At 29.2% G+C, this 72,089-nt stretch overlaps 4 protein-coding genes across 4 annotated transcripts in view; 3 read left to right on the forward strand and 1 right to left on the reverse strand.

Moving 5' to 3' along the window:
• Nucleotides 1-3,087, forward strand: part of LOC112598823 — a 3,403-nt gene extending 316 nt beyond the window's left edge. The window contains exons 2-4 of the mRNA XM_025345453.1: nucleotides 2,523-2,675; nucleotides 2,754-2,891; nucleotides 2,981-3,087. Coding sequence (XP_025201238.1) covers nucleotides 2,523-2,675; nucleotides 2,754-2,891; nucleotides 2,981-3,063 — 374 coding nt within the window. The 3' untranslated portion in view covers nucleotides 3,064-3,087. The remainder of the gene's footprint in view (nucleotides 1-2,522; nucleotides 2,676-2,753; nucleotides 2,892-2,980) is intronic.
• A 21-nt stretch (nucleotides 3,088-3,108) lies between these two features.
• LOC112598821 (EEF1A lysine methyltransferase 2) lies at nucleotides 3,109-6,676 on the reverse strand. Its single transcript, XM_025345452.1, has 5 exons — nucleotides 6,550-6,676; nucleotides 5,273-5,371; nucleotides 3,694-3,778; nucleotides 3,297-3,621; nucleotides 3,109-3,227 (listed from the first exon to the last, which is right to left on the reverse strand). The coding sequence occupies exons 1-5, from the start codon at nucleotides 6,603-6,605 to the stop codon at nucleotides 3,133-3,135; spliced, it is 660 nt and encodes a 219-aa protein (XP_025201237.1). The 5' UTR covers nucleotides 6,606-6,676; the 3' UTR covers nucleotides 3,109-3,132.
• Nucleotides 5,391-6,540, forward strand: LOC112598820 (testis-expressed protein 9-like). The gene has a single exon (XM_025345451.1). It carries the CDS (start codon nucleotides 5,669-5,671, stop codon nucleotides 6,515-6,517), a length of 849 nt encoding a protein of 282 aa, XP_025201236.1. The 5' UTR covers nucleotides 5,391-5,668; the 3' UTR covers nucleotides 6,518-6,540.
• A 17,266-nt stretch (nucleotides 6,677-23,942) lies between the features above and the next one.
• Nucleotides 23,943-48,876, forward strand: LOC112598761 (homeobox protein Nkx-6.1-like). Its single transcript, XM_025345358.1, has 4 exons — nucleotides 23,943-24,679; nucleotides 26,818-27,245; nucleotides 35,332-35,501; nucleotides 47,868-48,876. Exons 2-4 carry the CDS (start codon nucleotides 26,837-26,839, stop codon nucleotides 48,081-48,083), a joined length of 795 nt encoding a protein of 264 aa, XP_025201143.1. The 5' UTR covers nucleotides 23,943-24,679; nucleotides 26,818-26,836; the 3' UTR covers nucleotides 48,084-48,876.
• Nucleotides 48,877-72,089: the final 23,213 nt, after the last annotated feature.

The raw sequence follows: 72,089 nt of genomic DNA on the forward strand, positions 1-72,089 counted from the left end.
CCAATTAGTGAATGAGATTCGAGATTAGTGATCTCGCCACCACCACTGATCCGACGAAGTTGAAGTTAATGAGGTCCTTAGTCTCCGAATGTAATTATCTTACCATTGATACGTATTTATATCTTATAACAGTGGTGATCAACCTTTTTTTCACTGAGTTATATTTCTTGGCTGGCCAAGTGATTGTTTTTCCACTGATTTTGAAAACACGATTTTCGGAATCGATTTTCTGTTTTTTTTTTTTTTAACATTATAAATTACAAACACATAGCACAATAACAAGAAATAACTAATTTGATATTTAGTGAATAGCAGTGGCGTATTTAGATTTTTGTCATGGGGGGGGGGGAATATGACTTTATAAATGAAGATACCAATGAAAATATTGTACAATATATTATAACATTTTAATCCTTGCAAATTTAATCAATTATTGATAAAAAAATAATAATAATAATACTTAATAATTTTTAAAATAATATGATGACTATAATTATTTGTGTGTATACATCCTATGGGGGGATTTATCCCCTTGATTCCCCCTCCCCCATAAATCATAAATACACCACTGGTGAATAATAAAAAATAAAATAAATAATATATATTTTAATAAATAATGACTAAAGTCAGTGGTGTGTTTATAGAGTAGCCCGACTAGGCCCGGGCCTACCCAATTTTTATTTGACTGTTTGGTTTTTTTTTTGTCACAAGTAAAAATAAAAATGTTATTATTAATATTAATAAAAAAATTATTAATTTAGACATTGCTACGCGCATAGGCTAAATTTAGTATTAGTCGATGCAGACTATGTATATTAGATGAATTAGTTAGTCTTCTTGAAGCAATTTATGTATTTCAGAGTTCATCAACCATACGTCATAATGTGTTTATGAAATCATAATTGAAATGTACAAATGTTATGAAATTGCTTAAACATTGTGAAACCATATGCGTGTCAAAGTATAAAGGAGTACATTTAAAAATAAATAGATTTCAAAGTGTTATTGACGCTTTACAAAAGTGTGCATTAAGCAATAAAAAAAGAGAAGCTATTGAAGCTAAAGGTATCTTAAATCAATTTTGTTAGTTTGAAATCCTATTAATGTTGTTTTACATGGATGACATTTTAGGAATTGTTAATCATTTATCTATTTATTTACAAAAATCTAATTTAAATATTATTAAGTGTTTAAAATTGATTAAGTCAACTATTATAGAACTTTCCAATATAAAAACTAAAGAAAAATTCGATATATTTTTCAAGTAAATTTAAATTGCTGCCAAAACTGCAAATATTATATCACTAGATATAACTGATTTAAATACAAACAGAAAATCAAATTTACCTTTAAAATGTAGTGATAGTCATGTTCTAGTCAAGATTAATTATAAGAAAAATGAAACACTAGCTACGTACTACGTACAAGTACTAATAATAAAATTGTTGCATTTAGACAACAATACTTTGAGATAGGTAATTGATTAAATTTTTAGTGAATTAGTTAATAGATTTGAAAAAAATACTAATTTTCTTATGACTATATTGATGCGTGTGATCCCAATTCTACTAACTTCATGGATATAACAAAATTACAGTATCTAGGTGAGCTATGTGGAGAAAACTCTATCACAATAGAACAAATCTAATCACAGTCAAAATTGGTAAAAACTATGTTCAGTGAAGCTGTTGATATTAGTGATGTTCATAAAGAACTCACAAGTTTGGAACCAGCATTCAATGGAATAAAAAAAATAATAACTAGAATTTTGGTTATTCCTGTGTTAAGAACAGAAGTAGATAGAAGTTTTTCAACCATGCGCAGGTTTAAGACATATTTAAGATTAACAATGATCACTGAATGTCTTTATAATACTGCAATATTATCAATTGAAAGATAATTAAGTAGTCCATTGATAAATGATCCAAGTATTGTGATTGATGAGTTTGCAAAAACAAGAAAAAAAGACAAATGTCTTTTATTTTATAAATTAATATTATTTTTTATTTTAACTTTATAATTTTGTTAATTTTTAAGTTGTTTTTTCTTAAATGTCTATAATAATTAAATCTGAATTTATGTTACTTTTGACATTTTAATTAATATAATTAAAAATTGTTTGCTTTTTTAGTATTCTTAAAATACAAAAATAAATCATGTTACAAAAAAGGTAACTCAAAATTGGAAACCCAAAAATTCATTACTCATACCCCATATGATAGGACAAATTTTTTCCAATAGTTATAAACACATTACAGAACAAAATGGGCCTACCCAATTATTTTGTGCTAGACACATCATTGACTAAAGTCTTCATAAAAAACAATAAATATGATGTTATTTATATTTATAAACAACGTACAACAATAAAGTTGCAACACAAAGTTATGTCTAATAACAATGTAATTATTAATAATAAAAAATGGAAAACATTCATTTATATTAAATTTTACATACATTACATATTATTCTATATTCATTTTTAAATTTTATGTAAGTACATAATTTAACTTTGGTTTCAGACACTATTCGAAAGTCTGAGTGTCGTACGGATTATAATTGCAAGGCATGGCCAAAGACGTCATGCGGCAAGGATCCGGTGGACGGTCAACGGCGGTGTCTTTGCGCAGACCAAACGCATCCGATTAATGATGATTGCATAACGTCTCCACAAGGTAATGACAAGTTTGTTTTATTAAAAAGTAATGTTTAAGTATACTAGCTATGTAAAATTTATCGATAACGGTTTACAGAGGTGGGAATGCCTTGTGAGCGGGACATCCAATGCATCCAGCTGGCCCACTGTACATACAACATAAGTGAATCGCACACAGACATAAAGATATGTCAGTGTAGAGAAGAGTTTGCCGACGACGACGGGACATGTAGTAGTGAGTGGAACGTTTGGAAATAAATAACACAGAATTAATTTAATATGGTTTATTTCACTACAATAAAATGTATTAAATTATATTTGCAGGTGGTGTTCGAGCAATGGTATCCATATGTTTGGCGATTTTAGTTGCTGTTGTCTTGCAAAATAACCACAATCAAATAGCTTAGAGTTTATTGCAAAAAAAACCACAATAGTAAATTAATCAGCATTGAATAAAACACAATACTTTTCTTCTTTTATGATTTTTGGTAAAGAGTGGCTGACAATGTATTACCAACAGCTCCTCCAAACTGGAATGACGGAGTTGGTATAGTGTGAACAACTCGAAATGCTTAAAGGAAAAATAATTATTTTCTTTATTCTTTATTAATAAATAAAACTAATAGTCAATACTTCTTACCATCGCCAAATTGTTCATTTAATTCTAATTGTGTCCAATTACAACTAACAATTAAAAACATTCCATTAGGTTGTAATAAGTCGATAATATTTTCTTTGTATTTGGTTCTCTTTTCTTTACTTTCATCGTCCATACTAATAACATCATAAGTACCTTTATCCAAAACCAATGAAAATGTCGGTAATGTTTTTACATCATCAGTCAAAAAGTCAAATTCCTTTAGTGTTATATTATCTATTTTTTGATTTTTAACTATTGAATTTGCTAATTTTACTGCAGGTGCTGAATAATCTATGCCATACAGATTGGAAAATCCTAATTTAGCCTGATAACAATTGTTATTTTTTAATTACACCAATTATTACACATATTTATAACAAAATAAAAATATAATTACTAATTGAGTTAAAAGTAAAGCATTTCCACATCCAACATCTAAAATGGGATCTTCTTGACTAATTTTACAGTTTGATTGTATACACCTATAAAAAATAAATAAATATATTTTGAATAAATAATTTATTTTTTTAATCTATGAAAACAAAATCTGGTTATATATATTTTAACATTAATTTATTAAAATGTATTAGTTATTATAGGTAATTAATTAGTTTATATATATGCTTTGTATTAATTAAAATATAGATGACTAAACATACACAATCTAAAATGGAAAATCTGCTATCCTCTTAACTCTAGTATTTATATAATCAATGTGAATAATCTTTATCCTAATTTCTTTTCTACACATTTATAATTCTCATTACTTAATGTTTAAGATTCTTTTGAAATACAAAAATCATAAATTTCATAGAAAACATACAAAATTTAGTAGCTTATTTAGAATAATATTATAAAATAAGAAACTAAGATAAAATGTTAATCTATTGAACATTGAATATGTTTAAAATTAAAATAAATGAGGTAATTTAAGCTTAAGTAAATTACACTAAATATGAAAAATATGAAAAAATGTATGTTTTGAAAACAAAATAGTAATAATTCAGTTTGAAATTTACAGGTTGAATAACTTATAACTTAAAATTTTGAAGAATGTTATATTTAGGATTGAATAAATTAACAATACTGTGAATGTGAAAAATACTGAAAAAATTATTTGTGATCTAGAAATTTAAATTAATTTATCTTTCTAGATATTTTTAAATTTATGTGGAATGTAAATTATTTTAAAGAAAATTTAAGGACGATAGTAAAAATCGCTCTCTTGAAATTATGATTTTAATAAAATAAAACATGTAAGTTTTTTGTTAAATTATTTATAACTGAAGTTAACATAAATATGAAAAAGATGTTTTATAATTTTAAATGTTAACAATTATAATATAATTAACACTTAGATTAGATGGAAAAATATGCCAATACCTACTTAAGAATAGGTATTGAGTCGTTAAATTAAGAAAAAAAGATAAAATTAATATTTAATTATTGACAATTTATACGTCAGAAATAGCTTTCTATTTATTTAATTTACTTTTAAAATATAATCAGGGCATATTAGTTTGCTATTTAATGAGAAATTTTTGGGGGTTAAGAAAAGATTGGAATCTTTCAATCTTGCAATTATTTTGTTTTTTATATCATTTTAAAATCCTAAATCATATAGTTTATTATTTTTAAAAACTTTATTAAACAAACTTTATTAAATTAGATTTTGTCCAAAAGTAATTAAAGTCTTATTCAAAGCTTGTGTTCAATGATTGAGGTAAATTTAGTTTTGAGACTTAATAGATTTGGCATCACAAATATCTCCATAATGTATTATTATAATGTATATGTAATGATACCTAGGTATTTAATAATTTTAAATGGTCATTTAAAGATATCATTTTTTTTATTGCCATTTTTATATATTAACAGACAACATCTTTAAATTAATGATATTCATCAAATATCAATAATTTAGTAATTTTTTTTTGTTCAATTTTTCTGCATTTAACATTTAGACCTATACTTACTTAATCATCTTTAGTCCTATACTATGGCCAAACCATTCGGCACCAGGGTCGCCAAAGTTTTTGAAATTGTCCAATTCTACATTGTAAGTATCATTCCAACTGAAATTTTAAAGAATATAATATAGATACTTATTTATTTTTATACCTACATATTATAAAGTTTGGAACTGTAAAACTATTATTTTTTGGTAGCACTGTAAATTGATAATGTCATAGTTACCATAATCATTAAGACACAGAATAATGTAAACAAAGCAATATTTTCATGTATTCATTATTATTCTATCAATTTAAAATGAAACAATTTCATTAATAATTAATTTCAATAAAAAATAAATAATATAGTAGATATTTAAATTACAGTGGGTTCTTAATTATTAATTAAGCACAAAAATTATGGCTCGCATGCCAAAGGAACAAAGGGAAATATCAAAAAATGAAGAAGTACTACAAATGAAGTATGAGGAAAATAACAAAATAACAAAAAAATTTATGGATGAAATCAATGAAATGAAAAGTAAGATGGATGATTATGATAAGCATAGTATACCAGATGTTAAACATAAATCAAAACCAATTAGATCTTCAGAATTTAATACATTTATGAAAATTATTGACAATGGTGATACTATTGAAGAATTTAAAACTGTTACTAGTAAAGAAATAACTATTAAAAATTATGTGCTACAAAAAGAAATTGATCGTTTAAACAATGAGCTAGTGAAAAAAGATGATTTAAATGATCATTTACAAGAAGAAAACAAAAAACTGACTGAAGAAAAAAATAAAAATGTTCATCAAATATTATTACTCAAAGAAAAAATAAGGAAACATGATAAAGAAGTTGAAACTTTAACGGGAACATTGAAAACTAGAGATTCTGAGGTGAACAGAATACTGAAAGAAATAGGATGCATAGAAAGAAAATTTAAACATGAACAAATCATGCATGAGAAACAAAAATCAGTTTTTATAAAAACCTCAGATGAGAATAAACAACTAAAAGAAACTGTAAAAAAACTGGAAGCTACTCATAAAGATGCTGAAGAAAAGTATATAAAAGCATTATCAAAGAATGATGATATTTTGGCAAAATGTGTTAGAGAAAAAGATGTGTTAATTACAGGATTCAGAAAACAATTGGAATTAATAGATTCATTGAAGAGACAACATGTTAGAACTAAGTTACAAGAAGAAATAAATATTTTAGAAAATGAATTTAGCAAACTTTTAGAGGGTAAATAAAATTATTTAATAGATAACAAAAATTCACTTACTATTCCTCTGTAGCCAAGTTAGGTTTGTTTTGAGAATTATTCTCATTGACGTTCATTTTTAAATACAAATATAAATTAAGAATCTAAGAAATAACAAAAATATTCATTGTTTACACTTAATTTAATCAATTTTCTATTTATAATGTTAGTTATTTAACTATATCATTATAAGATTAATTTTAAATCTAAGACGATGTTTTTGAAAATAAATTGTAACTTGTAAAAAATTGTTATCAGTAAATGTGTAGTTTTTTTTTATCTGTAAAATAATATTAAGAATTGTGCATGATTTTGTTTATAGATGGCGCACTAAGAATAACAATATTATAATGTATTAAAAATTAAAATAAAAATTGTATAAAAATACAAAATATTCATCTAGGTATATTATTTATATTTATACAAACAATAAATATATCTATATTTTGTAATTACATTAAAATGGTAAGCAAAACATAGCTGAATTATCTATTTAAGTACCAATGAATAAAAAATGAATTACACACAAGTAAATTAACTTTCTTATTCGTGTAATAGTCAAAAGTTGTCTTTGATTTTTTACACTATATAATATATTCCACATTTAAATGTTAATGAAATGACAAAAAAAAAAAGGTGGATAAATGGATACTGTTCTGCTGTACAGTAGATGTTTGCATAGATGTATTTAATATTTAATAAATATTTAACAATGAATTTATAAATAGACTGATTGAACATAGATAAATCATTCTTTTATTTGATTTATTGAATGTATATTTTACTTCTAGGAACACAAAGAAGAATTTATAATATAATTAATATGGCTATGGTATTTAAGTGTATAATCTATAGTTAAACCAAGGTATTTTAACTTTTTCATATTTTCGAGCTCAACACATTAAGAATCACACGCACTGCTTAAAATTAAACTAAATTGTAAAGAATAGACTTCTAAACTGCAGTTTTTATTTAAAATATTAAACTCTATCTGTTAAAACAAAATATATTTTGATTTGAATAACTTTAGTTTTAATTTATTCTTACTAAACCAAATGTAAATATTCCTAAAAGCTTTATTTACTTCATAGTATAAAGTATTCGTAGTTGACGCTGATAATTAAATAATGATATAGTATTATTGTGTTTCAATTTTCGTTTGATTTCCCAATTACCTCATAAATGATAATATTCTTAACTTGTTTAAAATATCAGACTGAGTATTTTGTAATTTATTTTGATAATATAATTTTTTTTGATTTCCTTATTATCAAGTTCAACATATTTTTATGATTCAAACAAATTGATCAATATTCATTTTATTTATTTTTTAATTATTACAAGAATTACTGTTATGAGAATTTATAATAGATAAAAATTAAAACAGTAACATAATTATTAGTTATTTCATATCTTAATATATTTGAGTTTATTTAATTAATTTCTATGTTTTTAATATATAATATGATCAATACAAGTTTTAGAAGACTTAGTAATTCTGGTAAAATTATTTATACATGTTGTATATTAAATTTTAGCCCTAATATTTATATAATCACTGTTAATATTTGAATTTTTCATTATTACTATATTAATATTACCCATTTGCCATTTATAACATTTAAATATGTATTCTTTGCTTATGATAAGAACAAATTTATAATTTTGATGAAAATTTCTAAATTATATATATATATATACGTAATATTTAGTATGACAATTTATAATCAATGCTATTATTAATAAATAATGATACATATTAATTTATTTGATTTCATTTTAAAAAGTATTAAATTATTATTTTGTATTTAGGTACTTGTTTTTAAATTCGTAGTAAAATTAGAGATTTTTTAATCAAAACTGTGATACAGTCACTTTTATTTAGTTTTTCTAATTTTATTGGATAATTGTTTTATAACCATTCTAATTAAATTCATATTCATTCAACAGCCATGTTTCACATAAAACAATAATACTAAAAAAGGTTTTTATTGAGTTTAGTAACATTTTAAAGTTATTGAAATGAGTATTATTTATTTGAAAAATTTATAATTTATTACTAATTAAGAATTTATCAGTTATATAATCCATAAAACTGGAATTCATATTTTTTACATTTAAATGTGTTTATGTTTAACAAGTTTTTATTCATATAAATTATAAGATTTTAATATTATATGAGTATAAATGCATGAACATAAATGTACAATAATTATAAGTTTTCAACATTTTGATAATATTTGATTTTCGATAGGTTTTTTTTATTTTTTAGATGCGACAAATTTGTTTTTTTTTTATCTTTTGCGGCAGATCTGGTCTGAGTAATAAGTGTTTTCTTTGATTTTGTAAGACGTTCATTGATAAGAATCTTTTCGTTCGACCAAACTAACAAGTTATTCATTGTTAATTTTTTATATTTTACATCACAAATTAAATTTTTCCATATTATTAAGTGTTGCTAATTTTACCAGTATGATTTTTTATGAAATAAAAGAGTTAATTTTAAAAGTTTAAAGTTTTTCTAATTCCGTATTAGAGTTTTTCAACAATAGAAATAAACATTTATTTTCATCAACTATTAATATATCATTATAATCTTAAAATTTTTAATTCATTCACAATGTTATCAATAATTGATAAAGCAATTATTGCTTTCTAAAATCATTAAATTTTGAAATTATAAAGGATACCGAACTTATTATAGTTTCTCAATATTTTTTTCTATTTATTTTCATTTTCAGTATTTTATTTTCAATTATAATACATTTAACCTATGCTATATTTTTTTTAATATTATAAGTAGTTGTAAATTAATAGTACATTTTTTTCCCGTTATATTGGGGTTGACTAGAACCTTTTTCCAAACATTCAGTACCGCACAATTCTACATTAAGCTTACACAAAATCATATATAAGCTCTGCTGCACCGGGGGACATTTCATCGCCATCGTGCTAAACGTAACCAAGTGTAAAAACATGTTTAAATTTATTTTTGCATCCTTATAAATGCATAAAAAAAGTATCCAAGTGATTTAATAAATAGTAAAGGAACCACTTAACTCATAATTTTGTCCTTTAGTATTAATCGAATAAGTAAAACCTGACAATCACTTGGTCATTCTTTTTATGAGTTCTAATAGTAATCTTTTTGTTCAAGTGCCGAGTTGATCACTTTTTGTAGCTTTATTTTTATATGTAAAAAATATGCTTGTTTATACTTTGCATGATTGACTTAATATTTGTGAACTAGTTCATTCTAATAGGTATAATAAAAAATGTTCGAGTTACTCAGTTCAAGAATTAAAATACTACTGATTTTCATGAATTAAAATTTTAAAAGATTAACGAGATTGATAATAAAAAGTAAAAAGTTGTTCAACTGATACACAAGGTATTGAAGTTAATTGATTAAAAATTAAGGTTTTAAAATATGAGAAAATTGAGTTTACAAGTGTTATTGTACAGTTTAAATATAATTATTCAGATGAAGAGTTTAAAAGAATATATGTATCTGTGGAAGGGATAGTCTATAGACCAATAAACATCCTGTTAATTGTAAACAATTAAAAGACAAATCAAGACCAATTTCAACTTTGAAAAAAAAAATCTCATGAAGTTGTATAAGACTCAAGCCATTTTAGTAGAATTTTACGAGTGGTATCAAAGTATTCCGACGTGTACAAAACAAAAGGGTACAATAATAACTTCTGAATTTAAAAATGATTTTTATTAATACATTTATTTTAAGACTGATTATTGTAAAATAAGAAACTACAGCTAGTTTAGTTAAAAATTTACTAGTAAGTTATATTTTAGGTAAAGTATACATTTTTTTTAAAATCTAAATAATATTATAAAAATATGATCTGTTTTTATTTTTAAATTAAAAATGTTGTTTATTAGTATTAATATTATTTATTGTGATACACAAAATTCTTGTTATTGGTTAGGTAGCTAAAACATTTAGATTATAATCGTTTTTTTAATGTATTTAAAGTTTTTTTTTTTTAAAGGAGATGTACAATTTTTATGTGACTAAAAAGTATAAATTTATGTATTTAATTATATTTTTAATATAAATAAAGTTTTTTATTTTAAAGATTTAAATAAAATATTCGTTTAATTGATCTTATATTTTAACAAAATATGTAATAATTAAGTTAATCATATTTTTTTACTTGGTCACTTTTAAAAGTGTACTAGTGAAACATTTTTAAATAGTCACTTTTTACTATTAATTTAAGTTGGTAAATTACGATTTACTAATTAAAGTAATATTATTAATTTAAAACTTTTATATAATGATGTTAAGTATATTATTTTAGTTTTACAGTTTTATTTATACCAGGTTTGTAAATATTTGTTAAGTCTTGTGCTTTTAAATGGACGTTAAATATTCAAACTAGCTTTTCTCAAAACTATAAAACAACACTTGGTCACTTTTGGTATATGATAGCGACGATTTTAGAAATCATCGTGAGAACTATTTATGTTAGAACTTGTAGATTCAAAATGATAAAACTCAGTTACCAGTATTCAAAAGGTTTAATTTGTTAGAATCTTTTTTTACTTGAACAATATTAATCATTGTAATACATTTATATAGTAAACTATTTACTAAAATAGTTAAAGGTACATAAAAATTTATTTATCCATGATAATCTATATCATTCAAGGTACTTTTGATATGATATTTAATTTTCTCGATACTAGATAAATTAATAAAACTATGCATATCATACTGTCAGTTTAGGTGCCTATAAAAATGATCTTATGCCTTAAAATTATTGTAAAAAACTTAATTAATTGTGAACCTAACTACAATAAATTTAAAAAAACATAAGGTAATTAAATATATTTAAGTATAAAAGTGTACGAATATAATATAACATAATAAAACTGCACATATATATCTGCAATTTATCTAATCATTGACTCAGACACTCTGCAATAATGTATCAAGTTTTTCAATCTATTTCAAAAAAAAAAAAAAAAATTATATCGCTTTAAGATTATGAATTTTTAAAATTGCATTTTTATTTATATAGCCGCCATAAAAACAGAACCTTGTGTACATAATTTAGAGCACAACATAATATAGTGATTTTGTGTACAGGGCAAACAAAATGTCGCCATTCGCCGAAACGATGGTCGCATAAGTTACGAGTTATACTAAAGTTTTTTATTTTACTGTTGTAAAGTTTTTATTTTATACATTTTATACATTCTAAACATTGTTTATTCCCCTTATAGAAAGAACCGAAGCATTAGATGTGCTACATGCACGTATAGCTGTCCTGTTAACACGTTCGAATGAATTATCATTGGTCGAGGCGTTTTGAATACGGATGGAGAATATATATAATAATAAAAATCCCCAATCGGACTGTCCAAGTTTTTTTTTTTTTTTTTTTGGTTTTCCTCCTATACTCAAGGGTTTCGTACAAACCTCCGCATACCCCCGACTGATATATAACAACGTGTATGAAATATTTTATTGCGCTTCAAAACTGATATATACAATTTTATCCTGACGCCTTCGCATGTGAATACGATATCCACCCCTTTTTCGCCCTTTACCGACCCTACTCCTGTCTTTTCTTTCCTTATTTTTACCCTACGGTAATCCCCCAAGATGTACGAAACTACAAAATATTGATGCCATCGCTGGACCCTTAGAATATTCAATTGAAATTGAGGCGTAAACATGTCCTCACTGTACAATATCGTACTGTACTGTAGTTGTATATACAAACTGATAGACGAAGTATGATCTTTATTTTATTTTTATTTTTATTACATACTTGAATGGAAAAATATATAATGATGAATATCAAATGAATATAAAATATAAAAATATTTGTAGTGATTTTTTTCTTTCAAGATATTGCAGAAAACTATGACTGATATATAATAGGTGTAATACTATATTAAATACATAATAGGATATACAGATATTATAAATAAATCTGCTCATATTTTCTATATTAAAAAAAAAATGCATTTAGCTAAAATATAATATTTTTTTATTGAAGGATCAGACTGTGATGCCTATAGATATAACGGTTACAACATTTTTTCTGAAAAGTTTTTCTTAAAAAACTTTCGTTTGCACTGTTATCATTATATAATTTATAATTTATAGGTAACTATATATACACACGCCCATTTTAATTGACGATAAAATTTTATTTTATTAGCGTAGATGAGCGATTAGTCAAAACACCGGTCAATAATTCCATTTAATTAGAGACAGGAAATTAAAACGAGTTTAATTCCATTTTCTCCATTTCATTATACGATTAACTATACTAGAATTATTATATAACATGTGTTATACATAAATTATGCCGCAATAATGCAAGGTAAACTGTTTTCTATTAAATATTAAATTATCACTTACCAATAAGTCCTCAATTTAGGTATATTTATTTCAATCCCATCAATGAATAAAAAATATAATATTTGTTTGTTTTGAGAAATGCATAAAAAAACAAATTAATAGTTAGGTATAAAAATTAAACACCGGTAAAATGAAATATAATTATTTACATCAGTTTTTTATCGCTTTTTTATTTCTATAGGTTTTACAATAATTGTTAATCTTGTATAACAATTATGTTAAAATCATATTTATAATACGATTATATTATATCATTAGTACGCATTTATTTAAATATACATACGAATATTAAATTATGTTCTTAATTTGTTTAAGTTAAAGTTTATAATATCTCTCTAGATGCGAATTTAAAATATGATTAACTTTAAGATATTCTAGCTTTTTTATGTATAGGTAAATGATAAATATATCACATGAAACTTTTCTGAAATGCATATACTTTATTTTTTAATGGAAAAACTGCTGTAAACCATTTAATTTAAATGGTTCAATATAATTTATTGTTATGTTTATTTATGGCGGTTGCTTGACATTGGTTAGAAAAGGTATAACTTTATATATTTTAATTATAATTTTGTTACGTAGTAAACGAGAGTAATCGCGCATTTGAAAAGTACAAATTTCCCTAAAAAATAAAATGTATTAAATTAAATTAAAATGTTATATGTACTTGTTTTGTATGTAAAATGTAATTATATAACATTCTGTTTACTATACTGGTTATTATATTATACCTAGTGGCTTGGCGTGGCGCGTTGGCTGCTTCCAGTTGCGGAATGCCACTGGGAGTAAGTAACGGCCACAGCTACTAGCTCTCGGATGGGTGACCATTCGGGATCATAGTGGTTAAAAACCTTGCCACACATACACGAGTTTGCTATCAACCGTATCAATCGTAAAAAATACAACCTACCGAACCAACCTTACTTAAAAAAAAACCCAATGGCCTTAGTAGCCGCGGGTCAACTATAAAAAAAAAAAAAAAAAATATATTATACCTAACGACGTAACAATATCTTAATATTTTAGTAGTAGTCATGTATATATGTAAAAGTACACCAGTTACATTTATATTTATATAAGTTATCAAAACTATTTAAAAATAAAAAATGTTTTATTTTTTAGATATGAGTACAATGGTTGCTTATGAAATTCATGTCATTAAATAATATCATAACATGAGTTGTATTGGTGAGTACCATAATCCTTAAAAATATTTTAATTTAAATTATTTCCAGTATTTTGGTAGTTATAGTAAGGAAGTATTACCAGGTACTACAATTATTATTTATTTTTAAGGCAGAGTACAAAAAAAAAAAAAAAGTCTATTGGTAATTTTCTAAAAAATTTTTGTAGAATTTGATTCAAAATATGATTTATTCCCAGTCTTATGAGTTAAAAATAAATGATAAAATTGATAGATTGAAATAAATGTTCCCGTAAATACTAAATAGGTACGTATAATATACACATATTATAATTTTGATTAGTATTTCTAAAATTTTAAGCGTATACAATAAATGGCTACAATACCTGGTTTAATGTAATATAAAGTTTATCTATAATAGCTGTAACTTTGAGTCTATTTCTAGAAAATATACAAAATTTAAAAATCAATAGATATAACATAGCTGCAGAGGTATAACTTAAAGAATGCCTTATAAAATGACATTCATCGGCGACATAGTGAAAATGTTTTTTTTTTTCTTTTTTGGGGTATTCAATTCAGAATTTAATAAATCCCTTACAATGAAATGATATTTCCTATTTCGCATCCGACATGCTGGCCACAACGGTATTACGAAACACACCGTTTTACGACTTGATCAGATGTTTTCAATATTTCGTCCGAGTTACGACTACAGGTAACCGTAAAACTGTATTGCCCCTATATGTTCTTTTTTTCCACTATAAAAACTCGTAATTCCACAATTCATTTTTCTTTTTTGGTTCCCCGCACACCACTCGCCAAAGTCATGCTTTTTCCACACACACCAGAAAATTTAAATTATTACGACGCGTATGTAAGTACATGGGCGTGGTTTTTATTATACTTTGTACAAGAAAGGGTCCCGAGGGTCATACCTTTTCGCTTATCGAAAACAAATCAAGCTGACCACATGTGCCTCGAGCACCCTCTTTTTGATCCGCAGTGTACGCATAATGTTATATTATATAATATATCCATGCAGACGTTGTCCATTTTTCACTACTCCCGTCTCACTATGACTGTATGTTTAAATGTACGCTATATATAGTTACCTATACACAGTATAATATTTTCAAAGTGTTGGACAGGATTTGATTCCGTGGTTATCAATACTTATAAAATCAATTTCGATCTTATTATTTACTACATTTTATGAATAAATCGTTATTATGTACACTATAGTTTATTATGTGTTTAATCTACTATTTAAATAAATATTCGTTAATATATATTAATTCTACGTATAAATCGATTGATATTTAATTTTTAATTTTTATAATTAAAGTTAAGCCATTTTATCAATAAAACATTTCGCAAACAATTTTATATTCATGTACAAACATTGACATATATGATATATCGGCTTTATAATTGTTTTTAGATTTATAACCAAAGCTTTAAGATACCTTTTATAAAAATGAAAGACATCATAAATTTATCATATTTTTTTTAGTATTATTTTAACGAAAAATTACAATTGTAAAAAAAAGATGTTTATATTTAGAAAATTAAATATTACAAATACTTATTTAAAAATTTAGCAAACGCCTGTATGAGAAATATTGTATCTTTAAATTGTTGTTATCTACATATTTTATAAACATTGTCTCATCACTGAATTCGCATTAGAATTAGTTATAGGTAATAATCGATCTCTTCTGCATTAATGTGTTTTAATGAAATTTTTTGTATAATTTCGTACGCAACAATTAATAATAACATGGGACTGATTGAAATAATATACCATACATTTATCAAACTGATGACTGTTTATTACACATATTTGATATTATATCATGTGAGATTTGTTCTGGGAAATTTTAAAGACAATATTTTACTTTAAAACTTTTCTAATATTCTTTCTCGAGTACTTTAATGCATACTGACGTAAACAGCAAATAAAATAGGTGGATATTTATAGTATATACTTTATTGTTTAAACTTTAAAGCTTCAAATGAATAACTATAACATTATGATAGTCTATGTAATAGGACATATGTGATCATTTATAATGATATATATGTTGTTTTATAATTATTTTTGTAAATCATATACATGAGTCATTTAGTAGGTATAGCTTGAAAACATTTTATTGTTAATATTGTAAAATAATTTAACAACTAACAATAATTTTTATGTTTTTTCAATGTATTGTTTACATATTTAAAATGGCCACGGTAATAAGAGATAACATACTCACCAGGGGATTTAATAGACAATACGTTTTTGTTGATTTACTTTATGCTTATAGTATAATTTATCTATAAATTATAATATAGATAAGTAACTAAATAGTATAGGTATACTTGCTTATTAATTTGTATTTACTTATTAGACAAATTGGTGGGCAAGACTGGTTGTCTGTAGTTTGTAGAAAACTAAGACCTAATCGTTTAGTCATTCGATAAATATATACATATATTATATAGAATTAAAATTTTTTAATGTATAAAAGTGGTCGTTTTATCTTTTCTTAAAACTGTCACTAAATGTAACTAAAAATTACAAATATTAACAATTTAGTACAAATTATTTTTATAACTATTATAATAAATTAATTTTTTTGCCTAAATTATATAGTATATGATGACGGATGAAATATTTATAATACAATAATTTCATCCCAAGGTCCGAGATATTTTTTTTTTTTAGGTTTTCTAATAATATTTTAGATATAGGTAACTGTATTAAAAATTAATATTACAGTAAATTTATTTCCTTGAGGTAAAATTTCACTTAAAGTTACATTTTAATTTAAATTTAAAATGTTTCTACATATGTTGTATTATCAACCAGTTATTACAACCATATATTATATAAAAGTAACAGGTTATATTATTGTAAAACATTGGGCTGTGTATATTATCTATGGTTAGATATTCTTTGAAAACAAAAATGATATAATAAATTTAATTAAATTAAAAAAAAATTATTAGCATTTTCCTATTCATTAATGGAATGTCAGAAAAATTCTATTATTATTCATCTATTTCAAATAATAATAAAAAATAAATAATTATCTGCATCTTCAAATAAAGACTTGGAGATAAAACTGTAGCGATTATAAAATCTATGTAGGTAATAAGTATATTATTTAATTTTCATGTATGATGTATATTATTATGCACTTTTAAACTTAAATATACGTGTGATTTATTTATAAGTTGAACTAGTCGTTAAAAATAATATTATTAACACATATTAAATTATATATAATGTTAAATGAGGGTTTTTTTTTATTGTAAAAATATATTTTGCTTTAAATGTTTTAATGCGAAGTGGCATAATATATAGCTATTTGTCTAGGTTGATTATTAAATCTATACTTTTGAATTAAAAAAAAATTATGACAATCTACCGTTGGTAAGTTACATTAAAGTGTTTAAATGTATTTATTTTACTTTTGTTCAATAACTTGGGTGTTGTCACCATGTGCGACAAAATATCAATTACACTAAAAATTGGCATAGTAGCATAATAACGCTGTAAATGTTTTCAAAATAAACGAGATTGTTTATAGTTTAGAAGACTAATGGAGTGTAAAAAAAGAACGTCCCCTCTTTTCTCGTTATTACACTAAAAGTAACTTAATTTGCAAAGGGATGACGGGAGTTTTTTCTTTCGAAAAGTAAATGCAGAGTTTGAGGAGGTGGATAGGTTAAAAAAAAACATTATTAGGGCGTATAATTTATTACTGTACTTGTAACACGTTTAATATAGAAATCAAAAAAAGTTATGAAAACCTTTGCCAATATCGAAGCCATTTGTATATAAGCAGGGGTGGTTCTTTTAAGTTATCAAGGATATAAAAAAAAAACAAAAAGAAATAATAAAATTGGCTGCTTTTGCGACAGTCTTATCGGTATAAAAAAAGTTTTGTATTAAAAAGTTAGCATCCAATAAACAATGTAGAAAGAACGGCGTAAATTGATGTTTTTTAATTTTCCGTTTTAATACAATATCCCTGCCAGAAGATTTCTTCTCTCTGTTTTTTCCATTTGTTTTTTTTTTATTTTTATATTGAACAATATTTTTTATTTAGAAGAACAAAAACTGAAACACAAATGGTCTTTGAATTTGTTTATACTATTGATATGCATTTACAATATTTAACAGTATAAAATATAAAAATGATCGTTATGATATTAATGCAATGTACATTTTTTATTTTTTTAATCAACATTTTCATTTATGTTGAAAAGAAACATCGTAGTATACCTTATCTATGTTCTAACAACTGTGTTCATTAATTATTTAGAATAATGCGTGGATTGCTGTTTTCTAAGTATATAATACCAAAAATGTAATATGTTATATATACCTACTGCCTAGTTGACCTACAATAAAGTGTGTAGTTTCATATTGTCTCTTCCCTCTCTTTTATATTGACGTATTTCGAAATACATAAGGGGTAAATTATTTGTTTGGTTCATTATATCGTATCCGTTATGACACACTATATTTGTAGGTATCTTCGCATAAAGGCAGACAGATGTTTTTGACGCCAAATTAGGGCAAACAAAATTACCATTTAGGGGATCTGCACTCATACATATAGGTATTCATCTTGTAATCGTATTCTGTATGTATTTTCGATATATATTATTGCATCGTTATGAGTATTATTGCGATATCAAATATTATGTAAGTACACAGTTAAATCTATAATCGTAGGTACACCGTATATTATTGTTACTATTATTATCTGTGAAAATATTAATGGCAAACATATGTATTATCGTAAAATTTTTTTGTTGAGCCGTTTTGGAAATATAATAACTGTATCTTTGAAGATACACTATTAAAATGTCCTCATATTATATATGTAGGTATTTATAGCAAGATACGTTTATAAAATCAAGATGAAATATGGAATAGGTTCTAGTATGATTTAAAAAACATTGATTAATTTTTATTTTCATAATCTTTATTTTATTTTGAAAAACTATAGCAAATTATAAATACTTAGTTAATTTTTATTTTAAATGTAACTATTTTTTAATTACAGAATATTTTAGACCATATATATTTTTAAATAACTAAAAATAGAAAATAAACCATAAACATTTACATATTATAATGATGACTATAACAAAAATCTTTATAATAATGTTACAATCAGTAATAGTATCAGATAATATAAAATAATAGTATCTATATTAATGTTATACACTTTAATATACCCACATAAGTAATAGTGTTGGGAATTTTAAAACATAACTACTGAAATAATGAATAATACATTTTGTTAAAAATGATTTTGCTATATAATCGATTTATATTTTATATTATTATATTTTGATGGGAAACAAGAATATAATAGATTTCAGAATTATAGTGTATAATATTTAATTAATTTTACAATGATTCTATTATAAATCTATATTTTTTAAATTTAAAATCTATTTAATGTATTTAATTAATTAAAATTAAACGTGATACATATACATTTCTAGTATCATAAAACAGTATTGAAACAATTATTTCTAAAACGAAGAAGTATTTTTATAATATTCTGTGTATAACGCATAAAAATATAGATATCTTATAAATAATATTTATTATTTTAGTTATAGTTTATATAGATATAAAAATTGTTTCCCGAATAAATTTTTTTAGCTCTATTCTAAAGAAACAATTTTAATTTAATTTTTACAATAACACTGTTAGTTTCCTAAATAAAAATATTTAGGTTTACGGCTCTAGAAAAAATTTATAATTTTTTTCTTCTTAAGTTTCTATTGTATTATATTGAATAGAAAAATTTGACTCGGTGAAATATATTGCAATTATACATATCAGAAAAATAATAAATGATAAAAATGCACTAATAATTAATTTTGTATATTATACATCTCACCTTATTTAAATATAACTATATAATGTTAAATTTATCTACAAAAGTACATGTGATCTATAGTATATTAAATTAATTTTGAACGATATATAGTATAGATAATTACGTATATACCTCCTAAAATATTAGTGTTGTATATAATATTCTTTATTGGTAAAATATATTTTAATCATTTAATTAGAATAGATGTAGCTTGTAAAATCATCTATATTTTGGGTTTTTTTTTTTTAGTAGTTTTTTAATCCGTTTCCCATGTAGTAGATTTATATGATATTTATACGTTCGATTAGATTTATGAGTGAACTGTGGCAAATGCTAACGAACTAAAATTTATAATTTTTGTTAATCTATTCAAAGCCATAAAAATGATATATGGTCTAAGTAAAAAACAAGTTAAATGATTTTTATCGCACGTAGTTATTATAAATATATAACACATATATTATATTATATATATATTACGGTCACATCATATCGGATATTGCAGTTATGAAATCAAAAACAGTTATTAGAATAAAAATCAAATTTGAAAAATGTAGGGGACATTGTTAAATTAGTGACTTTTGAATCTCCACTATTTAGTAATGGTATATTATATAACATGAATACAATAGTTTGGCACGTCAATGATAACACACAAAGGTTGGAGGGATCCACCCTCTATATAATATTTTTTAATTAACAAGAGAATACTTCATGGTGTATTAAAGGATTTATTATTAGTTGAGATTACTTTAATATAATATACATTACATTATATTTTGATTTAAACGGTCATTTTAAAATTATATAATCCTGCTAATTTCATTAACATAATAATATTTTGAAAATACTAAACTCTGTAGGGTTTTAATAATTAATTACAACATATATTTATAAACTATAACTGTAATACTACTATTACTTATCTATAATGTATGTACAGGTACTATGTAGTATAGCGTAGTACATATTTTTATTAATATGGCGTAAAAATATTAATGTTTAAGTTTTTCCTTGCTGAAACTCACTCGAATAATGTAATATTTAATCTCTGTACTTTGTAGATTTACCACTACCTATATGTAGAAATGTGAAATCAAGTTAAATAAAATTGTTTTATTTTTTATCATTATCATTTATGATGATTTATGAAGTTTGTGAAATTGTATATACATATTAAACATGTTACTACCTATTGTGATATCGATTTTATAATAGCAACAAACACATTATTAATATTAAATATGAATATTATTTCTTAATGTGAAGTGTAAATATATATGTAACATTAATATAATACGAAGCACGTAGTCGTATGAAAAGGGGAATAATGAAAAATGACTGACGAATTTTTGTGATGATTGTATAATGTATATATATACTATGTACGCTTGACTTGTTTTTAGGAGGGGTGTAATCTTTGAAATCTAATTCATTCAGTTTTAACGTTCGTACAGTCATATACGGAATATATCAAAACATCTCCATTGAGTAAATATAGGTACCATATTAAAAAAAAAAAAAATTACACACATAGTTTACAATTACTGCAAATACTTATAGGTATATTTGCCTACATTTAATATATATATATAAACGGTTAAATTAAAACACCACTTTTATATTTAAATAAAAATATATATTATATTAATCATTTATATTCGTTATTGGTTTTGTACACTTGATATTACATATTTATAATATATTTTTGTACCTATATCTTTAATATTAATTAAAGATAATGGTTATTATTAAAATGTAAATCTTCAGTTTAAAAAAAAAATCCTAGCTGTTTTATTGGATGCATATCATAATAGATACTTATTATGTAGGAAGTGGTGGCGGATCACACCACCTGCATGCCCATTAGGCATTCTACTTCTATTGTTTACTTTCAGTAAAGTTTAAGAATTATATTTATAAAAATTTATTGAATGCCTATATAGTTAATATTCCGGCAGCGGGGAGGAAAAGTTAGCTTTACATAACTTTAACAACTAGAAACATCCGTATATACGTTTTATATATTAGGTCAGTATGTATTTTGTACATATTATAACATATATATCTATAGCAAATTGATTGCGATTATTTTTATTTATTTATTATTTTAGCTACGATTATTATTAAAGTAATATATTATATTCTTTAATAACATCATAATTTTTCTACATCAGAAGTAGGTACGTATTGATACATATGTAATATATGCAGGTATACAGTGCGTAATACTAGAATATAGTGTGTACCTATCAATAATTATTTACTTAAATTTGTGACTATACGTGTGATCGAGTTTGGGCCATATATTTACATTTTAATGACAAATCATTTTTGGGAACTATAAATCATAATCATTATTGCTGACCTTCACATTGATGGCGATTATACATAAAATGCACGCATCTTATATTATATAACCGCTATAATCTACCTATTACTTGCAGATGAAAATACATGGTTGCAGTTAATAATATGAAATGAAAAATATAATATATTGTAATTATATTCCTATTATAAATATGCATATAGTATCTATACCTAAGACATCCTAATAAGTATATATTTATATTAATTAGCTTGTAACTCATATATATATATATATTTAAATTGGACATTGTTTAATACATATAGGTATATAATATTTATATATATAGACTTTTATCCAAATCTCATGAAATCTAGAATTATTGCAAACTACAGCATCATTTATATAGAAATATAGGTATACGTTCTGTATAATTATATAAATAATGTATAGGTAGGTACCTACTATAATGTAAAAGATAGTGAAACTCGATATAAATATGTATATTTTTTTATCAGAGGGTGATGGAGTAAAGCCAGTTAAGGAAGTCTCGGACTGGGAAACGGATAGCTACAATTTTACATATATCATAAAAACTTAATATGTATCATGCATTGCTGCAAGAGGTGTTACCTTTTTTTTGTTGTTTAAACTGACGACTATACAAGGGAACTGCTTTTGCAGTGTTTCTGCAGCCCATCGGTATCTATATATATATACACGCGGTATATGTCAGACAACGACGAACTCGGGTCGCATCATTAGTCACGTCGTCTAGAGCCGCAAGTCGACCAGCACCGCCGCTGTAGTATAAACGCACCGCTATAAACAATATATATAATAATATTATATAAAATACCGTCAAGTCTTGGTGTCGTCTCAAAGATGCATTTTTTTTATTATATATATGTAGACGTAGGTATATAGGGTGCAAATGCGTATTACACGCGTTTCACATAATATATAGGTTATTATTAGCCGCGATATAGTTTATTAGCGTCATTTATATATATATTGTATACATTATATTATATAGAACAATACCTGCAGTATAATAATTTTATAATGATAAGACATAAAATATTTAATGATCGTAATTAGCTATATATGTAAAAAAAGCCGTAAAAAATTAGATATATAGACTAAAATTGTATACATGTATTATATATAGCGGTGTATACATGCGCGCATATTATATTTTATTATTATTATATATTATAATATATTAATATTAAGTTTTTTTTTAGTTTCGCCATCCACATGCACACACACACGCCTATAGATATACCTATATATTAAAAAATTATAATACGATGATATTCTTTTTGCGGGGCGTGGCTCGGCGACGTGGGGACACACGCAAACCCCTGTTAACCGTAACGAACGAACATCATAATAACAAAGCATTAAAATCGAGTTCGGTTGAGTAGTAATTGATTAACACGGCCGCCGCCGCTGCCGGTCGAAGTGTACGCGGCGGGAACGGCCGAGGCGGCGGTGCCGGTGGGCGGGCACGGCCGACGGTCCAATCTGCGACCCGGTGGGCGGTGCCCACGGCCGGCGCGCGGGGCCAACCCTCCGCTCGGCCACCGACTCTGGGCCCCGAGGTGTACGTGTGCGGCCGCTCACCACACGCATTCATTTATCGTGCGTCGTTTTTTACGGTCGCATCCATCCACCGGTCGGCCGCCGCGGACCACTTTTCGATCTCGCGTATCGCCATAATACATAATATTATCATAAATACGGTTTGTTTGTTGTCGTCGTCGTTGTACGTTGCCGTTCATATTATACTGCACCGTCCGTCGTTGCGTCGTCATCGTCGTTGCGTTTTTACACCGTGATTCGCGTCCGAGTTTGATAATATAATATTATTATTATTTGTTTTGCGTTTCGTTTCGTTTCTTTTTTCTTTTTTTTTTTTTTTTTTATTAATAACCATATAATATCGTCGGTAAATTCGTCACATGAACGTTATTTTTATTCGACTTTATACAATATACAGACGACAATACGCGTTTTAATATATAGACAAAATATCTACAGTTAAAATATATTATAACCCTGCAATATATAGTTTGATAAACGACGCCCCGTACATATACTCACCGCCGTCAAGTCTATCGACAGTCTAGTTGTTTGTATTATACGTATACATAAGAAGAAATCGTTATCGTCATCATGTACTGGTCGGAGAACGCGAACGTCTCGTAGCCCGGATCCGCGCAGAGTGGACGGACGGCGACCTATAATACCTATAGCGTCGCTGCACTCGTCGCCGTTGCCGAACGGTGACTTTTTGAAAATAGTCAGGTGTGTCAAGCATTCACCACGACGGCATCGCCGGGTGCGCAGAGCGGGACGACCAGCGAGGCTGAGGACTCGTCCAGGTTAGTACATTTTTGTATACCTACAATAATATATAAAATATAAGTAGGTACACAATAATTATTAGGCATAATATATAGGTACACGTTTTATGTTTTAAATTATACACACAGCAATGCAATATAGACTCCGTTTTTATTATAACTATTAAATTATTATTTCATACCTATAAATCAGAGCATAATCAACAGCAAATTATTGTGTTGTTGTTTCTGTTTTTAAATTCCGGTTTATTGGAACAACCGCTATTGAGACAAAAAAACACGTGATCGATGTAATAATCCCAATAAAGTAAATTCCGTATAGATATAGGTATCTACTGTATTACCTAATGTGTAAGTTCTATATTATAAATATAGGTTTATGCTAATGCACATTCGTTGGTTGTTGTAGCTTGCGAAATTATGATAAGTAGGTAGGTGCATCATGTATTTTGCTAAAACCCATATTATATATAGAGGCATACCTTTAAGTATTATATGCATCGTAGTTGAATGTTCAAAATTAAAATTCTTCTAAGTAAGTACTTTAAAATTCGTAAATATCCTTATCGAAAAATTATTGTTATAAATTAAAAAAAAATTGAATTAGCTCATCAATATTACACTGACAAAAATGATAAAATACTAATTGTTTTTATTTAATTTTATAGGTAGATAATAATGTATAATCATTTATAAAATGCTTATATAAAGTAAAATTAATAATGCATAAACACCGAATAGTATTACTACTAATCAATTAATTTGTTTAATGAATTTGCCCCACAATAGCAATGTGTAATTGCAATATTATATGTGCTTCTGTTCTCAAAAAATTGTACGTTTTATGGATTATTATCATAAAAAAGTTGTTCTTTAAACAAATGTTTAAAATAAATTTTGATTTTACGATATCTATTCAAAAACATATAATATACATTTCTTATAATATATATATTAGGTATACACTCATTACAGATGATAATATTATTGGTACACATATATATATATATAATATATATATATATACAATGTAAATTATATATTGACAAATTGTACATACATTTAATATAGTGTGTGTGCACGCGGGTGTGTGTATATATATAGGTACGTTATAAAGAATACATTATATTAAAGATATACTTAGAAATGTATGTGAGTATGTGATTATCGTTTTCATTCAAAAAGATATTTTACACTTGGTTACGGAACTCAAATTCTGTATATATATATAATAAATATCCATGATACGTCAAATAATATATATAAATATATATATATGAAACTAGAATAATTTACCACGTCTCGTATATAACTGCAGCAGCCTCAGCGATGAGAATGGAAATTTTCCAGTATTATGAACATTAACAATAATATATTATATTATATGTAGTTTCTACATCGGTAAATACATTTCGGAGGGTCGTGACACGGGATCATTGTGATGTAACGGTCTCCTCGTGGGTTGGACGTGACGACAGCGCCTGTATACATATCACATATATAATATATATAATAGATGTATCTATACAGACACTGCACTATAGTATAAAACCTTTATTCGTACTTAGCATATATAGGTACGCATATATATACAATATAATATTATTATTCTATCATGGTGGCGAGCTGCAGCACGTGTGTACCTACATATAATAATATTGTATTATAGGTATATATCGCGAGGCATCAATATTTTTATAATTATTACAAAACGACAAAAGTGACTTATTTTAACGTGTTAGGCGTTATATTTAAAATAATATACTCATATGAAATATAATGTATATATTATAATACAGTGGTTGTTCTGTTAAAAAGCTTTTTTTTTTCATCAATTTTGACAGAGTGCAATATATAACAACGAAAATTAATTTTACTCAATATTTTAGTGTAATTTTAATAGATTGAACCAAAATTACAGAATTTGCTAAGAAAATAGGTATAGATAAAATAAACAAAAACAATATTGAAAAACGCGTTACATTTAATTGAAATCCCGTGCGTGATTTACTGATGTTATATAATACGTGTGCATTGTATATTGTTCTTTATAGTTATATCGATATAAAATACAATTTATATGGTACACGAATATTTGATACAATTTATAAACCGTAGTTGGTATTGTGTGTTTTTTTTGTCGTACAAATATATAGGTCGTCGTTGGGCTCTACGATGATGTTGTCCCAGCAGCAACATCACCACCATCACCACAACATGCTGTCGCCAATGTTCAACTTTTTGGACGTGCCGTGCAGCAGCAGCCCGCCTTTGGCTGCTCTGCACACCATGACCGAGATGAAGAACGGGTGCACGGCGGGCAACCCACACGGCATCGAGCAGATACTGTCGAGGCCGCCGACCACCGGGGCAGCGGCCGCAATCAGCCACCAGCAACGGGCGTTCAACAGCGTGGCCGGTATCGCGGCCGCCGGCATGGCTGCCGCGGCGTCATACTTTCACAACGGCGGCGTCAAGCACCCGGCCACCACGTTGGCCGACCTCACCACCAGGAACCTCTACTGGCCGGGCTTCCAAGGGCTGGTCAATAACCCGATTGCCTGGAGGGACAGGCTGGCTAGTCGTGAGTACCTCCATCATTGTACATTTATATTATTATAATAGTGTATATACGTTGTATCATGCACGCATCTATATAAATATACATTAAGATAGGTACCTACTTATATCTACTGTTGTGGTGCAATATTCTTTAGATTTCATAAAGATTTGGTCGATATTTTATCTACATATTTTTGATTTCATGATATTTGCATAAGGTCTAGAATAAATATATAATGTTTAAAAATAGTGTGACACATTTTACATGCTTTCAATATAATATTGAAACAGTATATCAATGGTTGGGGAGGAGAATATTCTTCTATCTCATAGAAATACGCATTTAACTACTACAAATTTAAGTATAATAACACACAGAATTGTAATTGATTGGATTCTAAATAAGTGTCTTTTGGTAATGAACATTTCTATTTTTGAGTATAAACTATTTTTACTGTAAAATGTTAAACAGATATTTTTTTTTGAAAATGTTAATACGTTTGTAAAACAAAATTCAAAATAGTTTAACAGTTTTCGGATCATTTAAATGCACCTAGATGTATAATTTTAAAATTATACAACCTTTATATATTCTGAATACCTATTGAAATATTATCATAAGTACATAAAGTTATAAATAATTCAAAAACTTTTTTTCTAGTTTCTTTTTAGATATTTAAAAATTAAAAAAAAAAATCTTAACAGTAATCACTTACAAAAAAGTTTATATCGCCGCAAAACACTTACATTTTCCTTGTAGAAAAGATTTAAGTATTTTAAAATATGGTTCTACAATTGTAAATTTTAGAAATCAGTTTTTGAATAATTGAAAGAATAATAATGTATAGATATTTCAGATTATTAAATATGTTTGGCTAAATTGTTTTTAAAAACCGTTTGTTTAAACATTAGGTATACCTATTATTCGGCGTTATATAGGTAGATACATATATTTAATTCGATGTAAAAATAATTTTCACGGAAAGATATAATTTATAAATGTAAAATATAAAAAATGTCAAACAATAACTTTATACTCGTGTTAAAACGAACCAAATTATATGTTTGAAAAATTTAACAGACATACATTTTTTTTTATATATTTGATATAATATAACATGACATATCCGAGGTTTACTGTTATTTGTATATAGACTAAATAGGTTTACTGCAGCAGTTTATTTTTTATCTATCGAATTTCGCCTTATTATTATAGACGTACACTCACGCAGCACAATACTCACATAAATTTAAAGCATTCGTATGCAATATATATATTTTAAGCGATTCCAAGCTTTCGTATATTATATTCAATAATATACATATGAGAATTATGCGACTGAGTGTGTGTATAATGATATTATATATACATGGACGGGAAAACGGCGTTTTTATTGGCCTATGATTTCGACCGGCTAGTGACAAATGACGTTCGCGCAAATATCGGCAACCGCCGCGGCGGTCAAAAGCGGTAACAGATGTGTGCGATTGCTGCAAACCCCTCGTCCGCTGCCGGCACACCGCGGACACAAAACTTCGTTTTCAGCATAAAAAAAAAAAAAAAAAAATAACCGAGGGGATAAAAACACACATACACACATACAGTCTGCGGTAAAAGCTCTGTATACCCCGCCAACCCACACATATATATATTCGAAAAGGATTATTAGGGGTGCTAAAGTTTCACCATGATGAGCGTATATTTCATCGTATATTTTTGTGTGCATGTGTGTATAAAATAATGTATATCATTATCTTTCGTCACATGCGAGTATAAAATACCTACAGCAGGTTATATATATATATATATATATATATATAGGTACGAGTATTATACGTAATAAGTGCATAGACGGGTTCATCGTACTGACTGTATATATATTATGTAGACCTAGACCTGATATCGGTATACGGAACGGTGTATATTATTATTATAGGTACACACATAAAAATGGACGTTGCACGCGGTCATTATAAAATGTTGGGTTACAAAATTTCATATAGATATGTTTATGTACAGTTGGGTATTTTATGCTAAAATTGCATTTTATTCTGCCACGTTATTTTGGACCGCTTTGGATTAGGTACCTACCCTTTATAATATATTATATTTACGTCAACACGTCGTCACTATATAATACTCGGTTACTCGGCGTGCTATGTGTAGGATATAATATATAATACACTGTCTATATTTGAGTGATATTTAAAATTTTTTTTAATGATCGTAATATTAACAACAAAAAACTGCTATGCATAGCAATATAGCTCCATACATCGTGTATAATAATATAAACGCACTTTTAATACGACGATTGTTGCGTGTGTCTAATTGGCGCACATTATATATATTTATATAGTATATTGTATCGAGCGTTGAGCGCATGCATTATTGTATGTGTGTGTAGGTGTATTTTTTTTTCTATTAAATCGCTTGTCGCGAAACTGACAACAAAGGATCATAAAAAACAATAAATATATAATATTATAGCTGGTATATACCACCGAGTGAGGAGGAATTAATTGGTTTGGTTTATGGGCATATGGGCATAATAATAATAATAACATGTACACATATCTGATACACTCGTACATAATGGCAGGATGACCTTTCTCCTATATTTTTCTTCGCGTTTATACATAAAAGTATTATAAAATATGTATAACGATATCAATATGTACATCAGCCGAGTTTATGTGTTTAGATTATAATAAGTGTAACTACATGTATGCAATATAAATTATTGCAATATAAATACTGCGTAGGCATTTATATATATTTTATATATGATATGTATTATGTGTGCCTACAGCCTACTAATACAGCAGCAGTAGCACAAAAGTACAAAACTCGTATTCTAGTTCTAAAGTCTCGTATATTTTATCGCGAAATCTTCGTATAGGTGTATAGGTTATATATTTTATACAATGGTCGAGGAAGCAAAAAAGGGGGTTGGTTTATTATATTATTTTATATATTATGTTTACTCGTCTTCATGGCTGCGCAAGCATGGTACATGGTACACGGTCGAGGGATTTACAGCCCCCCTTCCCCCTATAATAATAATGTATTATTATTATATATAAATATATTGCAGCGCGCGGCTACGCATTCACCACGGTGCAGTTTATACATGTATAAACTAGCTGCTGTTGCTATATACTGCACACTTATATATATAGGCAATGCAGCAGTTCGCCCTCGAGGGAAAATCCGGCCTGGGGGCTGCAATATGGCCGTCGTATGTATAAGCCATATTAACTGTAGTATATATTGCGTATAGAATATGCGTATATCGGACGTGCGCGAATGTTAGGTATATGTATATACTATATATATACTTCCTTAAAGGGGTGCGACGGCTATATAATGTTTATAATCGTATAATATTTTGTTAGGTATATACTTAATGTAGTATTATAGAGGCATACAGTTTGGTTTTTTAAACGATTTATAAATACAGTATATGCGCGCATATATAATAGAAAATAATATGTTTAATAATTAATAATATATTAGACTCGTAAATACTATAAATAAATATTATTAATAATTGTGTTGCTCGAAAATTGTTATTAGCGCAATAATAAGCAGCTGTATAATTTATGTCATATTATATGTATGATATATACATAAATATATCGTTATAATACACGAGAACACTACGCAATTTTCCGGGCGATTCGTTACGTGTATTATTATGAATAATAATATAATAATAATTTCAACCGTTCGTAGCGTATATATTATTTTTATGGTTCTCGAAAAATTACAATCGGTCATCGCAGTGTAATAGCAAAGTCTGTATAAAAACTATTAAAAAAAAAAAAATAAACATTTTATATCATACACGTTTATAATATTATATTCGTTTGGGTTTATTGCCAATATCATGGCGGAGGCTCAATATTAAAACACATTTCTTTTTAAGACTAGTTTATACTCAAACAACGATGTAGGTATAACATCTAAACACTATTGCTTTTCGAATTCGATCAGAGAAGAGTCTCGAATTTTTTATTATTATTATTATTTTTATAGTTATATATTTATATATAAATACAAATTACTAAATTACTCGTTAGTCTTGTTACCTACTCATTAAATTACGTCCATAATGTTAATGTATTTTAAAGAATATGCAGCAGACTTATGGATGTTATTAGAAAAATAAATACGATTTGATGATACGTATATTTAATACAATAATATGTGACGCGTTTCCGCGGCTTAATAATTAAGATAAATAAATGAAATATTTAATTATAGCCTTCAATAAGCTGAATGCTGCAGAACTTAGTTTTATGTATGTTAATACGTATATATATATACGAGTATTATATACCTTTTAAAGTAATAATTGTAAATGTGATCTGCACTCAAATTCGACATGACTATAGTCATACATAAATTACAAATTACATACTGGGTACATGGAAATAAGTACCTAAATAAATTGTGAAAATTCCAAAAGCCTTTTTATTACTTACTATGATATGTACATCATCAGTTTGTCGCATTTCCTCGCGTAACGGCGGGACTGCATACTAATAATTATACATATATTTATTACAATAATATCTACACATTCAATCATTATTTTTCCTGAATTCACGTTAAACTTACGCACAAATACCTTTTTATTCGTATAATACCGTAAAATTATTATAATATCAATGATATGATGTGAAATAAATTATATTATATAGGTAGTTACACGCGCACACCTGCAAACTTACACGACGAAATTATTGCTCGTCCGGTCCGCACGTGTATGTGTGTGCCTGTATATATACATATAATATGAGAACAATTTTATACAATATAATTTAAAGCTGCGCCGAAGTCTCTCCACGTCGGTGACGGTCCGGCGGAGCTCGCGGCGCAAGCTGTTGCGGCGTGGCGAAAGTGTTATGGCGTGCGGTAATCTCCGGCGGAACTGACCGCCGCTGCCGCCCGCACCACTGCGCGGGCGGGCGTTCGGGCGGTCGGCCGAATTCGCGCGAGTGCTTGCTTGCGCGCGCGCGACTATATATACCTACCCTTATATCCCGCCCGCTGCGCGGTCATCATCCCCCGCGCGTGAATATAGTGCAGGCCCGCGATATCGTATTTTCAATCTACAAACTATTCAATTAGCTTCCGTCACAGTGTCAAACAATGTGGGGGACGACGATATTATATAGCCGCTCCCGCCCTTATCGCCGTCGTAGTAGTAGTAGTAGTCTTCGTCGTCGTCGTCGTCGTTTACGGTACACAACGCGCTGTAATGCATATATATATACATATCTATCGGTCGCCACTGTCGTTTTCCCCTCATTCGCACACCCACCGGACGACGTGTGTGGATGATGGGTAGGAGGTGAATTTTATAAGGGTCAAATTATGTAATGATTTAAAGGGACCGCACCGCAACTTCCACCCTCGTGGTATATACGTATATATATATATATATGAGTGCGCGCCGTATTAAAGCTTAATAATATCGCCGGCCGACCCGAAATCCCGTGTAACGGCATGTGTGCCGTCTCTGAAACGACGTGCACACATACACACACAATCCGCAAGTGCGTATCGTCCATTTAATACGAAGGGATAATTGAAAAGGCTTTTTTTATCAACAATTTTTCGCGCATTCTAGTATAATATTATTTTTTTACTTTTCCTCGCCTTTCAGCCGAAAAAAACGAATTTATTGCCATATAATATGTACGCGCGAATGATACTTTCATTTAGCGAATGTTTTCTTTTTTATTAATATATTTCATTTTATGTATTTAAAATCTCAATAGAGAATCTTCGTTTTGGTATTCAAGTTTTCGTTTAATATTATAATTTCCAGTATGTTTTTATTGCGTAATTTTGTTTATAATATACCGAACTATATTATAAAGTGTTCGTGCAGAAAATTTTAATACAATGTTCAAATTTAATTGTATTGAGATAAAATTCCTTGTCACGATGATGTAAGTGTATTATATACTATATACGCAGTACATCTCTTACAATTAAATCTAATATAACTTAGCTATCTAGTTAGAAATAATAATTATTACTATACCTAACCTAACCTATTTGAAATGTATTTGACTAAGGTAACGGCGGGTACTGAATTTCGGTAGGAAGTACAAAAGTGCAGATGGTATTAAAGACTAAATAGTAGGTATATATAATATAAACATATTTATCCATTATTTACACAAATACCTACACTAACAGATTTTATGATTTTGTTTACAGTGTTAACGATTTTTTAAAAAGCGTGTGACACGTAACTACGACTATGGTTAGAATTTTTTATAGTTATATTATAAGTAAACGTAATAGTTGTATGTCCACTTGCTGTGCGACGGTACAGGGAGCAGTGATATTTTCACGATAAGCAGTCCGTTGCAGCGTTGTGCTAGTTTCTCTTCTTTTCGTTTTATTCATTTCTTGAGAAAAAAAAGTCACAACGATGGGCGTAACGAAGTAATTTTCTGTGTATATATGTATACGTTTATATACGCGCGCGCACGCTCGGGCTTTAGTGCGATGGCGGGCTGTAGCGAAAACCGACGGAATTACATTGAAATGCAGTAAACGGGATTTGGCGGTCCCCGGGCGCCGCCGAGAAATAGATCGTTTATTTGGTTTTTCTTCTTCTCCGCGGATGTGTGCGGAAATATACGATATGATGGCGACGAAGAGGGACGCAAAGACGAAAACAACGTTTTTCGGGGTACACGTGCGCGTGTGTGCGACACCACCGCCGCCGTGGATTGTGTTAACAAAATGAAATTCTCGTTGACACGCTTTCCCGGAACCCTGAATATCATCTGCCGCTCCCATCCCACATATCGCTCGTCTCGTCGAGCGAGTGATAAAAACATAACGCCCCTTTCACTATCGTCCTCCCTAGTGTCGAGCCTTTATTTTCCGACATCCCATAGTACCTTACACGTACGCACGCACACTTGCATCAGGCTGCTTCCCTCGCGGTTTTTCTTCGGCAAAAAAATACGCGTATATATATCATATTCTCACACACACGTATACAATATACGTACACTGTATATAAGCTATTTATTTTCTCCACACGCGTTCGTTTTAAACGTATTTTATGTTGTTGGGTTGCTGTTCCTTTTATTATATTACTTTTGCTCGTTGTTTTAAACGATATATATATATAATACATATACGTAAGTGGTGTGTGTGTGTGTATGTGTGAACGTACGTGGAGAAAGAGCATAGGGGAAAAGACACGAAAAGAAAGAAAGAAATAGAGAAATAAAGAAAAAAAGAAAGAGTAAGAGAGAGAGAGAGTGAGAGACCGATGCGTGGAGAGGATGTTATATATATATTACGTACAGCGTGTTTTCGGCGCCCTGAAAATCGACCGCAACGATCATTCGGCCAGATTGTTGTGTTTACGATAACTATTTGCCGGCAATATCGAAAAGGAAACGCCACCACCGCCACCGCAGGGAAAACGTTATTTTATATATTATTGTTTCTATATTGCTCGGAGACATTTCCTTTATTTCTCATAGTACCGCTCCTATATATACCAAAATTCGATAATAATAAGAGCTATTCCAGAGTTGTTTGAAATTGTCGCTAAGAGTTTACGATGTTACAATACATAAATATATATATATATATACATGACAATTGCAGGATGGTGTATATAGACGAAACAAATTGAGTATAAGTATATTTTTTATTATTTTTCTTTATATATAATACAATCCTAACACTGTGATTTTTGATGTAGATATAATATATAATACATAAGACATGGCAAGAATTTCTGATAAATATATGAGTGGAACCTTTCGTTTTATATACGCGTTTATGTACTATTTTTATATTCTTCTATTTTTTATACTGATAGCTCGTCGTTATAAAATCTACACGGATAATAATGGTGTATTATAAGTAAATATGTATTGCATAAAATATCAATAACTCTGTATAAGAATGTGTTAATATATTTTAAAGAGCGTACGCCTTAATATTTTAGGGAAAAAATGGGTGCTTTGTAACAAATAATATAAAATATAAAAACAGTTTATATGTGACTGTAGAATTAAAATTGTATAGTAAAATCGTAATTTTTTTCTAGTGAACAATTCGAATCAAGAGAAGGACGGTAAAAAGAAGCATACGAGGCCCACGTTCAGTGGGCAACAGATCTTCGCACTCGAGAAGACTTTCGAGCAAACTAAGTACCTGGCAGGTCCGGAACGTGCAAAATTAGCGTACGCGCTGGGCATGACTGAATCTCAAGTAAAGGTAAGACATTAGCTACAAAACTTACTATATTGTACTATTAGACTAAATGTTTACAATATACATATTTCGTTGATAGATTTTAATTCAGCCTTCACTGTTATTTTACTGTTTTATCAGGAATGGTTTTTTGAAATATTTTAAGCCCCCTCCCCTAATCTTCTATGCACGCGCGTTCGTAACGCATTTTTGTACTAAATTTTAACGCAATTATAAAGGCAGAAAACGTCACCTGAAATCGCGCGAACGTATTTTCGTAACGTTTATACTTTTATAAAAAACGGATAAAATAAATCGGCGTATAAATATATATAATACTTATGTATTATAAGGGTTCCCGATAACAAATAATTATTATGATTTCGTCGATTACAGCGCGTATTATTATAGTTAGCGCATTCAGCAGCTACATAATATATAATTATGCAGACGGGCTTAAGTGACGGCGGGTGGTTGAATTATTTCCCCGCTTATAATACATATATATACATATACATATATACATATATAATACAATATTATTATATACGTATTATATAATATGAGGAGGATTTTTTCGTCATTTTTTATTAAAAATTATAATATTATATATTTTATACGAATTTACATTTTTATTGAAAGGCGTCGTCGTGCGGTTTTAACGCGCCCCCCCTCGTCCCCGACCGCATCCGCTATCGCGTTCTAACGTCCCTTCGCCACACGCACACACATATATATATATATATACAAACATACGCATAGCGTACACGCACACACTGTTGCCACGCGTTGAGGGCGATTCAATTATCTGTGTAATCCTCCAATTATAGTGACGGGGTTTCGGGTTGTTATGCCGCCACGGCACAAACCCCGCGGACCGCCACCGCCACCCCGCCAGACCCGACACCCACCACGAAGCCGTCGCCGCCGCGTTTATCCCATTCCCGCATATAACAATATATATATATATATATATATATACACGTATATACATATATACATATATACACGTATAAAATATAAGCACTGTGCACTTGTCTCTTCCTCAAACAACCGTTACCACGGTAACCGACACGGCGGCCGACACTGCTGGGCGCTTTTAATTGCCCCGCGAAGAAGCGCTAACGATCCGCTCCGTCGTTTTTCCCGCCGAACTACTCCGACCGACACCGTTACATTCTGTCCGTCGACAGCGGCAGCGGCGGCGGCGGCGTCGGTGATGCCATAAATCACGCCGACGTGCTGGGGCGGCAGAACGGCGCAGCACCCTCCGTCTACACCGTCGAGCCGCCGCTCGTAACCCGCGCTCGCCCGCGCCCGACGGCCCACCGCAAACATCCGACACTCGATGACGACGCTTCATTAGTGTACGCGCGTCCACCCCCGTCCACTCTCAGCGACGAGTCGGCCGCTTGTAACCGCTGCTTGTATAACGCCTCCCGCGCGCCGCCGTCGTATTAATCTCTATATAAAAAGTGCACGTGTCCCGGTCGTGTGCGCATCGCGTGTGTACGCATCAACGTACAACGAGCGCGCGGGACGAGTCGTGCGGACACGAGCGTGCAGTTTCGCGTTAGTCAAAACACGTCTTTTCGCCGCGGCGCGCCTACTGAATTTCCTGGGGGGGGGGGGGGGGGGGGGGCATGGTGCATGACGGCGTTATACGACGTGTTCAGATACACGTTTAATAACGCGGTAACGACGATGATGTACTCTCGTGATTGTCGTCGGCGGCCGTGGCGTGGCGAATTCGACATTTTTCAAAGGCTTATAGTCTAAAACTTTCCGCCCGCGTCTCGCCGTGTGCCCGTGACCTGCAGATAAAGGCATTCGACATCAAATATTTTATATATTATTTGCGTATCTACAGCTGTTGCTGTCGTAGTTATTATATACTGACATACCATACTATATAGATTATAGGTATACGGTTAATATTAAATTATCACTTATTGACTGTCATCTATCCGCCTACTAAAAAACTCCGAGAAGTGAGACGACCTCTTGGTTAGCCCCTGTGAGACTAGATACGTAAGGATAGCTCATCAGGGGAGCCGTTCGAAACGTCGACAGATTAAAATGTCGACGGTCAGAGAATGTCGAAAAGTGTGAAGTACCTTTATCGATAAACTAAAGTTTATTGTTACCAAAGTAAATATTGACAAATTAAGAAGTGTTGTTACCTTTTTTTTTTTTTATAATCGCCTATTATTGAAATTATTTAAATTAAAAACCAAATATTTATAAAAACATGGATAATTTTTTTCTTTCGAACAGTATGATGCCATCAAAATTATTACTTTTAAACTTAAGAGTTACTTACTACCTATTTATGAATTTTTTTTCTTTTATTATTATGCATTGGATTATGAAATTATTTAATTAAAAACATACATTTATATGTATAAATATTATTTTGCTACCAGAAAAAAGAATTCTAAATTTATAGTTTTTTTTCACCAATATTTTTAATTTTAATTTTTTTTATCGAAAAATTAATGATACTATTTGATTTATAAAAATTGAAACAAGAATAATTAATATTTTAAGCTATCAATAATATTTCGACTGTCGGCATCTTAACCTGTGGACTTTTATATTGTTAACGTTTCGTACCACACTCGCGTATTAATTTGTATAGGTATGCCTCTTCATGATATTATTGTTAAAACAACAGTTATTACTTTTGAGTTTTGCTTATTAGTTTAAAATATTTAAATATAACTAGCCAGTTATAGGTATCTACATTACGATTGCAATGATAATAATATATTAATTTAAATATCTTTTATATTCTGTAGACTTTGCTGTTTTGGCTTGTAAATGTATGAATATAGCGAAAGGCGCGATAAGTATACATATTATTATAACATATCGGTTTAGTGATAAAAAAAGTTAAAATTTTCTTAACCCTGAATATAATAATATCGATCTTTTCTATACTTTGGATCCCTGCCCGATATCTATATGCGCGCGTGTGAAACAATTTTCAGAAAAAAAAAACCGTAACAGTCGTCATGTTACAAATTTAAGCATACATAAATGCATTGCGAAAATCTATACTAGTTAGGTATATAATATATATACGTACTATGTCTAATACATTTATAACAGTATGGTGTTGGTGGCGTTGTCGCGTTGATATAATGTATACTACCCGACGCTTCTGTTTTAACATTTACCCCTCGTTTCGTTTCTTCAAAATAATATATATATATATTATTTCTTTCACGTCCGAAACGTTTAATTTTATTATTGTGCGTAAAAGACTCATCGCATCATCTGATACGGGTTTTAAGTGATTCATACTCCCGCGCGGGTATAATATTCCGTTTTATGTTTTCTGAAATGTTCTACATAATATATATATATATACATAATAACGATATTTGGAGGCATAATAGCTTGTTTATACATTTTTGGAACGGTTTTTTCTTTTTTTCATGTTTCTCTTCAAAACAATTCATTTATCAACCCCGCATGCAGCCGTTAGTGAAAATTCTTTGGTATTATATTATAACTTACAGTTTTTTTTTTTTTTTTCATTAAGTTAGACTTGCTTCATTTATTCATAGATTATTGTAATTATAATTTATAAGCGATCGCGATATTAAAATAATTAAAAAAATATATTCCCAAACGAAATATCAATAATATGATATTCTATTACACGAATACCATATTACGGCGTATACATAATAATAATACATCCACGATGTGAGCACGGGAATAATATAATATAATATAAAAATAATGTTGCAGAATTATATTTGTAGATGTAGACGGTCGCGAATCTTTAAGACGCCATTAGTCGGCAATTAACTCACCGTCGTAGCGTGTTTGCAGTTCGATATCACATTATATACGCGTATAATTTGAGGTTGATAAAACCACCACCGTTGCCGCCTTCGTTTCTCGCGGTCTCCCGAGACGTTGGACTTATCCGGTCTTAATAACGTTTGCTAGAAGGCTTAATTCGACGGCTGTGGCGTATATGTACTTATATATGTATTATGAATACGCATTGTAAGCATGTATTATAGTATAGACTCAAAAGTGGGTGTATTTATATTTATAATATATTAAATGTGTGTAATAAGGATGACAAAATTAAAACAGTATAATCATAACCAATCCATCGAGTTTCGTGCAACTTGTTTAAATCATTTGTATAAAATCTACTTATTATTTTTAATATTCATTCAAACGAAATTATCTCTTAATCTTTCCATCACTTTCTCTCTCTGTCTCTATATTTCCCCACATATGCACGCATATGCATTATGTGGGAGTACGGAAGTATTATAACGGAACGCATATATAATAAACAAAATGAGTTCGATGTTTTCGTTTTGGTTTTTGCTTGTATACAACACAACATGCAATAACATGTAATATACAAAGCCCAAAACGCGCGTGCACACGTATATACTACGCATTAGCAGGCCAAATCGGATTAGCCGCTGAGAAAACGCCATATGGGTACGCTGCCGGCGTGATGCCGATGCGATCCCTGTGCGTCGGGTTAACCGTCCGTGAACGCGCGTATATATACACTTTGGCGGCGTACACCCCTTCACCCTGAAGGGTTTGACTCGATAAACCAATTATTATATGCTTACACTTACATATATATATATATATATGAGCTTGAACGGCGGTCATCGGTTTTTCGCGATGTAATCAATTTAAAAAATAAACCCTAAACACTATATACACAATAATAATAAAATAACGCGCGAGAGAGGGTTGTTCACGCGGCGTATATATAAATAAAGTGTTCAGTTAGACGCGGTGACGATAAATACACCGCCCATTACATTGTTGTGTGTATATAATATATAAAAATATACGGTGATGCCAAAAAAACGTTTTAACGCGGCTGAACCGGGAATATATATTTCATCATACAAAGCTAATCGCACAAAGTCCGACGCTTTTCCGGCAATGTTCTTAGTGTTTTTACCGTTGTAAGAAATTACGAGGAACAAATCATGCATCATATTATTATTAAATCGAGTGTTGCATTTCGTCATAGAATACGGTGCAATTGTTATTTGTATGTTATTTTATGTAAAAATAATATTCGTGCGTATTTAGTATTACGATAGTCGATAGTACTCATATTATTATATTAAAGGTTTATATGGTTTATGGTTTTAACGTATTAAAATATTTTTATTTGAAAATTGTAAAATTGTTAAATTAAGAATATACTTTACATAATGAATATATAAATACGTGAGCTAAACAGTGGAAACAGTAGAAAAGTAAACGCATGTGGCATGTCCAACTCGCACTTAGAGAAACTTAATTAAAAAACATATGCATGTATTTTTTTTTAGCGAGCTCTGTAATGTTTTCGGTATTGTTCTAAAATTTCGTGACTTGTGTTGCATAATCTGTGTTTTAGTGTACTATATTACATTATATTCAGTATTTTGGATTTGGGAAAAAAAGGACAGTAAAGGAATACAAGATACGTGTCCCTAACAAATTAACGACTTCTATTATGTGACATTAAAATAATAGCAACGCGCGGGTATATATTGGTACTAGTAAGTAGTACATTTAACATATAATATGTAGGTGTATTAGGTACATTGGGCAAAATAATTTTAAAATAGAAAGCGGTGATGTTCTATATTGTTCTCGCCGAGTCGAGCGCAATGAACTATAATAATATATTTTATTATCATACGATAATCGTGTTAACATCTTCTACAGTAGTTGTATAGATATCAGTACATAGATATGCGTGTGTGCGCGTGTACAGTTTTATGGGTTGCATATCCATTATATTTTCCAACATCATTCCTCCCGAATAATGTTTATATAATGTATAACGCGTGTCGTCAATATGATATGTATAAACGTATTATGTGCATATTATTACAGATGATGCATCGCATAAAATAAACTGCAGTATAAAATGGCTATCCTATAAAGTCAACGTTTCGTTTTGTTTTTTTCCCTACCGGATTAAATTTGAATTTTAATACGCAATTACATCACGGCGTTATTCGGGATGTGTTGTGGCCGATACGGCATTACCACGGATTACCCGGCGCGCGTGTCGGCGATAAGGACGACACGCGTTATCCTCAAACACGCGCGAGAGTTTACACACATATAATACACGATTCACGGCTGCGTATATACAAGCACAGTAAATAATATAATATGCGTGTTTGTATATAATATGTAAAATTTTTATTGTAATTATAAATTAAATAATTTTTTGCCAAAGTAAACGATCTACGCGTCTGCACTGACGAGACAGGACTAAAGACCGAGAACATTTTTTTTTTTTTTTTGATCAGACCATATTAATTTTTTTAGGGTTAATTTAGTCTCTAGGTCACATCCCGTCTCTTAATCGATTCTCCAATATTTTTCTATCCGTCTTCCCGATTTGGTATAAGGCTCTCGCATCCTTTCAACAACGTCATCTCAAATCATGTTTGATTTTTCTAGCGGTATTTTCTCTTTTTGTATCTGATCTAGCACTGTCTTTGTATGACCGAGTAATATTTGGTTCATATCTTTCTGTTTTCCCTTCGTGTTATTCTCTGGTTAAATTATATTTTATTGGCCCAAAGACCTTACGAATATTAGAAATTTACTTTCATCTGTTTTCCTCAGTGGTCAAGTTTCAGATCAGTAAAATATTATTATTATATCCATGATTCCCATGTACAGATATAAACATTATTGTACCTTTATCAGATGTCTATACATATAATGTATATGTACCTATATAGTATAATACATAATATGCAATAGATGTGCGATCGAGGCGTTGGTTCGGCATTAACTTGTCTAACACTCGATTAATTAAAACATAATTCTAGGGATTTCTTCCCCGCCTACTAACGTATATACACCGCACACGCACACGGCCCGTATACATTGTGTATACGCGCGTCCCGGAAATCCCTGAATTAGCATAATAATGTACCGCGCGGCCATTCCCGGTCTCGCGATCGTATGTGTTCGATACCATCTGCGGTACATTTAGGAGGGTTAAGTGTGTGAGAGTGAGCGGTAGCGGTATAACATGTATAGGCGAAACGACACGTCTAAAAATCGCGAGCTCGCGGCAAATTTGAATTCGCGTACATATATATATATATGTTTTAATGTGTGTATACACAGTATATACGCAGTGTTCGATCATGTTCGGAGATAATTTCCGAATAGCATTTGAATAAATTTATCGCACGTATGTGTGTGTGTGTGTGTGTGTATATATGGCAGTGGTGACGCGATAACATCGTATGTACATGTATAGCAAAGGCGGCGGCAGCGTCGAAAAAAAAAATATAAATAAAGTGGCAAAAAACCGTCGTATTCGTCCGGCCCCAAAATGTGCTTTTTCGCCTCCACCGTAACTCATCCCGACTTGCGGCACTGTCAGTCAGCCCGATAATAATTTTAGTGCTTTTTTTACAATCATTAATTACTTGTCCCCACGATCTCTCCGTTTTACGTCGTGTACAATAAATTATATTGTGGACGTCTACGTACTCCATAATATAATAGTCGACGTGTAGTCGACTATAGTCGACCATAATCATAAAGTCTACTCGTCACTCCATCGTCTACCGTGGTTTGCGGTAAATTTGTGGATAATATATAAACACGAATATAGATAATATGGTATGTACGTATTACTCGACTATTCGCGCCTGATATAATTCGCGAGGTGTTTATGTATTATGTACTTTCTTGGACATTTATACACAGTGACCACACGTCAAGTCCGACAAGATGAGTAGTTTGCTCACACACCATATTACATCGTACGAGATAAATATTTTCTTTTTGTAAATGAAATGCGAATCGCATACATATTTTATACTTTTGTATTTATAAAAGTAGGAATAAAAATAACCGTTTGTCCATAATTTTATTCACGCACGAAAATAATAATATGTACTAAAAACTGCAGTATAGTGATTGAGTGACGGAGTCGAGGTGAAATCATAAATTTGGGAATAATAATAACAACAATAATAATAATAATAAAAATGGTATCGCGTGTTACCGACCTAATAAATCTATTGCACACGCATTGGACGGCGGTGGCCGAGTTTTTCATTCGACGGTGACGCGCATACACATCAAGGATTTTTTTTTTCATTTTCCCCACACCGGGAATTGGCGAAAAAGCGACGGACCCCGCGACATAATCAGATTACCTTCGATGATTTATCGCTTCTCCGATCCCTCCAACTCCATCTCGTATACATACATATTTATTACACTGCATTATAAATTATAATATTATTTATTATATTTTTCATGTAAAAATCATTTTGTATCATTCGTATGTACTCGAACCAGTGAACTCGTGCCCATAATATTATATATACACGCGCATGATTATTCGATTTCTAACGAACGCAATCCGATAATGTCATACATATTGTGGAAATAAAATATAAAAATATTAATATCATACGTGTTGTATTATAATATTCATACGGATATATTGTAGTTGCGTAATGTAGTAATACCTGCTGTAACGTTGCCAGCCGCAAACTCCGTACACTGTTAGGTCCATCGGGATCTCCGAGTCCAGCTATCATCGGTCCAATTATAATACGGGTTCTATTCACCGCCGCCGCCGCCGCCATTCCGTTTTCCGAACTGTATAGGTATATATTATATTATATGCGTGTTTTATCGTTGTCCGGCGCAATCGGCTAATTATTATTAATCCCGTAATGGCGTAGGCGTATCCGGCCCGTTATAATATTATGGTGGTGTACAGGTATACGTATAATATATCTGTATGTACGTATTATGTATAACAATATCGTTTGGGTCGATTTTGATTCGGTTAATTAACGTTTCCATTATTAATATTATTATATTATTCAGCCGCGCAGCCTCTGCGCGGGTCCCGACCGAATACATAATCACAACGTACGTTATACACGAGCAATTTACCGGACAAATATGTACATATAATAATAATATGTATACACGTTTATGTGTAGAGAGAATTGTGAGGTGTACGGATATTGTAGGTATATGCCTACATGTGTACAATATTATATATAGGTAAGCCGCGTGTGCGCGTATTTTCCACGGGTATACAATATAAATGCACTGCAGCAGCTATATATAATCGTATTTACACGCACAATTTCCCAAAGTTTCCGGGTAATTACGCGCGCGATTTTTCAAACCCAAAAATACGGGAGAAATCGTGCTACATATTTTTATTCTGAAATGTAAAATACGTTACAAGGTACATATATATCCGCCTCCAAAAATCCATCAATTTTATATATTATATGTAGGTTATGTAGATTGTATAGGTGTATTGAATTCGCATTCTCAGTGTTGTAATAAAATGTAATATATGTATTCATTTTTAGTTAACATAAATGTACCTATATAAGATATTTATACTTCTATTGCGCGTGTTTGAATGGTCGTCGTGCTATTGGTGGGGTGTGTAAGACCGTAAGGGGATATTTACCCTAACTATATTGTAAATTTGCCTATAAAACAACGAAATCAAGAAAAAAAATCGTTTTTGACTTATACTAACTTTTATGATGCACTGCTACGTTATTACATCCCCGCGATGATGTCGAGTGATTTTCAAACACGCATGTAAAGTTTATAATGACCGATTTTCATTTAACTGAATCTATAATAACGTACGAGTATATTATATATAGTTATGCCGGTTTACGGTCACATATAACCTGTAATTTCATACAAACTGTGAATTGTATTTATATATTATAAATTTAACAGATTAAACAGGGTTTTGTATGAGCATTTTTTTTTCGAGTTAATGGGCCACATAGTGTCCATAATAGTAAAACTGCAAGTTTTGATGGCCGCACGTGGTTTTTTGCCCAATTTAGTCGCGTAGTAAAATTCCGTCGAAAACGATTGCACACCAACGAACATATATGTATATATACAGTATAAACAATAGATATGCATCCCTTTCCGGTCTTATTTAATTTGTCCTGGGGTAGATTATTTTTTTTAATGACATAACCCGTTGTTACGGTATATTCACGTATATATACACACGACACGACGACGGCGGAAGTGGCGGGAGGATGGGTTGGCAGCACAAAATGTAAATTAATACCGTCGGGGGTGCAGGTTAAAAAACTTTTTAACCGCACATTGCGCGCGCTTTTTATTCAAATGACAAACGCCCTGGAGAGCACTTGGCCCGCCTGTTTTAAATGTATAAAATGATGATAATAAAAACACGAGATGAAAAAAAAAATGATTGCGAATGTGTTGAGGTGAGGGCACGTACACCGCGTAAAAAAAATCGTCTCTATTGCGCGTATATAAAAAGAGCAGTTTTCGTGTATTTTTTTATTTTTTATTATTATTATTAATACCGGGTCGCAGATTATGCGGTTTAATATTCACTTCCGAGAGCCGTTTTTAATTTTCATCCGATTTAATTTCCTTTAATACCTTGTGCTCGACGTCGTTAATTAATTTGAATGGAACATAAAAACGAAAATGTTAAATTAAAGCTGCCTTCAAATTTGTTTCATACCGTTCGTTACTCTTTTTATATTCCTACAGCTATATCAAATTTCATTACTAACTTGTTCAAAAGCCACGTTATCACTATAGATAAAAGCTCTGTATTCAATCTGTTTTTAACTCTCCTATATTCTTATTTAGGTGTAATATGCGTACATAATAAAATACAATACACGCATGTCTCGTTGAACGGTCACTAAATAAGGAACTGTAGAACATCATATATCATACGAACTCTAAGTGGATAGTGTATTTCAGTTTCGGGAATTGAATTATGAACAAAAAAATTGGTTTCCATTGAGAAGACTTTTGCAATTTACATCACAATACTCTTCCATTAATGATTCAATTAATGTTATATTTAATACTTAGGTATATTGTTTATACAAGACGCTATATCGAGTGTGCTGCAACAAATAGTCATAATTCCTTAAAATCATAATAGGTACATATTATATAATGTCTAATCGTCCAAGTCATCGACTCGTGTATATTTAATACATATTTTATACACGTGTATATCGATGGGAGCGATGCTATGTGCGCGTATAGTCCGACGAGGTGGCGATTTATTGCGCGCGGGGGGGGGCAGCGTGATGGGGGAGACATAAACTACCATCGTCGTCGTTATGGGGTTGGCAACACTGCGAATTACCGCTATATTCGCCGTGCCGGTTCCGCTCACAGCAGTTTTGATCTCGTCAGCTTGTAAAGCAAACCGTCCCCCCGCAATTAGTAGTATTATCGAACACGCACGCGCAGGGGTGGCAGCGGCGGCATTCGCAAGACGTTGCAAGATGTGACGCCGAGATTATTGCTGTATAACGCAGATACGTCGGGGGGTGTAGAAGGGGTAAGCGCGCCACGGACTACCGTGCGTGGGCGAGTGGTGGATGGCAGTGTTTCGATGGAGCAAGTGCGAATGGGGGGAGGGCGTTATAGGGGGACGGCCGACGAGTAGGTGCGGTGGCGGTGGTGGGCGCGCGCGCAGTCCAGATGGCGTCGTCTTAATGCGGTTATTAAAAACAAGACCGTCTAACGACCTTTGCAAAAGCCCGGGGGTTGATTAATGGCGAATACATGGACGCCTAAATACCGCGTAATTTGCAAATACACCGGCACAAACGGCCCCCGGACGCTCTTAATTACGGGCCGTTCCCCCCGCAAATGGTTTAACTTTATAATTAAAATCGCATACAGCGATATAATATAAAGTTTTAGCCCTTCCCTCTCCTCTCGCCGCCCCGTACCTATATATATACGTATATACATAATAGGTATATAATATATGTATAGTCGTGTATCGTTGCAGTATACGCGCCGCCTGTATACCCCCGGTAAAAACCCTTTTCCACCGCCGCCGTCACCGGTAAAGTCTACGAAATAATGGCTATGGTCTTAACTCTTTTAATTATGTGGAAAACGATAATATTATTATACACGGTTTATATATATATATTTAATTATATACACGTATGTATACGCGAGCAGTATAAGGAGTATACAATATACATATTATATTATATTCGATCCTAAATGCATACTCGTATTATATGGTCGCGCTGCAACCGTCCGTACACTCTGCAGTATATAGGTACTACTCGCCGCCAATCTCAAACAGTTTTTATTAATTTATCATACTGACTATACGCATATAATACACACAGTGTGTAACGGACTGCTGTTTAAAAAACGATTTCGGCGTTTGTCTTCGATGACTTTGTCTACCAATTCTTTGAATTTTCGACTTTTCAATTCAAACATATAAAATACCAAAAACTATATAATATGCTCGTACATATAACATCAAAACTTATCTCTTGTATTGTTATCGTTTTCCAGGTGTGGTTCCAAAACCGAAGGACCAAGTGGCGGAAAAAACACGCTGCCGAGATGGCCACGGCCAAGAGGAAGCAAGAAGAGGCCGCAGACGAGAGTGACGAAGACGAAGACATGCGTGACGACAGTGCGGCAAAACGGCTCAAAAGGGAATTGGCCGCACACTACGGAGGCGGCGGCGGAGGCGGTGGTGGCGGTGGCATCGGTGGAGGCATATAGCATCAGGCTTGGCCAGGCGTCGGTCATCCTGGCACCTTGGACCTGAAGACTCACGAATAAACCTGTTGAGATGCGATGAGTATCTACTTGTAGGTACATCTATAACCACGCACCCTGTACAATTCCGATGATGATGATGATAAATATTATTATTTATTATTTGTACATTTCTATACCCACTTATAAATACATAAATATTTTATACATAACTTCATTATTATATGTAATACATAAAACTTATGCCTATCCAAAATGTCTAGTCATCGCATAATTTTTTTTTTTTTAGGTATTTGTGCATATTATTGTTATTATATAAACATTTAGAGAGCAATATAATTACGGTATAGGTATCATAATATTATAATATTAAGTATAGCGCCGTGCTGCATATAAACTCCCCATCGGTCCTTATATTGTAATCTATAGCCGATATTATTTACAGAGATCATTGTGGTGGATGGACAGTTTTAAATTTTTATTTATATACGTCAAATCTTCGCGGTATATTCTGTATTTAATATACGTACTACGACGTAGTCCGCGCGGTGTGTGCGATTTTCGTTTTACGTTTTGTTCTTTTTGTTTATTCTGTATATCCCCCTCCAAATTACCGCATTGTATAGCGTTGTCCGCCCACAAGTATGCAACGCTTCGACGACGATCATTATTATTATTATTATCTCAATAATTAGTATTACTTATGTATGGCCTTTATTAGCTTTTTTTTGTCGCCAATCATTACTTTAATAATATATAATACAACTCTTACTTGATAATAATGGTACATATTATGTAATATACAAGTATGTTTATGTATATATATATATATATACAAAATATTAAAATAGATAAATACGTTTTTACGGTTTTGTTTACGGCTTGTAATATCTGTTGTATAATAATATGTCGGGAGTAAACGGTTTTAATAATATGATGATAACTTGTAATTACAATGTGAATATACTATGATATTATATCCCCCTTTAAATACATTGTATATATTATATTTAATGATTGTTAATAATATTATTTATTTAGCGAAGGTACGTTTGGATAATCGTTTGCACTTATACACACATGTACGGTTATACTTAATTTACCACTAAACCTTAAGTTAAACAAATCATGTAATCTTTAAACAAAAATAAGTGAAATGTTGATTTAAAAAGACATAATATTATTATATACATTGATGCGTTTTTATTTTTAACAATTATTAGTTATTACCTATCAAATATATCTAATTTTATTGTCTGTGTTTTTGCCTACTGGAGTGGCACTATGCGGTAAACAGTAAATAATTGACGGTGAGTTTATTTGTTTCCTACTAATGTACGTATTTATGAATAAAAAAAAAATAATACCAATTAACACATTTCAATGCATAAAATTTAATAATAATTATAATTATGCATAATTCATTGTACTCTTTACACTTTGCAAAATACAGACATAATATAATGTGATTTAATAAATATGTTGATAAAGTGTAATATTATATATTTATCATGTTATGAGTAGGTATTTATGATGTGCTGGATATAGAGTATAGACATTATTGGCTATAATCAAACTCGTAAATCGTAAATCTATGTGTTATTAAGCAATTAGTTTGAAACATTTATTAAGAATTATTCAAGATTACGACGAGTGACGAGGACGGAAAAATTTTGCGATCTGGTTCACAAATAAGTGTGTAGATACAACCATAATTTAATTTGTCTACGAAAACTACTCAAGAGTAATAAATAATAATAGTTACAATAATAACGGCCATTACTGGATACTTTCAAATCTCAATACTTCAACATTACATCAACTTCATTAGCATAATATATAGAATAAACATCAATGCATAATAGATAATATATATACTTGATAAAATTTCGATTTTTCATTCATTCAATATTTAATGTTATTCCTCTTCATAGCATTTATATTTACATATAATACAACTATAACGAATTCTACATTTAGTCAATGCCATTTAGTGAAATCATCAATAATACCTAGTAATAATAATACACAAAACATCAATAATCACTATGAAGCCGACTGATGTGTAATGTATAGGATAAGTTTTTGTATTAACGTAAGTTAAAGTATTAAGGCATCAAAAATAAAAATCTGAAGTTTTCATAAACAATTTTAGAGGTTTTATATACTGTTATATCCAGTCCAATAACCGAAAACACAAGTAAATTGATCCTATGGATTCTGTAGCTTTTCTATATGATGTATATAATCCTGTTAGTATAATAATGATGTGGATTTTTATTTATATATTTTTAACACAATAAATAAAATCGATTTGATTGTTTATGATTTAAAAGTTTTAAAGAACATATTCGTCATTAAATGTACTAAATTCAATTTTTTTTTTTTAATATAATAAAACAATAGTCACAGTCATTCGATAATCCGAAATTCAGAGGATCGAATTAAAAATTCGATTTATAGAAGTTTTTGATTTACCGAGTGTTTGAATAATCAAAGGAAAAAGTTAGTTCGAATTAAAGAGAAGTGAAAAATTATTGTATGTATATACACCATACACATTTCATTTATTTATTATATTTTACAATTATTAATTGACATTTATTTATTATATTATTATAGTTTACATATTAAAGTAATCTGTTTTTTTTTTTTTTTTTTTGTGATAAATTGCTGGCCACAATTTGATCCAAAGCATTGTCTAACTTACTGTTAACATTGAAAATTGTATTGCATCTTTTTTCGGCTATTTCAGATTACTCAAAAATTGACGTATCCTGACAAAAGTTTAGATTAGGTAGATAAGGTACGATAACGTTTATAAGCTATGATAATATTTACCCACTGTCGTTATTAGTATTGTTTTAGATTGTACATAATCTTTATATGTATGTACACTGTACATACATATGAACTTACATATAATTGTGTTTAAAGAAATTTGAATTTTAGAAGTTCATGGAATAACAATTCGAATTGTAGAGTGTGTCCCATCGACAGACATTTGGAATTATCGAGAGGACCGGAATACATTTATTTTATTTTAATTATAGAGGTTTTCTCAGGGGACTCAGCGTTTAGTTTGATTTATAGAGTTTTTCAAGTTATCAAGGTTCGAATTAACGAGTTATCGCTGTATTATTATATTAAAAATTATAAAAAAAGACCATTTCGAAATAGAAAAATTACCTTAACATTAAATAAAAATTTTGATTATAATTTTCAGCTATACTATTACAAAAAAAAAATATTTTATATTATAGGTTGTATTTGGTTTGCAATATGTCAAAAGTCTATGTTTAAGATTTATTACATGCTTAAAATTAGGTATATATAATTAACTATCATCAATTTATTTGTATACTTAAGATAACTTATAGGTTTAAGAAATGATAGAATAAAAAAAATAAATAAATAAAATAAAGTAATAATAAAAATTAAACGATTTTGAAATCTTAAAAATCAAAAGATTTTGCTAAAAAAAATGTGTTCCGTGCACTCAATATTTTTAATTTTACCTTAAAAATTACAACTTTCTTTACTTTTATTAAAATATACCTATATTAAAAATAAAAATATAACTAATAAACGTTGTTTATGTCTTTAATAATATTATGAAATCGTTGTTGAAAAGTACTTTTTCAAACTACGAAAGTTAAATTAATTTATTGACATATTTTTATGTTTCTCAAACATTACATTTTTCAAGAAACTAATTTATTATTTGTAAAATAATTTGTATCCCATGTAATCTTTAAGTACCTATGAACTTAAAAAAATAATTTCATCTTATTTAATGTATTTTCAAACAAATATATTCGTACATTACAGCATACAAGCAAGTTATAATATATAAATTATATAATAATATATTTGTGAATTATTGAAAGTAAATAAATATAATTTGGGAACAAATATATTTCAATATCGAATTTTTATTTTGATTCTATAAAAATGGTTTAAATTTTAAACACACATGAAGTGTAGAAAAATTAGTACTGTAAAGCATAAGCGTTGTCTATAACACTTATACATAATTGTTGAACCTTATGCATATTTGCTTTAGAAAATGTCAGTACTCTATTTGTCTACTCTCTCTCACTAATCCACGTAAATCATAGTAAATTTGCGTTTAGCAGAACCAATCTCGTATTGTCAGCTTTAATATTAAAGTGAATTAACCAATCTATTATCAAACTTAAAGTTGAGAACATTATCCTAGTTTGTGTATTGTCTGACATTATTCTATGATAATTGTATTTTTCTGAGATGTAAATGCATTCTTAGATTGTAATATTAAATACTCATAACATGTATAAAAATTAAAATAATATAAGACAACTTAAACAAAATCATAGTTAATTTCTCATTTAAAATTTAATAATAGGTCGACTCATACGATAATATTAAAGCCAACAACATTAGATTAATTCTAATGAATTCTAATTTTCTATGATGTGTATAAATCAGAGATGAAAAATAATAATGAGCTAACATCGCCTTGTCGTCCATTTATTCAAATTAAATGAGTACATATTATTTTATTTAAGAGTTTAAAGCGTCTATAATCGACCAGTGACGCTGAAAGATAATAATTGTGTTAACGCTAATTTGTGAAATTTGTAAGTTCTGTGAATACAAATTATATTCATGTTTATGTGCAGTAGCCAGTTTATATTATGAATAACTCGGAACAATTATTTTACAATAATTAAGTGTAACTATACAACTTAAAAAATGTGTTCTGCAATAAACGTTATTCTTTAAAAAGAAACACGTTTAAATAGTTTATTCAAGACTACCCAGTATCCATACAGTAAAATATTGTATATTATTTTTTGAGGTCACCGTCGCCGTGACTTTATTATTATAACAATGCTAGACACAGTTTGTTGTTTGTATTTGTTGTCGTTGAAGATGATGATATCGACTTTTGCTTTTATATACACTTATATATAAAATAAAAATATACATATATTTTTAGGTCTTTGTTGGATAGTGTTGTGTTATATGTGGAAACAGATTTCTCAATTGAATTAGAGAGAGGGCAATGTAGTGGGGTTCGTGGAGGGGAGGGATAAAGGTACATTTGGTCGAAAAACTGTCCATTTCATAAGTCGACAGTAGTCATGGTAACGGTCCGCACAGATTCTTATCGAATCAATTTCGGAATTCAAAAGGACTTATATCCTCACCTCCACCCAACCATTGATGCTCGGACACACGCGCGCGCCATTTATACCCTTGTAATACACCGTGCAACATTTTTATTCGCCGCTTTTTACCCCTTGGCATATATAATATATATATATTATAAATATCCACACAAGTACAAATTCCCAGTCCACACACAAAGTATTATTTTTATAAGATCGATCGTTTACACCGTATAGTTTTATCAAAAGTTTTAAAAAAATAACGAAATCTATTTTCTCCTCTCTTCAAAACAAGTAGATTTTAGGCCGATAAAAAAAAAAACATTAACCATTAATTTTAAATTTACTTGACTAAAATATCAATTGTGTAGTACACGAAACTATGTAGGTATATTTAATTTTGAGTGCTGCAAGACTTTTCATTTAGTCATTATTACCATATGTTTATTCTATAAACTTTTTATTTTAAACGCCAAGTTTACTAATTATATACATATGATTAATTTAGGTTGTTGGTATAACAAAACTCTCCTAGAGACGCTAAAAAAGGACCGCAAAGTTAATCTGCAGATGAAAAGTTTTGTTTTAGCCTTTTATTCGTGAAAACGAGTTGAAAACAAGCAACTCGTTATTTGATACAGAATATAATTAGACACCGAATTGAAACATAAAGCTATAAAGCTGTTTTGCATTAATATAAAAATTACAAAATTACATTTTATTTTTTAGTGTTCAAAAGAAATTTAATTTTAAAATGATTAACTCTTACACTTATAATGATATTGTTACCACAATGCATTATTATTTTAAATGTATATATAATATTTGATATTAATTTTAATATTTTCATAATTTAAATATTTTTTTTAAATTATAAAATGTTTATAATATGTTCAGTTTAAATATTTTGAAGAATAAAAAAAAATGTATAAGTTATTTATTTAAAAAAACAATCTTAAAAACATAACTAAATAAATAATTTTAGTTTTTAAATATTTTATTTATAATCTTTTAATATAGGTTTGGAACTTAAGACTATTATTTATAACTAAAAATAATATAATATACCTAAATCATACACAAGCATAATATATTTAAAATAAAACAATCCAGATTTAAAATGTAATAAAATGAATGAGTCACGTGCATTACTCTTTATTAAAACAGTAATTCAAATTATTTTTTAATTTGAACACATATTATGATTATTTTAATAATTTATTAGTTGTAGATACCTATATGGTATTTTATCATGTTATGAAATATATCTAACGACTAATCATAAAGTTATTTAACACTGCAATTTAAATGATATCTATTGTTAGACCTAAACGGCTAAATATGCATAACTATTATATTATATACACATATTATGTTATTGTATTGGTTGTATTATTGCAGTTAACAAAAAAATATTATCGTTGACTTGATATTTTAAAACATACCTATATTCATTTTATGTGACACAATTGTTTTCTTTTAAAAGATAAAATTACGAGATGCACAATCCGCATTGCACCCACCTCATCCTCTTCCCCCTACCAAAGAAATACCCAGTAATATATCATCGGAGGACCGCAAATATTTATTAACGGATGTAATCATTTTTCTTAAGGGTTTTATTATATTGTGAATCCTGATCTTGGCCATAACGTGTACCATAATAATATAATACCATAATATTATATATACGTGTAGTATATAATATACAAACCCCGGATATTATATACAACAGTCTAATATAGCGTGTATACGTAATTTTATATTTATACAGTGCGGTTCCCAAGTCAGAAGAGTTGTATGTGCGTGCCACAATGGCATTACACAAAGGTTCCAGGTGTCTTCTATGTGCCATTCTGGGGACGCGTTGGCTCTCATATCCGGCTCCATAATGGTTCCAAATTATTTACAATGGGTTTTTATTATTATTTATTTATTTATTTTTTTTAAACAGCCGCTGATATTGGTCCGAAAAAATAGCTGCGTAGTAAAAAATAATGGCATGTATTCTTTCATCGAATCGCTCGGGTATGACAGCATTAAGGAAAGAAAATGGTGATCACACCGGCATGGCAACATCAGGCCACGAGTTACCATAAACATTTTAAAAGTCTACCATAACCATACTTTAAAGTTCAGCGTTTTGCATTTGAAATGAGACTTTTCAACTTTTAATAGAGTGTTCACGTTTTAGGGTGATCTTTTAGCAAGTATTCAACGATAGTAGTGATTTTTCTCAAAAATAATAAAGAGATATTTAATGTTTCACCACGTTATGTATTTAATATATTTTTTTAAATATATAATACAAAATAATAAAAATTCTATATTTTATATTTTGGTTATATTTTAATCCGAAAAAGTGATTTAAATTACTAAATTATCGAGAGTTCATATCTTTTTATTATAATAATTATTATGTAATAATAACAATATTTTTTTTAATAGGATCAGCATCGTTACCTGGGCTATTAGATTACAGTAATTTACATTCATTAGCTACGTATACATTTTACAAGCTTTTTATATATTTTCTTTTAAGAATATAATATTATAATATATAATATCTATTGGACCATTATTTTATTAAAACTATAATAGGCATTGTTTAATGATCAACAGACACATTATAGGTACCTATAATCATATGTTATGTACAAGAGGAAAATACATTATTGCTAGGTATATATCTATAATAGTTTATATGATTTTATCCTTTATTTTATACACGGGCTTTAGAATTTCGTTTAATACAAAAATACTCAACTTTAGCATGGGAATTAATATGGGAGGGTAATCATTTTAGCGCGTCGAGTCGTGTAGTTTTCGAATCCAACCTGACCTGACCTGGAATTAATTTTAATTTCGCATTTTCCAAGCACAATTAATGAACGTCTAGTAAGCAATCTCCTTCATCCTAATCTACGGGTCATTTCAATTACAGCCGTTGATCCTCCGGGTAATGAGTTTTCCAACCAGAGACCATTTGTAAACAAAATTACTCATATAATTTCAAAATCTGTTAGCATCTCTAAATGAGTTACCGGTGGTAGAGCGGGATATTTTGGTTTTAATAATTCATAAACCTGAGCACTGCCGGCACTCGCACTCACATGCATAGAGCATTCCACTACACTTTAATGGTCCCAAAATCTCTTCATATAATCTGGTAACGTTCCAAAAATACGTGCAGTTTTATGGAAAAATGTAAATAATTCATATATACATGCATAACTTCAATATATTATATATATTGATATTGTTTTTATATTTTTTTGTTTACCAGTCGATCGAGGGTTCAATCACGATTCAATTTGTAGTTTTAATTTATATTCATAGAAGCTAACGACGACAAGGGATTAGTGATGGCGGGGGATGAAAAAAAGTGGCTTCGAATTACATTAATTGAATTGTAAAACAATATTTTTTGTGAATAAAAACGACGAAATAATGAAAAATTGAAATTACGGATCATTGGAATTGCATCCGACTTTTTTGTGAGGGATTTTGAATAGTAATCATAACAAACGAAATAAAAATATATAAATAAAAAACTTTATTATAATTTGTCATAGCAAAAGCTATATATTTTGCATTGTATATATATTATAGGAATTGAGGACAAAGCTTTCAAAGTTTGTTTATAAATTATCCATTTAGGTTCTGCGTACATTTTAGTACTGTTATTATAACCGAATAAAACTACATTATTTACTTATAGAATCCTTGCCTATAATTAGGATTTATTTGATTTTAGATTTCGTTGTTTTTTATTGTATATATCTAATTATCATTTATAACTCGTTTGATTAGAATATATAAACGTTAAATAAAAAAATAATTTAGCTTTTTTTGAGGCTATATTGTATATATATTTATATACATGAAAAATATGGCACTGCGTGCAATTATGAAAAAGATTTTATAAAATTTTATAATAATATTTATAATAATAATTTATATTATTTAATATAAACATACAAAATTTGAATTTGTGGAGAGAGTCTAGTACACCTTGGGAACAGTGTTCTTTATGATTTTTTGTTTACATGCAATATATTATTACTTTATTATTGATTGGAACGGAGATACAGCAATGACACAACCGATAATATTCAAATTAATTTTTATCAAATGAGAATTCAAATTTTTGTTCATAGTATTATCAATAAGTTAATTGAAAAATCTGATAAATTTTATAATTTTTAATAGTTTTGATTGACCGCTCAGTTTATGTAATAATAAGTCTGTACGATTATATTCTTTACTATTTCTGAATAGCTACTCCGATTGTGAGAGTCCCTCTAAACACAATAATAACTTTATTATATTTTGTTTATCAATATTTTAAACAAAAATTCTGAATAAAAGTGTTGATAATTATTTTTTCATCTGATAAATATATCAAATTTAAGTTTTAATTATATAATAAAATTGCTTATTTAATGATAACAATGATAATTAAATCTAATAGGTAGATATTTAGATGAACATAAATCTATGTTCATTAACATGAATTATATTTTTAGTTCATATGTATGTAGTAGTAAAGTAGAAATTTAGTGTTTGAAAAAAATCTAGTAATTAGAACGAAAATTTTAAATCGTTGGTATAAGTTCCTTTACTTAATTTTTCCCAATTCGAAACACTGATTACATATACACGTTTAAAAACATATACCTAATAATCTTGTATTACTATATTTAAAAAAATTATAAGCAGTAATTAAAATTGTATCTTAGTATTTGTTTATACTTTTAAAGTCCTAGGTTTAAAGTAATAATAGTTTGTGTATAGCCAAACTACAAATTTTAATCATTTGATTAAACCACATAAAATTAAATACAAAATCGTTTATTTTATTACATAAGGGCGATTAACTTAACGAATATAATACATACTATACTTAATATATGATAATATATTTATTTTATAGTTAGTATTAGCTATGTATACTGAATAAAACTATAAGAAGATATTTGAAAATATTTGTGTATTAGTTTTATTTTATTGAATCGATTTTATTGTTTTTCTTCTAAAAAAAATTCGGAGTAAAATACGTATACTGTAAAAATACTAGAACATAGTACATAGGTATATCTACAAGTTACAACCATGTCGTTATTTTTTTTTTTTAGTCGTTTTAATAAATTGTTGTTGACTGTAGTAATGTAGTATATTAAGTATATTTAAACAGGTGCAGTATAATAGAGCAGCAATACAGCAATATATATACTGCTGTACGCACAAAATCATCGGTGTATAATAATATGCTATGTATATGCACTGACGGTTTCGAATGGTATTTTTATATTTGAACGACCTCCGAAAATCGCAGTTGTATGTTCACCTGCATATCATCATATGGGCAGGTCCGCGTTTGACCGAAAGTCAAGTGTACGTGTATACTGTACGGCACTCAATAATCCGATTAAAGGTCCCGCCGACTACGTATCCTTTTGCAGTCAGAAAAGAAGTGAAAAAAAATATTATTCCATAAGCTGTATATATATAATATATGACTATAATAACCTATATAGTACACCGCAGCGATTTATTCACGACGGGAAGAACTACCTTTATATTATACGGTTCACATGCATTATTATCATTATTACATTGTATGTATTTTAATGGGGTGCGGGAGTGTAGAAATCCGTGCGTGGAGTCGTGCTGGGGGGCTTCATTCATCTCGGTTTCCGGCTTATGAATGAAAAAAATATATATATACGTGTGTATAATGTCTTCAATACAGGTGAGAAAAACCGACAGTAGCACCTCCGGAGCATCATTAATTTCATATTTATTCGACTCTCTCGTCCGACGTACAGTCGGGAATTATTATTGTTATTACCATAACGGTCGATAAAAAATACGAATAAAAATAAAAATATTTTATATATATTATTATAAGGAGAAGAGTAAATAGTCAAGTCATTATATGGCCATTGAGGCGAAAATTACACTCTCATAATATAAGAGAAATGATGATGCCGCGCTGGAATTTCGCTGTTTCTATAACTATTATAATATTACGGACATTATAATCTATCTATACATACATATTATATTATGATATAATATATTTATTGTAAAACGAACCAACAATTTTCAATTAATAATTATTTTTGATATGATAATGATCTCAAACTTAAAAATACTAACATTTTTTGAATTTTTATAATTATTATTATTATTGATGTTATAAACCAGTTTTTAACATTAAAACCGTTGCTTTTATAAATATAAACTTTCTATATCTGATATTTCTTATATTATCTTTTTTACGTTTCCTCGGGACGAACACGCTGTAGACAAGTACTTAATTGGTATTATAATTAATTAATGGATTTATGATTTAAATTTTATTAATTATGCTGCCATGCAGCTGTTTGAATAACAATGTATTTTATCACAACTAAACTTAAGATACACACTACATAGCAGCTAGTAAAAGGTAGGTATTACTAACTGAGAATTCTTTTCATAACTTCTATATTCACATTAAGTAATGTCACTTCTTTCTTTCTTCAACTGTATAAATCACACTTTTTAATGTGTAATATATTATATTATATAGTAGCCTATATTATCCCTGGAAACATTTTTTTTTTCATACTTCCCGTTTATTATTCACTATAATTGAAATTTAAAACAATTATTATTACATTTATATACCATCATTACACCAATGACCATAATACGACTCGTAATAAAAAATAGTGACACGTAGATTAATTTCTTTCATAAGTTAAGATTTTTCATCTCTTGTCTATATAATAAAACAATAGGAACGTTTAATGTTTATGAATATAATTTCAATTATAGGTAGGTACTTTGGTACTTTCTAATAAATTCTATTGGATAATAGACATATACCAATGTAATTTGTTTGTATAAAATAAACGAATTTTGTAGTCGAACTATACACGTATATATTATACTGTGTTTATAGTATTGCGTCTCGCAACGAAGCTTCATTCACGAGTTTCGCCGAATTATTTTCGTATAATATACATAAGGATACAAGGGAATTCGATTTAACGGAAAGAAAATCGGATCAATTTCGATACACCTGCAACAGCAATACCAGACAATCCGGTGCCGGTAAGTCTACACTGAATGAGGTCTCGGCATTCCCATTGTACCCGCGTCCTTCTATTCACTGTGTTCATCGTAAATATAATGTGTACGCGTCGTAGTATATACGCCATTATTATACAGTATGTCTTTCATAAAAACGACATTGGAGAGTTATAAAAACCCACCGGGTGGTATATGACTTTGAGCGGCGGATATGATCTGAATTCCGTAGCGAAATATTCGAGAATAATAATAATTGTAAAAACTGCGCGAACACCGTGGTTCGACCCCCCGGACGTCCATAAATGGCCGGTAACCCATCAACGTAATCTTATTTAAAATGAAATAACTTCAGCACGCACGCACACACATGCACACATACAAACACATGTATCCGCACTTGCGCTGCAGTTAATAGCTATTGGTATTATATATTATATGAATGTTATGATAGTGTAACTACGATACTGTTATGAATACTAAGTCCTTAGTCCAGTGATTTTAATACGATTGAGCTATGCTGCAGATTATGTGTAATACTAATCCAATTTTTATCAGTAAAATTTGTAATATTAATAAAATTTAACCCAGTTAACACTCAATTATAGTTCGTAACAACAGTCGTAAATGTATACAACGATTTTCGCGTAAAAAATTATTATTTTTATTGGCGTTTTTCAAAGGTGTATAATAAAACTACTCATACTAACACTCCATATAATCAAGGCTCTTATAACTTAGAAGTTATAATGCTATAAATATTATTACTGCTTTAGTGTTATTTATATCTTAATAATTTTGTAATCCAATAGAATTATTCTATTGGAAATTTAAAAAAAGATATTTTCTTCAACTCAGAAATAAACAATATATAATATAATTTTGTTAAACGAATTCAAATATATATTATATTAAATTATATTATATTCTATATGGACACTGGATGCAATATTATTTTAATTGGGTGGGGTACATGTCTTCGAATGACAAATGTTAGAAAAGTCGTATGAACGAAATAATATATTAAATATCATGAGTTGTATTATGGGAGCACATGATTTGGGACTAGCCTATTTGCGTTACCCAGAAGACACCATGTGGACGTTGGCTAGAATATCTCCCAAAAATTGTGTTTTTTGTTAAATTAAGGTATATATATTAGATTGATTTTAAAAAATAAAAATATTATTGGTGTACCAGCTAAGGTCGCATGGGTAATTGTTCAAAGTTTAATCTGATGACTCCCGATATAGTCGAATATCGGGGCATGGACCAATTGCGCCTAAAACAAAATTTTTATACTTGGGTCAATATACCAATTGCGCTGCATATATTTTACGGTTAGTGTACCAATTGCGCTCTTTATATTTTACGGTCAATATACCAATTGCGCTTGAATTTAAATTATATTATTCTAAATTGCCATGCTCAAATTATTATTTGAAAAATTATTATTATTGTTAAAACATGCAAAATACAAATATTATGATTACCATAAACTCAAAATCCTATTACTTTATGTCTTATGTTTTAATATATTTTTTAACAGTGTATTATTATATATATTAATGTAGGGAATTTTATGAAACGTTATTATTATTACGCACATATTTTGATTACGGAAGTACGCATTTGAGTGATGGACGAAAACAAGTTTTCATTATCATCGGATATATTTTATCAGCCTAATTGTTTCGTTGCACACAATATACTGTAGATAGAAGAACACATTGGTGATACCCATTATAAATATAAATCATATTGATAGGTACCCAATACTTATGTCTTGTTAATCGTTTAGTATAAGTTTTAGTTGTTTGACGTTACAATATGGATCGTTTTACAAAAGCTTTTAGTGAAAAAGGTAAACCGTTATTAGTTCTTGACGAGTTTAAGTTCCGAAAATGTACTATTTCCAAAAATGGAATAAAATGGAGATGTACAATTAAATCGTGTACTTCGAATTTTTTATGTGATGTGAGTGAAACGGTGCTTTTAAAATCGAATTTTGATCATAACCACGAAGTAAGTTCAAATATTAATAGACAAATTGTTGCTAATTCATTAAAAAGAAAAGCAACAGACCAAGTTACAACACGACCACTAAAACTAATTCGGAATGAAGTGCAATCAAGTGCGTTAGATTTAACATTAAACGATGTGCATTCTATACGACGAAGCGTTTATCGTACTCGTAGAAAAACGCTACCACCTTTACCGAAAAATGTAACCGAAGTGCATACAGCTTTAAATAATTTGGATACAAATACATACAAGAGTGAGAATTTATTGCTTATAAACGACAATATGTTGAATATAATATGTTTTTCTACCAAATCAAACTTAGAATTTTTATGTACTTGTGACAAAATATTTGTTGATGGAACATTCGAATTTTGTTCTAAATATTTTTACCAACTTTTTACAATACATGGTTTGAAAAATGGGCACTATATTCCACTTATATTTTCTTTACTGCCAAATAAATTACCAAGTACATATGAATATTTATTTCGAGTTTTAATTAGTAAATGTGCAACATTCAATATTGATTTAAATCCAAAAACAGTCGTTGCCGATTTCGAACAAGGTATACATTTTGCAGTAAAACAAGTCTGGCCTTCAATACTTTTAGTAGGGTGTCGATTTCATTTATCACAAGCTTGGTGGAGGAATATTCAAAGTTGTGGACTGCAAACAGAGTATAAAAATCCTAATTCTGAAGTAGGAAAATGGCTTCATTTAGTTTTTGGTTTATCACTTTTTTCACACGAAGAAGTGGAGGATGTGTTTGTAGAAGAACTAATGACGATTCAACCAATTAATTCAAATCTAACTAAATTTACTAATTATCTCGTTGAAAACTATATATCATCTAATACTACATTTCCTCCAAAACTGTGGGCGTCCAATTCAATAAGCTGTGAACGTACAACTAATGCATGTGAAGCTTTTCACGCTTCATTTTCTACAAATTTTTATTCTCCCCATCCAAATATTTTTGTCTTTTTAAAAGTTATTATTGAAACGCAGACTAGCACGTACATTGCAATAAATAGTATAGAACAGGAAAAATATATTTCTAATAGAGCATATTTAAAAAAAAAAATAACAATTAATTCTTATATCGATAAATACAAATCTGGCGAAATTTGTAGAAACGAATTTTTAAAAATTGTGTGTTATCATTATTGTAAAAACGTTTAAATGTGAATTATAATATTATTATGTACCTATTAATTTAATTTTGAATAATTGACAATCAAACTTGTGACCAGTTAGTGTACCCACCTATTAATTTATTTGTGTTATATATATATTTTTTTAAATCATAATGTTATTATTATACCTCGTTGTGACCAAATTCATTATTTTAACGTAATTACAAACTTGTGACCGATTATAGTGTACCTATTAATTTATTTGTATTATACTTTTTTAAAATCATAATGTTATTAATTATTATTATACCTCGTGGTGAAACATTTATAAAGCATGCAAAATACAAACATCATGATTACCTTAAACTATTATTATTATTATATATTTATGATTTAACCACCTATTCTCTTATTATTATTAATGTTATATTATTTTAGTTTTCATTAACTTAACTGTATAAAGCCTATACGTTTCACCGACTTGGAAGACTTTTACTTTTAACTCGCAAAAAAAATCGGTTATTAACTAACTAATAAGTTTTCCTTAGGTAATGTAAAATATATTGAGCGCAATTGGTACATCGACCCTAGAATGTTTAGAGCGCAATTGGTATATCGACCCTAAAATGTTTAGAGCGCAATTGGTATATCGACCCTAAAATGTTTAGAGCGCAATTGGTATATGAAAAGGTAATTTTAAGCGCAATTGGTAAACTCCCGAATATCGTACCGTTGTAGGCTGTAGCCGTCAACCCTTACCTGGCGAAGAAGGATAATTGAACTTGGACTAATCTTTCGACTTTTGATATAAGTGCATATCATCGCATCATAGAGGACCGTTAACGAAATTTTTTTTATTTTTTTTTTTTAATAATTATTAAAATATTATAGATAGCTATTTTTAATCAAAATAAATAATTTTCGTACACACTACTTTTCGAACAAATAACTTTTCTAACACTTGTCATTTATTTACTTATTTATTTATTTATTTACGTTTTTTTAGAGAAAAACAATTTATTTATTTATATCCATTGTTTTAATGGTATACTATTGTTATTTGTTTAATCTTAAAACGTAATTAATTAAAACATGGGCACAAATAATTATGTGTATATATACTTATGTATAGAACGTGTAGATATGATATAATGTAGCCTTGTAGTACGTCGTTTAATAATAATATTGAGTTGAGCTTATATATATATATATATTATATAGTCATGTACAAAATGACGAAATAACACACTCTGCAGCAGCAGCCAGCAGTACACACACACGCGACCATTAAATTTTACTTCCAAGAGGAATTATACTCGAAAAATACGGGACGAACAGAGTAGACAACTGTTTGTGGTGTGTGTTTGAAAACTTTCGGCGTAAACTCAAGAAAGTTCATATACGACCACAGGATAGTGAAGAGAAGAAAAACGAGGGACCTGAAACTCTTTGAGGCGTCCTGTCCGCAACGAAAAATATACACTATTTATATATATATATATATACATACATAACAGTTTACATGCACTACCACCCATCGCCAACACACTTTCGTATATATAATATGTATCCGCCTCTCGACTATTATTGATGTTTTAAGAATCGCTTAAGGCGAACCGAACGCATTATTGTTTTACAAATATCCGATCATACACCGAAAGATGCGCCGTATATATAATATATAGGGAGGTTTTTTTCTTCTTCCCGCCGTTTGCCAACCGCCCCGCCACCATCGCACCACTACCATCGCCACGGCAATAAACTGCAAGCATTTTCTAAATCTCTTTCCGTCGTTCAGTGGTTGATATGTAAGGAGGAGGGTGGTTACACCACGATGCTGGAACACAGACTGCAAAGGGCGAGGAGAAAACCACCGGAAACTCGCTGACGGGCCGAGAGAAGGGTGGAGGGCGCGAACGACAGTCGCGAGCGTATATAATATAAGGTTGTTTTTCACGCGCGGTGTGAAAACCGAGGACGCTTTTTAAAATGGAGTCATTTATCTCTCCACAGACGTCCCGATAACGACCCAACAACAACCCGACGCCATCTTGGCACTACTATAAGTTCATATACATATCAGCCGTAATACGATACTGATATCGGATTATGCCGCGGCGAAAAGTTTTTCAGGACAGTTTAGAGGAGATGCTCGTGAGCGGTGGTGATAGGGGGCGGGTGTACGCCACGACGGCGGTGCTGCAGACGGGAAGTAAGTGCGTAAAGAAACGAAACAAGGAGCTTTTTAGGCAATAAGATTGTATGTGCGGATAAGTGGCTGGAACATTTGTGACGTGATAAAGTTTTCCCGCGAGGTTCGATTTAGTGATTCTCTTCGAATATATTATTATTATTATTATTATTATTATTATTATTATTATTATTATTATATGTACAATGTACATGTGTGTGGCTTAACGCATTTGAGACAAGATGTATATATGATGATTTGTCATACAGATATCAATTTATAAATCCATTTTGACATACGTATTTAGTAGAAATATTTAGTATCATTATTATGATATTGAAAAAAAACTTAAAAGCGATGAGAGCAAAATTATTATCGTTTAGTTCAGCGCTCTCATTTTGTGCGAAATAATTTATCAAAATTTAATAACAAGGTATCGTTTTTTATTTTTAAATAAATCTTTTATTTTAATTATTATATTCATTCGTAAACATGACTACATTAAAAGTAACAACTACATTATATTCGTCCTTGTGTTAGAAATGTATAATATAAAAAAATGATCAACATCATTATTATATTGAAAGTACCTAAATTCGTTGCGGAAATAAAAATTTGCAAATTTGCAATAATTTATAAATACAAATAGAGAATTTACTGACTACTGAAATGTAATTATTATTGTTATTCGTACATAAAAACACCAAATCGATTGAACTATAGTAACAAAATATGATTTATATAATTCTATGTTCCTATTGACGATAATATTAATATACATTTTCATACATGAGGGTTTAAAAATAAATAAAATTCAATTGCCCGTGAACCATTATAACAGTGTGTCGTAATATCATACTTATACACAGTTTGTATAACACGACGTATAAAAATGTCACTTGAATAATAACATGGGAACGGATAATAAATTGTTAGTATTTCGTAGAATCGGCGGAAGTAAGCGTCTTATCATCAAAAAAAGTGTCGTACTGCGATCGCGTCCCATCTGTACAACATTATACAATAATAATAATAATAATAATAATATATCGAAGAACGTATACGTTTGTCCATCATAACTCATTATATTGCATTCTATAAAAATAGTGATATCTTGCACAACAGTTATATAGTAACACGCGGCGGCGGGACAGTCGATCCGAACCAACATTACCCATTATAACACTGTTTATGCGCGCATATACTGGCTATTATATTATTATTATTAATTTTTTTTTTCATTTTTTTTTTACGGCACGTATGATACGTAACGTCGGCGGCGGCTGTCGTTAGTGTTTTGACGGCCGTCGTCGTTTTAAAGGGCCGTTAAAACTGTTTAATATGTTCAATGTTTTTACAACACCGAGGCCGCCTATATTATACACATTATATATATGCATATATGCAGGTAAAGGTAGATATAATAATATATCATATTATAATCTTGCATTCCACACGCAAGAATATACACATACAGTATACATATAAATATATATACTACGATATAATAAACATACACATACACACACACACATATATACGCGTGTTCGACGATAAAAATTTTAGAAACGCGCGTTTTAGGTCACAGACTGCTTGGCACCTATTACGTGTGCATATTATGTGCATTATATACATATTATTATTATTATTATTATTATTATCGTAAACTCACAATACACAACACCGCGCGAACCCGGACCAGAGACGTCGCCGGTCCTTTATACGGACACCGGGGTTAACTGCAACAGAGACGGACGCACAGTGTATGTTATTGTAATATAATAATATAATACAATACGACATGTAGCGTTTACTATTTCGTTATGCCGTATATATCGTATTAATAATATTGTACACTAATAATACCCGCGATATTTGGTTCGGCGGCGGCGGCGGCAAGAGGTGGCGGTATGATCTTTTTAATTTTTCGTCGTGTCACCTGCGCGAGCGGCAATGCAACTATATATAATATATATATACACACACACCGCTCCAGTGTACCTATGTATAATAAAATATGTACATAATATATTACCCATACATAATAATATAATTCATTATAATAATAATATTATATAGATACACCCCGTGGCGGACATTCAATCGGGTTCACTTCCTCCGGGCTCGTTTGTCCGTGAAATTCCTACACGCCCACAACAAAATTCGAGTCCAGGGGTCCCTGCGGGTACGATTTCGTATTTATACACACATATATATATATATAATGTATATATTATTATATTGAGATGTATTTTTTTCCGAAACGAAACGATAGCCAAGAAAAATTTGTAAAAAAAAAAAGGACTATACACGAGTATTATAATAGGTCGTCCTGTATATTATTATATCAAACACATCGTGCATATTATCATTGTATATTGCGTATATACATAAATATGTATGTATATAGACTTCTTTCGTTTTTTTTTTCTCCCGTCCAGACGTAATTTATTAAAGAGGGTATTAAACCGGAACGGAGGCGACATGTGCGTTTGACGGCCGCGAATTCTCCGATAATCCAATCAATGACTAATAGTGCGTTTAATTTCCGACAACACGATGTAATTGTCGACACCGCCGTCGCGCACTGCAGTCAACGATTGCGTGCGAGTGCGGTGTTTAATTGAAAACGGCATAATATTATATATTGTACATTATAATATACACTACAAGTTTGTATATAATATGGCTGCTGCACGGTGTCAATCAAACACGCGGCCGGTTCGATGTTCTATGTAATAATAAATGACTGACGCGGACCAAATGGTGTTATAATAATTACAACGGGCGCGGCGCGGACCGACAAGTCGTTTTTGCGTGAAATCGCGCGAGCTCGTTTACCGATCCCGCCGAAACTCGATTATATAATGTAATCTATACCGTAATAATGCCTAATGCTCTCGCTCTATATATAAATAAATGTGTGTGTGTGTCGTGTTTGAGTGTATGTGTGTACACTGTCGTTTTAACTATATAGTAAACCGACGGGACTGATTCAGATGATGCAAGCAGTCGTGCATGTATGTTTTCCATATTTATACGCTGTCCGAAACCCGCACACGACGTTGTCGCGACTGTATAGATTATAATAATAATGTAACATTGCCATCACATATTCGCAAAACAACAATCAGTCCGCATGTACGCATATATTTTATACTGTTCTTCGGCGAGCTTTTGCCAATATAGGATGGCTCTATACGGTTTTGCCAGGCCACCATTTACTGAATTTTTTTTTTTACTTACTCCCACGCGCAAGAGAAACAATTTTTCTTATTCGTTATTATTATTATTATTATTATTTTGTCGTTATTGAATTATTGTGGGTCACTGTTGTGCTCAGACGAGACCTATCTCTACAGACTATAATATTATTATAGATATACGTATCGTAGAGATAATACGTGGCAAACAGATTTCAGTTAAAATATTAGATAGGTATCTGAATATCCTATAACACCTACGATTACTATATAATTCCAGTAAACGGTGCAAACGGGCAAACAAAATTCTATTGCAATCAATGATTAAAATTTATAAAGGTGTTTCTAAAATTTTAAATTCAATGAATAAAAATTCTTTTAGATTATTAATAAATATATCTATATATTATGTATTGATAAATAATAAAAAGAATATTATAATATATTTATTGAATTTAAAATTTTAGAAAAACATAAAAAGTTTAAAAATTTAAAATGTACCTATATATTATAATAATTTAATTAATAAAAAATAATACTAAACAAGATCAACCATGTTTTAACAATTATTATTGAATTCTTATAATAACTGGATTATGATTATTTCTTTATTTCTCTGTATGAGAATATATTTTTTTATACTTAGACTGCAAACATCATTTAAATATGTTCAAATAATTATAATATTTTATATTTTTAATTTTTATATTTACACAAGCTCATTATTATTTTGACTCTCTAAAAATATTTTATATTTACACCACTTGCCAAGTATAATAATTTAATTTTAATAAATTGTAGGTATATATAGAATAAATTACTTATTGTTACAAAATCTATATTTAAGGTAAATGAGGATATACATTTTTTTCTCATTCTTATAAATACATAAAATTATAATAATGTAAAAAAATAAAGTAAAAATAAATTCATTCATAAACAATACTATAAAATCATCTAAAAAAAATCACACTCATATAATTGAATTACATCATCATTATTGTTTACAAATTGTTCTTAATTATTCTCACTAAGTATATGTCAAAATAACTTTCAACAAAATATAACTTACTTAAAGAACTATGACTTATAATTTATTATAATTTTTGTAGACATCAATTATATATACTTTGAACAAATTAAATTACATTTATACTTTAAGCATGTGAGCTAATAGGACATTTATTATTTTATGACACAGTCGCAATTTACATGCACAACCAACAAACTTTATTACACAAAATTCAAATCTAGTCGCAATATTACACTGTTGTGTTTGTTTCCAGAAAATACAATTAAGAACTCGAAAACTTTGGGTAATTTTGTTTTTGTTAGTTATTTTACGAGCATATTAGTGTGTTCAAATTTTAAACGTAGATTATTTTTTAATTAAACTGTGTACAACTGGATTTTATTAAACATTTTATTTCAGTGATTGAAAATTCATTTTACACTAATTTTACTAATGCATAATGATTAATTATAATTGTCTTCAACTATAATATCTGCATTTTACACAATAAATATATAATAATATATACCTAGACAATATTACTATTGAGTACCGGTACTCGGGATGTACATTTTGCAAACAATAAGAAAAATATCCTGAATTTTCTTAAAATAATAAAAAAGTAATTTCAAAGTCAGCAAGATAGGATTTATCTTAAAATATCACATTGTAATTATTAATTAATTAATTAAAATTTTTTAATACACTAAAATAGATAATGATATTATAGTTATTATAATTGTACATAAGGTTATACAAAATTCATAAAATAATTAAATATTTAAACAAAGGAAAAAAAAATAAAGAAAAAATTAAAATAAAATAAATATATTTTAAATACATTTAAATTTAACTAATATACATTATTCTTTTTTTTTAATTTAAGTTATAAATTAAAAATAAAATCAAAATTAAATATATTGTTGCAGCATCTAAAAAACGATGCTCTGGATTGTATTTAATTATATCTTTAAAGCATTGTGGTACTAATAAAGAACAATTATTTCACGACTTGAAAGTTAAAATTTAAAAAATAATGTTCTTTATGAATCTTGAGCAAAATAGTTCACAGTTTATTAATTTATGATCAAATGTTACTCAGAAATCATAATAATATCATTGTATAACCTTTTAGAGACCAATAATTCTAAACCAAATTCTATAACTAAAATATCAGGAAGGTTTTTACTCGATCTAATTTGTATGCTTTCATCCCTAAAAAATCATCGTTTGGTTTTTAAGTTGGTTTATTAGATTATTTTGTTTAGAATTTCAAAAATCTGTTATAAATTTTAGTATGGACCTAAAAAGTGAGCATTATAATACCTTAAGATGCTTAATATTTTTAAATTTATAATAAGCCAATGGAACAAAGAGATTATAACATGAGTATTAATTGCCAGATCAGAAAACAAATATGGTTATACATTAATATTTTAACCAATACCTAATTTTTAAAAAAATTAAATTTTTGCTATATTTGTTACATTTATTAAAATTCTAAATTATAAGACTGAGGACATTATCAAAGAATTAATTTAGAATTAATTTAGTTCAACATTTTGCTAAACATATATTTTTATATTAGTTCATAAATATATAATTGAAACATTTTCTAAAACAAGTAATTTTTTTTTATTTAAACTAACTATAATAATTTAGTAAATACCAAGTAAATAAATGTGCATAAAAAAGTGCATGAAAAATTTCCAACAAAAAAATTAGAGCTTTCGAAAATTATATGTCAAATATAAATTGTTTTTTCCTGTAAATTTTTGAGCAAATAACCTTTTTCAAAATATTTATGCAAAATATTTTTGATAATAATTTGAAAGTTTTAGTAATTTATAATTAATTAATATTATAGTCAATCAATATTTTATGATTTCTAAAAATTGTCAAGTATCTACTCATAATTAATACTGATCTAGCTTCAATATTAAATCTATTTTATATTTTATTTAAAACTGTTATTTTTTATACCTATCTTTGATTATTATAATAACTCAGATATTACTCATTCGAATTTTGATTTAAATATAATTCAACAAAACTATCTAATTAACAATTTACAGAAAAAAGTTTGTTCTCGTTTAAAAAAAATAAATGAATTGATATGACTACTGGTCACTTTATAAATGGTATAAAAATATGAATAATTGAAAATAAAGTTTTAAAATATACTTAAAAATTCCAAGAATAA

The sequence above is a fragment of the Melanaphis sacchari genome, unplaced genomic scaffold, assembly GCF_002803265.2.
Source record: "Melanaphis sacchari strain LSU unplaced genomic scaffold, SCAv2.0 Contig4_pilon_pilon, whole genome shotgun sequence".
NCBI classification, from domain to species: Eukaryota; Metazoa; Arthropoda; class Insecta; order Hemiptera; family Aphididae; genus Melanaphis; species Melanaphis sacchari.

Bases quoted from the DNA above. Each gene is read 5' to 3' on its own strand.
- LOC112598820 (XM_025345451.1), top strand. From the start codon at position 5,669: ATGGCTCGCATGCCAAAGGAACAAAGGGAAATATCAAAAAATGAAGAA.
- LOC112598821 (XM_025345452.1), bottom strand. From the start codon at position 6,605: ATGAACGTCAATGAGAATAATTCTCAAAACAAACCTAACTTGGCTACA. The intron at 5,372-6,549 runs GTAAGTGAATTT...TTAAAATTTCAG, and splicing joins AACTTGGCTACAGAGGAATA to TTGGAATGATACTTACAATG. The intron at 3,779-5,272 runs GTAAGTATAGGT...TATTTTTTATAG, and splicing joins ATAGGACTAAAGATGATTAA to GTGTATACAATCAAACTGTA.
- LOC112598761 (XM_025345358.1), top strand. From the start codon at position 26,837: ATGATGTTGTCCCAGCAGCAACATCACCACCATCACCACAACATGCTG. The intron at 27,246-35,331 runs GTGAGTACCTCC...ATTTTTTTCTAG, and splicing joins GAGGGACAGGCTGGCTAGTC to TGAACAATTCGAATCAAGAG. The intron at 35,502-47,867 runs GTAAGACATTAG...ATCGTTTTCCAG, and splicing joins TGACTGAATCTCAAGTAAAG to GTGTGGTTCCAAAACCGAAG.